This window comes from Megalobrama amblycephala, linkage group LG5, assembly GCF_018812025.1.
Source record: "Megalobrama amblycephala isolate DHTTF-2021 linkage group LG5, ASM1881202v1, whole genome shotgun sequence".
In the NCBI taxonomy this organism is placed as follows: domain Eukaryota; kingdom Metazoa; phylum Chordata; class Actinopteri; order Cypriniformes; family Xenocyprididae; genus Megalobrama; species Megalobrama amblycephala.
In genome coordinates, this window is record NC_063048.1 from 41,742,724 (window position 1) to 41,814,812 (window position 72,089).

Genomic DNA, 72,089 nt, shown 5'->3' on the forward strand with positions numbered 1-72,089 from the left:
TACATAATTATTTATAGTCAGGTTGCTTGCATGTTACTATGAAACCCCCCAGTTTTCTGTAAAATCAAACAATATTATTATTATTTTCTAGTTATAGTAGTTATATTTATCCTTAAATACTCTATTTTTATTTTTATAATGAAAGTACAATATTACAATAGTAATATTTCTTATTTGGTTTAATATTATTATTTAACAATAATGATAATAATAATTATATTAATTTTACTAATAATAATAATAATATTAGTGCAAACAAGCAACAAACCCTACAAACAAGCAAAACAAACCTGGTATTGTTTATATTATATATGTTTTTTGTATCTAATATGAAGACATGTGCATGGAAATCAAGCATGGTGTTAGTTCTGTGTGTCACTTTAGTATAACTTTAGTAATCCTGAAGACCTTAATTAGCTTCAGGTGTGTTTAATTAGGGTTGGAGCTCAACTCTGCTGGACAATGGCCCTCCAGGATCAATATTCCCCACCCCTGCATTAAATTATTGTCATTAAGAACATTAAATGATATCTGCATCCCTTTATGCTGGTTCTGTTCTGTTTACCTAGGCTGCATGGATGGGCAGGGAGTTTTTACCCAGAACAGAACCATACCGCCAATCCAAACTGTATGCTAACTGTCAATCATCTTTGATGATAGTGGTCCTGACAGAAACCTGAGCCAAAGTCTCTCACCAAAAGGATTCGGTATAATTACCTTCTAGAAGCATCCGAATGCAAGATAACATGACAGCATTTAAGACAACATGACAAAATAGACAAATCACAACATCACAAATATGTTATGCGATATTTCAATTTTGTGCATAAGTTGGATGGAAACATAGCTAATGTTATAACCATATATTTCCATATAATTGAACTACCCAAATCTGCTTTTTACCCTAAAATGTACTAATAACCACCATAATAATACAGGTTGGCGCAATTAAAAAGCCATATGATGAATGGCTTTTTGAGTTCATATGAGTTCATAGTGGCCTGTCCATAAAACATACTCAAATACTCATATATGTGCACAGGGTCATGCAAATAAAAAATAAAAATAAAATAATAATAAAAAAGAACTAAACCGAAAACGTTACACAAAACACCAAAATGTCATGGTTACTAATAACAAAAATAAAAATAAAAAACTATTTATACAAAATATAATCATATGCGTCATGCAGCTAGGGATTTCTAGGAATGTCCATTTAACTGTTGTCCACCATAAAATATATGGTAATTCTTAGTTTTTACCCTCAAAAAAAAAAAAAAAAAAAAAAAAAAAAATTTGACAGTAATACAGTACAATTACATATAATGAGATGTTAAACCATTTACAGTTTTTCATTGTACTGTCTGTATATGGTAAAATAACCAATTAACAGCTTTTTTTCTGTATTAAAACCATTTTTTTATGGTGTAACAAACATGTATTTGTGGCCTCTAGTTGAAAAATGTGCTTGTGCCATATTTAAAATAAATATCACTTGCTTTAAATCTAATACAATGACGTTTCTGTATTACATGTATACACAGTTTTTTGGGCCACTGTATATTACATTTTTGTCAAAAAGATGGGCATTTAGTGGGCAGATTCAACCTAAAAATAGAGGTAGAAATGCACATCCTTCCTATTCTCGTTCAATACCAACCTCACATTCCACTAACTTTCCCTTCTTCCTTTTTTCATCCAAAAATCTTTAATCTTCACCATATATTTTTCATCTTCACACATTTTTTATTATCTCCATAATAAAGTATCTTAAATTCTCAACCAAACCACATCCTCTACTATTCCTATCTTTTCTTATGTGCTTTATTAGTGTCTGCTATGTTAATATATGTTAATATATTCCCGGTCTGTACCAATATTTTAAATTTACTATGTTAGAAGTTATTTTTACTCATATGCAAGACAGTACTATCAATATTATATTCATTTCCTTAGAACAGCTACTTCCAGAAGGAATCATTACTGGCTGGTTTCCCAGAAAAAAAAAGTCTCCTACACTTTGTTTGCTCATTCATATACTTTTTCACTTTTCCACAGAAAGATTTACACATTTTTAAGGTAGTGAACGAACATGAGTGAGAGAATTTTTGACAGTGCTGTACATACAGCGTGGGCTAGAACATTCTAGGGTTGTCAAGGAATTATATATACCGTTCAAAAGTTTTGGGGTCAGTAAAATTTTTTAATGATTTTTAAAGAAGACTCCTATGCTCACCAAGGCTACATTTATTATCAAAATTACAGTGAAAACAGTTTCTACCTTCATATTCAAACTCTGTATAACTCCATAATACTGAAGAGATTTTACTATGACAACAAAGACCAGCAATTACTTACAAGGTAATGGGTTGCGCAGAGTCTGTTTTGCCGCACCAAAGTTAGGGTTTCAAAGTGCAAATTTTTGAAAACCATGCTGTTATCGTGTCTGTGTAAACAACAAAAACGCTAATTTGAGAAAATGGCGACGTCTGCATGCATATTATGTGTTCAGTCTACCGGTGCGTAGGTGTTTCTTTACAAAGTGACATCGCCAACTACTGGCCTGGCAGAAGAATACAGTATTTTTAGTCGTTTTTGCAGATCATTCTGACAATGTTGTCATCTGTATGTGAAAAAAGCAAAGGAAACATTTTTAATATCGCTGTTGTGTAAACAGAGTACCCTTTGCAATAAACACATTGAAAATGCACTATAAACACAATATTTTTTAAGTAGGCTTTTATTAAAGTCTTGAAACGCACAGGGGTGCATTTCCCAAAAGCATCGTTAGCCAACTAACATCACAAGCTCTATCGTTACTAACATAGTTCAACGATTTGGTGTTTCTCAAAACCATCGTTCAAATGAACATTCACAAACTGCATCGCAAACTTGTGTGGTTGGAACGACAGCTCTCGACCTGTGGTTAGAAGTATAGTTTCCTGTTTTTATGACATGTGGACTTAATAAATCCTTATCTTGAGCAAAATAAGCAAGCTGACATTAAGTACAATGTATATCTTTTATTTCGAATATATACAAATGTCATTTATATATTTTAGTTTGTCAAGCACTGTTTTTGGAGAGTGCACATGTGCGTACGTGCTCTAGTACGTCAGAACAAGCATTTGATTTAATCTGGAAATAAAGCAAAATAACTGAGTAAAATGAGAATTAGTCCTCCAATGCCATGTCCGTAATTTATAGCAGAAATTCTAGCATTAATTCGATCTCAAACGGATTCATTTAAAGAAGTTATTACTCCACCTGTGTGACGTCATTCACCAATGTGGTTGAACGACAGGTTTACGACAATACGGTTTCGGGAAACAGTCATGACTAGCTAGTTGATTTGTTCAAACATGCATCGTACTATGGTAGTTCAGCAGCGAGTTGCATCATTGTTCGGGAAACGCATCCCAGGATTGTTCAATTAGTAATTGAAGTAATTTCCAGTGAAACAGGAAAGACAGGGTGGAACATATCAAACAGCCCCTCCCCTTTTTTAAATTAGCCAATAGCGTTTAGTTTATATCACAGCATGGCCAGAGCTGTTGAGCTCGGTAAAGCCTCAGTTTCCTCCATATCGCTTTAAAAAGCACATATAATCCGCTCTGTGCAATCGCTGGATCGGAGCAGATTGTGCGCGCGCTGCGGGAATTCGTATAACATGAACGTGAAACCAGACTTCATTTGCTTCAATGGTAAGCATATTTACACTGTCTGAATCATTCCCTATCCTCTATATCAGGGGTGGGGAACATTGATCCTGGGGAACATTGACCATTGTCCTACAGAGTTTAGCTACAACCCTAATTAAACACACCTGAAGCTAATCAAGGTCTTCAGGATTACTAAAGTTACAAGCAGGTGAGCGTTTTTTTCAGGGTTGGAGCTAAACTCTGCAGGACAATGGCCCTCCAGGATCAACGTTCCCCACCCCTGCTCTATATAGTGCACTATGTGCGATTCACCATGTAGAAAAATAGTAAATGTGTGAACAAGTGTCCGATTTCAACCGCAGCTTCAGCATCTATTTATAATGTAGGGGGCGGGACACTTTAGATTCTAGAAAGCATTTGATTGGACGGAAAATCTGATGAGAAGCTGAAGTGCAGCATGATGTCATCAACATCGATGATCCATATTGGCAGAAGTGAGGGACTGTAAGTTTTGAATGCTTTTATCTTATACAGTGCCCTCCACAATTATTGGCACCCTTAGTAATTATGAGCAAAAGCAGCTGTGAAAATAAATCTGCATTGTTTATCCTTTTGATCTTTCATTCAAAAAATTCACAAAATTATAACCTTTCATTTAAGGAAAATAATTGAAAGTGGGGGGAAACTCACATTATGAAATAAATGTTTTTCTCCAAAACACGTTGGCCACAATTATTGGCACCCTTTTATTCAAAACCTTTTGCAACCTCCTTTTGCCAAGATAACAGCTCTGAGTCTTCACCTATAATGCCTGATGAGTTTGGAGAACACCTGACAAGAGATCAGAGACAATTCCTTCATGCAGAATCTCTCCAGATCCTTCAGATTCCAGCTCCATGTTGGTGCTTCTTCTCTTCAGTTCACTCCACTCATTTTCTTTGGGGTTCAGGTCAGAGGACTGAGATGGCCATGGCAGAAGCTTCATTTTGTGCTCAGTGACCCATTTTGTGTTGGATTTGTTTTGGATCATTGTCCTGATGGAAGATCCAACCATGGCCCATTAATGGATTTCTAGCAGAAGCGGTCAGGTTTAGATTTTTTATCTGTTGGTATTTGACAGAATCCATGATACCATGTATCTGAACAAGATGTCCAGGACCTCCAGCAGAAAAATAGGCCCACAACATTAAAGATCCAGCAGTATATTTAACCGTGGGCATGGGGTACTTTTTATCCATGTGTGCACCAAACCCATCTGGTGGGTTTGCTGGCAAAAAGCTCTTTTTTTAGTTTCATCTGACCATAGAAGCTCGTCCCGTTTGAAGTTCCAGTTGTGTCTGACAACTGAATATGCTGGAGATTGTTTCTGGATGAGAGCAGAGAATTTTTCTTAAAACCCTCCCAAACAACTTGTGGGGATGTAGGTGCTGTTTGATCATTTTTTTAGGCTTTCTGAGACTCAAGACTCAACTAATCTCTGCAATTCTCCAGCTGTGATCCTTGGAGAGTCTTTGGCCACTCAAACTTTCCTCCTCACTTCACATTAGGACGATTTAGACATGTCCTCTTTCAGGCAGATTTGTAACATCTTTAGTTGTTTGGAACTTCTTAATTATTGCCCTGATAGTGGAAATGGGGATTTTCAATGTTTTAGCTATTTTCTTACAGCCACTTTCTATATTGTGAAGCTCAACAATCTTTTTCTGCACATCAGAACTATATTCTTTGGCTTTTCTCATTGTGATGAATGATTAAGGAAATTTGGCCTCTGTGTTTCCTCATGTTTATTCTCCTGTGGAACAGGAAGTCATGGCTGGACAATTTCATGTTCATGATCACCCTGGTGTGCTAAAAAATATAAATATGAATGGGAATATACTTCAGAGATATTTTCTCGTAAGAATTTCTAGGGGTGCCAATAATTGTGGCCAACATGTATTGGAGAAAAACATTTATTTCATAATGTGAGTTTCCCCCCACTTTTTTTTTCCTTCAATGAAAGGTTAGAATTTTGTGAATTTTTTGAATGAAAGATCAAAAGGATAAACAATGCAGATTTATTTTCACAGCCGCCTTTGCTCATAATTACTAGCGGTCAGGTTTTGATTTTTTATCTGTTGGTATTTGACAGAATCCATGATACCATGTACCTGAACAAGATGTCCAGGACCTCCAGCACAAAAATAGGCCCACAACATTAAAGATCCAGCAGTATATTTAACCGTGGGCATGGGGTACTTTTTATCCATGTGTGCACCAAACCCATCTGGTGGGTTTGCTGCCAAAAAGCTCTTTTTGTAGTTTCATCTGACCATAGAAGCCGGTCCCGTTTGAAGTTCCAGTTGTGTCTGACAACTGAATATGCTGGAGATTGTTTCTGGATGAGAGCAGAGGATTTTTCTTGAAACCCCCCGAACAACTTGTGGGGATGTAGGTACTGTTTGATCATTTTTTTAGGCTTTCTGAGACTCAAGACTCAACTAATCTCTGCAATTCTCCAGCTGTGATCCTTGGAGATTCTTTGTCCACTCAACTTTCCTCCTCACCGCACATTAGGACGATTTAGACACACGTCCTCTTTCAGGCAGATTTGTAACATCTTTAGTTGATTGAAACGTCTTAATTATTGCCCTGGTAGTGGAAATGGGGATTTTCAATGCTTTAGCTATTTTCTTACAGCCACTTTCTATTTTGTGAAGTTCAACAATCTTTTGCTGAACATCAGAACTATATTCTTTGGCTTTACTCATTGTGATGAATGATTAAGGAAATTTGGCCTTTGTGTTTCCTCATGTTTATTCTCCTGTGGAACAGGAAGTCATGGCTGGACAATTTCATGTTCATGATCACACTGGTGTACTAAAAAATGTAAATATGAAGGGGAATATACTTCAGAGATATTTTCCAACATGTATTGGAGAAAAACATTTATTTCATAATGTGAGTTTCCCCTAACTTTCAACTGTTTTCCTTCAATGAAAGTTTATAATTTTGTGAATTTTTTGAATGAAAGATCAAAAGGATAAACAATGCAGATTTATTTTCACAGCCGCCTTTGCTCATAATTACTAAGGTTGCCAATAATTGTGGAGGGCACTGTAAATACGAATTTTGTCATTGTTTTGGAGCACACTAGCTTATAGATCAAGAGTAAGGCTAACATATTCATACTAAAAGCCAAAAAACTTCAATTTTGATTTCAACTTTAAGCAAATGAAGAAAGGAGTGGAAAATGACTCAACCTCTGCTTTAACCCTCTGGGGTCAAGTGTTTTCTGGGTGCTGGAGATGTTTTGACATGCCCTGATATTTGTGCTTATTTCTGTTACCTTTACTCTGTAATATTTTCATGGCTGAAGTGTGATTACACTGTATTCAGCACAAACTCTGCTACAGTATTATGTTAGCAGCATGTATGTAAATGTTTGTATTTTTGAGAAAATTACGTTTATGCGTGGCTAGTGAAAAAATATTTTTTTTTTAAGTCACTGAAATAAGACCATAAAACAGACATCTGTTGTTGGTAGTGTTGCCATTGTGTTTTCCCCGCAGAATCGGGCTACTTTTATACTGTTGCCGTAGGTTGTTTTTTTAGCCCGCGGGTTGAAGCGACCCCCCGGAATGTAATTTGTACCCCCCTTTCCTGAATAATAATAAAAAAAATAAAAATAAAAAATCGTACTGGCCCAGACTTTTGAATGCTAGTGTACAGTGCACAATGCAGGAAATAGGGGTTGATTCCAGGACACAGCTTTCTAAATTAAATTGAGAATTGGGATTTTCACATCGATGTGGGACAACAACAACAAAAAGTGTACTTGCGCACTTTTATTCCGAATATCTCATTTGTAAATCCAAATGAGTTCAAAAGTAGGATCCATCTGGTTCAAGCTGTTTCACTGATAGTGTTTCCATCAAAGCAGAAAAAAAGTATTTTACAAATTTTATGTTTGTCTGCCCAGGGCAGTGTCCCAGCTGAGGGCCTGCCCGATCCTGCAGAGTGTATGTGTGTTTGTGCCTCATCTCATCTGTCTTAATGCCATCCAAACCGTCTGCTTCTCATCAGATCTGGCAGAGCTGCCATCTCCAATTCAAGCTTAGCGCCTCAGCGTGTCTCTCTGGCTCTTGTGGGCTCAAGTCTCCTCTCTGTACTGGCAGAGTATGAAAACACTGCAATTCAGGAGGTCTCCCTCAATCTTGGCATAATAGTAACACCTGCTTTGAATAATGAAAATTCAGACAGTTCAGAGAACTCACACAGTTTCAGCTTGATGAAACCCAATTCCAGTATCATTTGATGCATACCTGTATGTGATGTTTCGAGAAGAGACATTCAAATATCAAAGCTCTGGGACAACATAAAAATAGTCAATGCAAATGTATGCAATTAACTCATGGGTTCTGTTCGTGGTGGATTTTTTTACAATGCATTTTTGATGGGGTCAAATGTCATTAGAATGGATACCAAAAGATAAGGGCAATTTTAATAATATCTGCCTGCTAGTACAGCAAAGACTTTAGATACAAAGATGGTGCACTCACGTTAATTGTGAGAGGGAATATGTGCAACGGCTGAATAAGTCCGCCTTCTAAATAAAAGAGCCAATCGGCGATTGGTAAAGTCATTGAGTCACTGCAGCTGCTGTAAGAAACTCCAGTTTCTATTGAAATAGCCATTATTCAGAGACACACCCTTAGGATTGTACACGCGCATTAATTGGTTTAGCCCAGGGGTGGGGAACGTTGATCCTGGAGGGCCACTGACCTGCAGAGTTTAGTTCCAACCCTAAAAAAATACTCATCTGCCTGTAACTTTAGTAATCCTGAAGACTTTGATTAGCTTCAGGTGTGTTTAATTAGGGTTGGAGCTAAACTCTGCGGACAATGACCCTCCAGGATCAACGTTCCCCACCCCTGGTCTAGCCTGAAAAATATGTTTTTTTAAACCGCATTTATTAGACAGTTAATTTCACTCTCACTCTCATTAAAAAGCTGTCAATGAGGCAGTAACTTTTTAAAAGGTACTAATATGTACCTTTTAGGCAGGGCCATAACCACAGTAGACATTGGGGGGAAAAAGTTCCCTCCAATAATTAAAAATGGCCAAATCAGAACGAGTGTGCTGGCCAATCAAATTAAAGACTTACTGTTCACAGAAGATGAGTGCGAATTCCAACGCAACGGTTTCATTTTAGCAGTGAAAGAGTATGTGACGAATAAGTAGCTAAACAATGACTGTTTTATGATTGAAGTATTCAGCGACCGACAATAATATCCAGTGAAGCAATCACTCAACATCTTTATGAAATTTCGCCATTTTGAATTGAAAACATGCGATTAGTTGATTAATATATGATTAATGTAATTCATAACGGAATGTGACACGACAAGAAAGGTTTTGCGTTTTTGACATCAGACATACAACATTTTTATTCAATTTTTTTTTCTGATATATGTTATTTAAGCATTTACACTCAGAGCGGTCCGGTACCTGGACGAGGGGGCACCAGAGTTAACTTCATAACCACTTGCTTGATCAATGAAAAATGGGTGTCATTTTTAAGCTTAGAAGGTTGATCATGATGCAGCATCATTTGAAAGTTAATTCAATGGAAACTGGATCTCAGGTCAGGTGAGTGGGTATGGTGGGTGGGACAATGTGTAGGGAGCAATCGGACACTCTCTTACAGCTGGAGTGCGTTTGGATTGGGCTGATCACCCTGATTGACAGGTCTCTATTTACCGTGTAACATGTAAGTAGTTCTTATGTTCAGTAAAACACTCAGATCTCTTGTTTTGAGAGTTTTTTTTTTTTTTCTTTTTTGACTTTTGATAAAAAGACTACCTTGGTTCCAAATGCTTTAACTTTTGAGATATCAACACAACATTTGGCTCAGATGTAGCTGACATGATTGTGCATAAGTACAAACTTGATTTTATGAGCTTCCATACTTTCTAATAGACATCATGTCAATCATCAATAATAACAAAATAAATCCATAAATTGCATCACTTTTTTCTAAGGTTACTTAGCGATACTTTTTCTAGCAATACTTTTTTTAACCAAAGCAGTGATGTAACATAAAAACCTCCAAACATGATCAAAATCAATTTTTTTTTTTTTTTTTTTTTAAATTGAAAGGTTTTCTATCAAATGAGACCATCCACTTGTTTATATCTTTTTTTTTTTTTTTTTTTTTTTTTTTTGTAGAGTTATAAGCCATTACTTTTAAGTGTGCCACTTAGATGTGAAAACCTTAAAAAATGCCTTCAGGATGTAAAGTGGTTAAATGTGAGTTCACCAAACAGTTTTTGAGACTACAAGATTCCCCCATTAAAATAAATAGGACTTGGCCTTGGATGTCTCATATAGCTTCCAAGGCATTGCAAATATGGCCGCAGACTGAACAGATTTTCCTTGAAAGGGACTTTGTAATACAGCTAGAACAGTTAGGTAAAACGAATGTACAGTGTTAAAAGAACGTGAAAGGATAATAGGTTAATTTCGAAATTACTATAATTATTTTTTTCAAGTTACTCATAAGAGTCTCTGGGAGTCAATCTCAAAAGAACATGAGGGTTAATGAAGTTCATAAACACTTACAGTATGGTAATTTCTCAGTGGTGCTCTCAAATAATAAGTAGACTTAGAAGTTTAAAATTACACTGGTAAAGCTTAGTGTATTTTGTATTAAATAGTCTATTTTTGCTTGAAACTTTTCCATTGTTATATCTTCCACAAAACTGCTAAATGAAACAGTTTGAGATTTAAATATGCAGCATTACACATCAATCAGGGAAGACAGTATTTAAATATGCTAATCAAGGATGATAAAACACTAGAGTTTAATTAAGATTGTAAGGGCGTCACCTAATGATTCAAGAATCGACCTTTAGATAAATGATAAGCACTAATAATGAGGAAACTAATACTTAAGTACTAAGTATAGCTAGACCTATCTTGTTTCTCTACCAATTAAATGTAATTTAAATATCATTTTACATCCCGTTTGGACTGCAAGAAAGCGTCACAGGCCAACAACACTATAACAATCCAAACAATTATAATCAACAAGGCCACCCACGCTGCATTATAATCAACACGATCACCTGCAGTGTAGACGGCTTTGTTTATTTCACAGAATGTTATGGGTCAGTGATACTTTTAAAAGGGATAGTTTACTCAAAATTGAAAATTATGCCATTTTATGTCATTCCAAGCCTATATGCAGTTTTCCAAGTTCCTCACACAAGGCTATTTCATAACTTCAGATAATGTATGGACAACTGTATGGAGTGGAAAAATAACAGAAAGCACTTGTGGTGGTCCAGTGGTTAGATATGATCTACAGGGTCAAAGCCAACCTTTTCACAATTGTATTGTATAAGGCTTTGGCTTAGAACACTCCTGTGAAGGGAACTGTCCTTACTGCTGCTTTAAACAAATAGCATCTACTGGGAGACCAACATGTTCTCCAACCAATACGACCATATAGGTCATTTGTCACTTCCCTGAAATACGACTCATAGGAGTGTTTACTAATGTGGTGCCCCTATCGACAACAGGACACTTTCATTTTAATTCATGAAATACGACCCATAGGAGCATTTGCTTTCATTTTAATGCATTGTTCCCTTTTATCTGCATCATATTTCGGGTTTCGCGTAGCTCAGCTGGTAGAGTATTGCAATAACAATATGAAATCATGTGATCATGCAATCGTGGGTTTGATCCCAGGAAACACATGTGCTCATTAAGTGTAAATGCACTATAAATCACTAATGGTAGGTATAGGGGTGGGGTGGATGAAGTCATTAATAAAATTTTATTTTTGTAAATGGAAATAGGAGAAATGGTGTAAAAAGTCCACACATTGCATTTAAATAAACACGCATTTTGATTGGTAATGACAGTCATACGTCATTTCATGATGATAGAAAATGACAGATTATGTAGTTTGTATGTAAGCTTGTTGTAATTTCCACCTCTGTCCAGTAGGTGGTAAGTGCGCTCCAGTGTGGCAGCAGAGCGCGAGTTCAGTCTCCAGAATAAAATGAAAACGATGTGCTTGATTACACACAGACGAGCACCCAGTTTAAGTAAATTGTATAATGATAAAGTTACTTATGCATGCTTACTTAATTCAGTTTTTTATTTTTCTTGCTGACTATAAGTTTATGGTCAACGAATGGCTTTTCTGAGGTATAATGTTAGGTGACATTGTTGGCAACACTGACTGAACTGACATGATACAGATTTCGGTAAGCTACTGTATCTTTCAACATATATATTTATTTTCATTCAAGTTTATTTCGTTCTGTACAGTAGTAAAGAGGAAAGGATGATCGCATTCACTCACAATCCGTGACAAGAGTTCAAGATGAAAACTGAAAGTGACGCAGCTTGTCTTTGATCGACTTTATTTTCATATTATAAATAAATGCAAGCTTATGCCTATTTGCTTATCCTGTAAGTTCGTGAATAAAATGTCTTATTAAAATATAAAAATTAAAATGACGGGTAATATTGATTATGATGGATTTTTTTTTTACGATCCTGTCCATCAAAATGACGGCGAAACGCAAGTCTAACACATATATATATATATATATATATATATATATATATATATATATATATATATATATACAAACAAACCCGCCCCCTCTTCGGACCCCACCACCGCAAAACCGGCAGTTGTTGGTGACTTACCACCGCGGTAGTAAAAAATTTGCCACCGTCACAGCCCTACCTATAGGGTCGTTTTTTTAGAGGACAGTCTGGGGAGACATATGTACCATATAACCTAACCACTGAAATTTGTTGAACAAGCCAAACTTCAGTATAAAACAGAAAGATGTCAAAACACCTAATCAAAGTTTGTTTGTCAGCTTTGTGTCTTGTAAACCAAAACTTTTTCCAGTGAAATGATAAAACTTGTAAAAAAAAAAAAAAAAAAAAAAAAGCTGTGTAAAGGCCCATTCACACCAAGAACGATAACTATAAAGATAACTATAACGATAACTGATAACTTTGCATCCACACCAACGAAAGATAATGGTCTGTTTATTCTAAGCTCACACACTGCTGTTTCAGAATGTATACAATGTGTTTTTGCTGTTCTTGTTGCATTTACATGGCTTTAACCAGCAGATGTCCTCAGCATGCTATGTTTTGAGTGAGTAGCTAGTGTACCCGATCTAATTTAGCAGTGAATTTACCTGACGAAGTCAATATAGTGGAATAAAAACAATGCAACTTCATTGCAACGTCAAAGGAAGCAAGGCAATTTTGTCAAAACTAGGGATGGATACCTGAGGTAACTTTATGTTACACTGTTTGCTAGCTTGGCATAATGATCTCATCATTAATACTTTTCACCATTTATTCCGAGGGTTTGACCGATTGTTTCCCATATATCCATTTTCTTTAAAGTATCCTTGAAAAGGGGGTTTGACTTGTCAAACAGTGGTGGATTTTTCTGGACCTCGGCGATTAACTTCTCTGCAACATCGTCTGCCATTTTTTCTTCAGTGTCATTGTTCAGCTAAAGTCAGGTCTTTGAACAGTCTGTTGAGGGTTGTCAATGTAGGTGCCATAGACTACTAAAACCAAATATACAAAACCAAGTTTCACGTCGTTCCAAATGTGTATGACTTTCGTTATTCTGTGGAACATAAAAGATAATGTTGGTAACCAAACAGTTTCAGTTCCCATTGACTTCAAATGTATTGACAAAAAAATCATGCATATACCGAAACTGTCTGGTTACCAACATTTTTCAAAACATCTTCTTAATGTCAAAAGAAAGTCATACAAGTTTGGAATGACATGAGGGTGAGTAAATGATGACAGAATTTTCATTTTTGGATGAACTATCCATTTAACCTTGAAAAACTTGGTTTTATTCTTTGTTAAATTGGTCTTAACTTTGTCAGGTATTAATTGATTAAATAATCCGATTCTCATAATCTCTACCATTCAGCACATAATCTAACCTGAAGGAGATCTGCCATTACAATTATGAAGCCCAACTGATATTTTAGTGTCCAAAGCCTCTTTCCCTCTTTCCTATTTAATCATCCTCTTCACTCTATTCATCTGCTAATGCATTAGTTATCTTGGTGGGTCAGATTTGTAATTATTTTCAAATTAGCTCAAGATAAACAATTAACTGCTGCTGTGGCCTGATATAGTAGCTAAACTGCACTGGAGGTTTTATCGTTTTGGTCACGGTTCGAGGAGAGCGTGTCTGGCCATGAAGGCCTCCTTTTGTGACTGAGGCCATTTGTCATTCAATATGACTCCATTCTATTCGGAACACAGCAGGCTAGAAATTGGTGTAACAATGAGGCCTGAATCGCGAAGCTTCAAGAATACCCAGCAGACTCTTGAACCTACAAGTTTGTATTCAAATATTGCAATGCTTTTCTATTACAAATCCTAAAATAACACAGACTACTTGCACATCTGAAATACAATTATTTTAGGACTTTTGTGAAAGGATGACCGGCTATGTACAAATATGTAGAGGCTTGGAAAAATGTATTTATTTGAAAAATCAAGGACAATAGGGGGACTCACTGAGGTCTGTGGATGTTTAGTTTTTCAATTCACTATAGAAAGACAAAACATGTCTGGGAGTGGTGTTGTAGACATAGAAAAACCCCCCAATGTTTTTATTATTTATTATGGATTTCTGTAGGTGAACCGAAAGAAAACATGTTATAAACATGTTATAAAGCCCATGTTATAACATGCTATAAAATTGTATTTTGGATTTGATGCCTATTTTAGGACCATTAAGAAGTTTTGCATTGTAACATTATTTTCATGACAGATAAGCACTTTTTTGCATTATGATAATGAAAATGCATTCATAGTTTCACAGTTTTTGTGCCAAGTTTTTGGCACATGTGATCCATATACACCACTGCTGCAGTATTTCAATCACTAAAAACAGTGTTCTAAAATGCTTAAAGTGAAAAACACTTAAAGTGCCTTAAAGGGTTAGTTCACCCAAAAATGAAAATGATGTCATTAATGACTCACCCTCATGTCGTTCCAAACCCGTAAGACCTTCGTTCATCTTCGGAACACAGTTTAAGATATTTTAGATTTAGTCCGAGAGCTTTCTGTCCCTCCATTGAAAATGTATGTACGGTATACTGTCCATGTCCAGAAAGGGAATAAAAACATCATCAAAGTAGTCCATGTGACATCAGTAGGTTAGTTAGAAGTTTTTGAAGCATTGAAAATACATTTTGGTCCAAAAATAACAAAAACTATGACTTTATTCAGCATTGTATTCTCTTCCGGAATCCTTTCCATTGAATTGATTCCATTGAATCCTTTCATCTGTCGGCGTTGGTAATGCACTTTTACGTCGTCGTGGTTGTTTTTGGTGATTAGGACATCCGCGACATGCACACTTACGCACCATTTAAAAAAATATAGCAATACCAAAATACAAACAATGTAGAATAGCTTGAATACAGCGTGCGTCTCCCTCAGACTGTAAACGAAGCTCTGTCGCACCGGATAACACGTCAGCAGCGTCTTACATCAGCAGCGTCACTGCGGAGTAGAAGGGGGCAGTAATGCACCAATAAGCTGGATGCCAACCACCGTAAAACAGGAAAGAAGAAGAAGAAGAAGCGGAGTCGTGAACGCGGATTGACAACTGACCCGGAAGAGAAGACAATGCTGAATAAAGTCGTAGTTTTTGTTATTTTTGGACCAAAATGTATTTTCGATGCTTCAACAAATTCTAACTAACCCACTGATGTCACATGGACTACTTTGATGATGTTTTTATTACCTTTCTGGACATGGACAGTCTACCGTACATACATTTTCAATGGAGGGACAGAAAGCTCTCGGACTAAATCTAAAATATCTTAAACTGTGTTCTGAAGATGAACGGAGGTCTTAGGTGTAGAACGACATGAGGGTGAGTCATTAATGACAGAATTTTCATTTTTGGTTGAACTAACCCTTTAATGTACTAAAACAATAATATTAAAAGATCAAATTCAGTATACACCTTATTGAGGACGCATACTATATACAGGTGAGCAGATGAACCCAGAATATGAATGCAACGTGTTAAATGGTTAATTGTTTTCTTTATGGTTTTCCATGGAAAAACGTGTAATGAGAAATTGAACGTTGAGTTTATATTCTGGGATCATCTGCTTGCATATGATATGCATCATCAATAAGGTGTATACTGAATCTGATCTTTTAATATCACTGTCTTACTACATTAGTAGTTGGCACAAACCTAATAAAAATGACTGGTGGACAATGGAGGAAATGCTTGCTTTGCCAACCAGCTGGGCATTCCTATAAGGGTGTGACGTCATGTGAAAACTGTGAATTAGCATGTGCTTTATCTGCACTTATTTGTTTACTTCTTTGTTTATTGTCAGGTGGAATATAACCAGGATGACATTCACTCTTGTATAAGATGAAAAAGCTCTAAATCATATTCAATTCATATTTATTTTCAAGTAATTCCGGTAGAAATAATGCATCAAAAAGAACTGGTGCATCAAAATAGCCTGTAACCAAATGCAAATAATATGCTCTATCTTTCACCTCTCAGAGACTACTTAAATCTGAACTCGTATCACCTTACTCCCCTAATATTCCCTGTTTTATAGTTAACCCCTCTCATATCTCTCCATTTGTGGTGTTACTTTGCTACCAGTCTCTTAGCTAATTTGGAACAGGTCTTGTTCTTTCCGGCCCACTCGAAACCATGCAGAGAGGTGTAGAATATCATCTTTTCATGTAGAAATCCACCATCCTGATAATTGACTTAGCAAATGCGCTCTCATCTAAAGCCAGATGGGTAAATTGCCATTGATACAACCAACACATTGATACGACGTGGGAGAAAATGGACAGAAAATTCAAAGCTACATTTTCTGAATTAATTCGGACAGACTTACATTCATTGTAGACAGACAGACTTCAGATGACACACTCTTTTTAAGCAAGTCACTGTGTGCTGTGGAAGATTACAATATTAATGGCACTTCCACAACTTGTTTTTCTGGATTGAGCCAAAAACAGCATTGCATTACACTATAAATATAATTATGTGAAAAGGCTGTATGATGCTTGTTGGTTTGTGTATCGCTTGATATTAAAGAAGCAGCCCGCTGATACTGGCAGGCAGTAGATGAGAGGCCAGTTATATTTGAATTATCAGTCCATAAGATTGGAGAGTCCCACAGTGACAGTAATCTGAAGTAAAAAGCAGCTTATTTTTCTCACTCTTTCCTGCAGCAAATAACTTCAAGTTAAATTGTGATTGCACTGTAAATTGCCCTGTTTTAATTAACATTTTTCTCTGCAGTAGACCTCACAGGACCTGCCATTATGCTACCAACAGATGTTCTCCAATGTTGCTGTTAGACACAAGTCGGAGGGATTTAGAGGTTGCGTTGCGCACTCACAAATGAGCCAATTTAGCATTAGTATGCGTCTGATGAGAATCATCCAACTAAAGCCCACAACCAGGATTCATATTTGTATTGATCACGGCTGTGGGCTTTTAGTTGGATGATTCCAACTTCTAGTTATTGATTCTTTGTTTTATTAGTTGTGATAGCTCTAAACATAAATTTTAGTGATAACATCACTCACTGTTTGTATCACTTTGCTTGAAGTGACTGTCATGGCGGCCGAGCAAATTCACTGTATTTTTTTTACACACAAACTTAAACATTTTTTAGGCGAGAATGTAGTTGTTTAAACCTGAAATATGTGACTCATATTTAATCATAGTGCCTATTTTACAGTTTGTTTAGATGTTTTCGGAGATGCGAGCTCCAGGCCATCAGCAGTCGTTCAGTGCTCGAGTACCCGCCGAGAACAGCTTCATCTCGGCCAGTGCTTCTGGGATTTGCCGCTGTCTCTTATAGTGGTTAAACATGAGATATAAATCATTTTGGGTACATAAAACGGGCAATCTTTGGTCTTATTAATCTACTTGTTTCTGAGCAAATCAAATTGGGCTATGTTAAATGTAATAATTTAATAATAAGGCTATATTTAACTTACCTCCTGTAGAGCACTGCTTTTGTACGTTTGAATGAATTGTACAATTGTGTCTATTTCCTATTGTCATTTATAATGGCTATTGTTGTTAATTTAAATATTGTTGTTCAATAAATATTATTTTATTTAAATAATATGTTGTATATGGTATTGAAAAAGGGTCCATTAGTGCGTAATATGGATTGAGTGAAAGTTACATTAATTTGCCATTAGATGGTGGCAAACTTCATGAGTGAATAAGTCAGTCACAAGAGACTTTTAAATTGAAAGGGACTTTTGTAAACAAAGGATCTTGTTTTAACGCTGTTATTATAACTGCAAAAAGGACAAATACAAAGATCACTTTCCTCTGTGGACATTCAAATGGATTTTTATAATGGATATAATATTATGGACATTGACCCAAAGAATGAATGTTATATCAGACACAGGTAATGCTCGCTCAGGCAATCTCTCTCTCTTGTTTCTCTCAATAATACTGTACAAAATACAATGAGTTTCAATGGAGGGACTCGACATTGCTTTGTTACAAGTTCTGTGATGTTTTAGAATTAATAAAGGAGCCTTGGTCAAACTGTCAACTTAAGATTTGAATCCTTGACAAAAGGAAGTAGTTTCTTATTTATTTACACACTCGCGCCGTCAAACTGTTGTATAAACCCAATATGGCTGTATATCAGCATGGCTGTGATTCAGCCGTAGGTTATCACAGCGTGTGGATAAAAGTTTTGCTTAAGGCCCCCAGAAGTGGAAGATCGGCACTGGTTATTCCCTCCAAAATTCCACAAAGGTAATAGAATTTTGTATCTAAAAAAAAACCTAAAGTGAGCTGCTGCATCCTTTAGTCTAGCATAAGTGAAAGATAAATAGCATCCTTATAAAATCAAAACACATCCTACTGCATATAGTGTGTTAGCGCTCTGCGAGTAACCTTTAACAAGCTACTGTAGTGTCTATATGATTTCATGAAACGTGTACCTCCTGAGAGCTTAAAAGAGTTGTTTTTTTTCCAATATCTTTCTACTGTGAAATGTGTTTTACCACAGTTTGAATGTCATCTCGGAATATTTTTATGTGCTCTAAAAGCCGTATTCCATCAAAAAAGGGTCCACACAATGGAGCACAGGTAGACAGAGGTGGGCAACAAGACGGTGGGAAGCTTATAGAAACATTCTGCCGTTACGCACTGTACAGTTTGCACAATGAACCCTACTGTGCGCAGCCATTCTGCCACATTGATTCATTTCAACCATAGGTTCATTCAGTTTTGCATAATCCGCTTTGTGTTTTTTTTTCATATTTTTCACGCCAGGAGATTCCTCTGTGTCAATGATGTACTTTGGTTTCAATTAGTCGCTCATTGTTCTTCTACGACGCCTGCTTCTGGGCTGTGAGAATCACAGTTATTCCACTCGAGCTGTACTTTCTGAGGAAATCTTTGCCCGCTGTGCTCAAGTGTGCTCTGGGAGGAGGTACTTCAGGACCTGTAATGTGATGCTAACGGTGCAGGTCTGACTAAAGCCTTTGTCTCCTTCCTTAACGGTGCAATGTGATGGAATGCTATCGAGCATACAAATGCCCAGCTTTGAGAACATTTCCCAGATTTTGTAGGCCAAAGATAAGGAGCAAGAAGATCAGGGACCAAAGAAAACGGCAAGTTGGGTTTGAAGAAGAACTAATCGGTGGATTAGCCAGTTTGAACGTTTTTTTTTTTTTTTTTTCCTAATTTATTTCTAAAAAAACTGTTCACAGAGATGGCTGTGCATTTATTTGAATGCATTTTTCTACACTATACTATTATTGTGGTATTATCGATTTAGGATTTATCCACAGATGCCATTTACTGTTATGACAGTAGGGACTAGTCACGAGTCCCTTCATTTCCATGAATTAGTTTCAAACAGTTTGGTTTAATGGATCAAAATGAAAATTCAATGGTAACACTTTATTTTAAGGGTCCAGAATAATGCATTATTAAGCAGTAATTAATGATTAACTTGTTCACAATTAAGCATTAGTTAAGAATGAACACACTAGTAATTAATGATTAAATTTACATTTTAAGGGTCCTGAATTATGCATTAGTTAAGCATAAATAAACTAGTAATTAATGATTTACTTGTTCACAATTATGCATTAGTTAAGCATGGACACAATAGTAATTAATGATTAGCTTAACATATATAGGGCATATCAGCCATTATTTACAAATTATTAAACATTTGAAAGATACACATTTATGCTATAAATAACCGAGTAATTAATAAGTAAATGAATGTATAGTACATGCCTTTTAGTCATTATCTACAACTTAATAAGCCATATTTTATTTTTGTGTAGTGATGTAATTATATTTCTGTGGCATTCTATTAAATTAACTGAGCAATAAGCTAGCAATTATGTTTAATTACTGCTGGATTTCAGTTATACATTTTTAAAATAATATAATAAAGACAATTTGACCTCCAAAGTAAAAGTTAAATCCTCATTAATTATGGCACTTATTGAGTAATATTCAAGTTTATTGAGCAGAATAAGCCAATAATTATGGCTAAACTGCCATTAATACAGTACTAATAAAGGCAATTTGACACCCTATTCTAAAGTGATAGCTAAATCCTCATTAATTATGACACTTATTGAGTAATATTCAAGTTTACTGAGCAGAATAAGCCAATAATTATGGATAAACTGCCACTAATACAGTACTAATAAATGTAATTTGACCCCCTATTCTAAAGTTAAAGCTAAATCCTCATTAATTATGGCACTTATTGAGTGATATTCAAGTTTATTGATTAATTAGGATAACTTTCACTTTGGGGGTCAAATTGTCTTGATACTATTTTAGCAATTTATAACTGAAAACCAGCAGTAATTAAACAATCACTAGCTTATTGTTCAGTTAACTTAATAGAATGGCACAGAAATATAATTACATCACTACACAATAATATATGGCTTAATAATTTGTAAATAATGGCTGATATGTCCTACTATGTGTTAAGTTAATCATTAATTACTATTGTGTCCATGCTTAACTAATGCATAATTGTGAACAAGTAAATCATTAATTACTAGTTTATTTATGCTTAACTAATGCATAATTCAGGACCCTTAAAATGTAAAGTTTATCATTAATTACTATTGTGTTCATTCTTAACTAATGCTTAATTGTGAACAAGTTAATCATTAATTAATGATTAATAATGCATTATTCTGGACCCTTAAAATAAAGTGTTACCAAATGTTTTAATAAAATGCTATTAAAACCAACTCTAGTTCATATGTGATTTAACTGATTTAGAGAAGAGGAAGAGTTGTTGTAGTAGAGTGTTGTTGTCATGCCGTCATTTTACGCCAGACTGCTTCACAAACAAGGGTCAATTCAACACTGGATTTACACAAAAGATTAACATGCTAGTCAATGAGTTGAATCAACTCCACAGCAACTACATAAATTTATCCACTAACCATTCAGAAACGTCCAGTTTCATTCTAAAAGTTGTAACTTCTTCCTGAGTCTCTCCATCAGTGTCAACTCCGGTTTGAACAATGTAAGGCTGAACACCGTTACTGACAATCCTCATTTTGGCTGCGTGAGATTCTCCAGCTTTGTTGTTGTTGAGCTGTTAAAGCTCCGCCCTCTTCTGGAAAGGGGGCTGGGAGCAGCAGCTCATTTGCATTTAAAGGGACACACACAAAAACGGCGTGTTTTTGCTCACACACAAAGAGGGGCAAATTTGACAAGCTATAATAAATGATCTGTGGGGCATTTTGAGCTGAAACTTCACAGACACATTCTTGTGATACCAGAGACTTACAATACTTCTTGTGAAAAGTAGCATAGGTCCCCTTTTAGACAATACACAAAGCGATTTTCTATTATTTCTAATCAGGCACAGATAAAACATGGTCTTAACCAATGGAATCTCTTTGGGGTCCAAGGGGGACAAAATCTAAATCCCAAGCTGTTTTAGTCCCAGTCAATCCCTGCACTAGTCACAAGTCTGATTCTGCAAAGCTATTCAGTATGAAGACTAGTTGACTGGCATAGCCATGATTACCTTCAGCTGTGCAACCAAAGACATTACATCCTTTCCTTACAGTACATGCGAGATATGTTCCAATGATAGACAGACAGAAGGAAAGAAAGTGAGAAGGATGTCAGCAGGGCAGTGGCAGTGTTCTGTTCACGCTTTCCTGCAGCACAGAGGCAATTAATTGCAGCACTGAGTGCGAGTTGACTAGTGTGGGTGTTTTGACCCTCTGACGTCTGTCTGTACTGCGCTCAAATTTACAAAGACTGAAGCGCCATCTGAAGCCATCATCTCTGACCCATACCCACCCTGTTGACATGGTCCTTCGATTAGAAAGAATGAAGGTCATTATTCAGTCTACATATTTACTAGAAGAGCTGATAATGAGAAGAAATACTGCTGTCATTCATTCAGTCAAGGCTCTTGATGTAGTCCAGGATGCATCAGATCACATTAACACATTAGTATGCAATGCAAATATATACTATATAAATATATATAAAAACTAATTTTACATATACTTTGGAGCCCACACAAACCCCTTTCAGAAAACTGTAAGGTTAACAACTGTGAGGTTATTATTACTTTGGGTTTCTTAATGTAACAGGTTTATTTTTGATGCAAGGCTACAGGACAGATGTTTATCTGAGTAAAAACAGAGTAGGGCATGATCTCTTCATGTTTATTATGAAAGCTCACTTCCACCACATGAATAAAAAAAATAAAATAAAAATCTTGCTTTGGTACATCATAATTATGACACATTGTAAAAAGTGGTTAAGTTAAAGAGCTCTTTGTACCTGACCTTAAACTTAAGTTTAATTTGGTTGTAACATAATATATTTAGGTTGATTCAGTAATTTTTTTTCATTTAAATAAAATCAATTAATTTAGATGTTACCACATGAAGCACCTTTTTTAGGTTACCTTTTTTTAGTGCATAAAAAGTCCTAATTATATCAGAAAAAAATAAAATTATGAGAAACAATGCCATAATTGAGTTACTATGTTGTAATTTTAAATGATGGCATATGAAATTAAAATATCAAAATATGGCAGCTTATTTCTCAAACGTTAAGAACAACTCTTAAGTCTAGTTAAAGGGGTATTTCCATCATTCATTTCTCACCCTCGTGTTATTCCCAATTTCTGTAATATTATTTTTCTGTAGAACACAAAACTAGTTATTAGCAAAATGACCAAGCTCTTTTCCATAAAATGGAAGTGAATAAGTGTTATATAAGCCTTGAAATCATAAAGACCAGGGCATACTGTTATTACTGTATAGTTGATCACATTTAAAGGTGCCGTAGAACGTCTTTTCAAAAGATGTAATATAAGTCTAAGGTGTCCCCTGAATGTGTCTGTGAAGTTTCAGCTCAAAATACCCCATAGATTTTTTATAATTATTTTTTTTTAACTGCCTATTTTGGGGCATCATTAACTATGCACCGATTCAGGCTGCGGCCCCTTTAAATCTCTCACTCCCTGCCCTCCCGAGCTCTCGACTATAAGTGCAGTTATGCAGTGCATAAACAAAGTTCACACAGCTAATATAACCCTTAAATGGATCTTTCTAAGATGTTCGTCATTCATGCTGCATGCATGCATCGATTCCTGTGAGTATTGTATTTATTTAGATGTTTACATTTGATTCTGAGTGAGTTTGAGGCTATATGCTCTGTGGCTAACGGGCTAATGCTACACTGTTCGAGAGATTTACAAAGAATGAAGTTGTGTTTATGAATTATACAGACTGCAAGTGTTTAAAAATGAAAATAGCAATGGCTCTTGTCTCCGTGAATACAGTAAGAAACGATGGTAACTTTTTTTTTTATCAGTACATTAGCAACATGCTAACAAAACATTTAGAAAGACAATTTACAAATATCACTAAAAATATCATGATATCATGGATCATGTCAGTTATTATTGCTCTATCTGCCATTTTTCGCTATTGTTCTTGCTTGCTTACTTAGTCTGATGATTCAGCTGTGCAGATCCAGAAGTTAATACTGGCTGCCCTTGTGTAATGCCTTGAACATGAGCTGGCATATGCAAATATTGGGGGCGTACATATTAATGATCCCGACTGTTACGTAACAGTCGGTGTTATGTTGAGATTCGCCTGTTCCTCGGAGGTCTTTTAAAGGTCCCGTTCTTCGTGATCCCATGTTTCAAACTTTAGTTAGTGTGTAATGTTGTTGTTAGAGTATAAAAAAAATCTGTAAAAATTTAAAGCTCAAAGTTCAATGCCAAGCGAGATATTTTATTTAACAGAAGTCGCCTACATCGAACGGCCAGTTTGGACTACATCCCTCTACTTCCTTCTTTAATGACGTCACTAAAACAGTTTTTTGACTAACCTCCGCCCACAGGAATACACAAGAGTTGCGTTTGTAGAGTGTGTTTGTCGCCATGTCGTCGAAACGCTGTTATTTTCATCCCGCAGTCCAATCACCGGGTCTGATTAAAGACATGTTTACAATAACACTGAGCGCGTGCATCTTCACGTTATGGTAAGAGGCGTGACCTTTCCGGGCAAGGTTCGCTAAGCTGCTGTCGAATCACAACACAGGAAGCGCTGGCACAATCAGAACTCGTTACGTATTTCTGAAGGAGGAACTTCATAGAACAAGGAAGTCATCAGCCCGTTTTTATGACAGTGGAAACAGCGGTATACAGATAAGTAAATTATGTGAAAAATACTGTGTTTTTTTACACGTGAAACATGAACACATGTTATATTGCACACTATAAACACAATCAAAGCTTCAAAAAACCACGAAAAACGGGACCTTTAAACAAATGAGATTTATATAAGAAGGAGGAAGCAATGGAGTTTGAAACTCAACATATGTCTTTTCCATGTGCTGAACTCTTGTTATTCAACTATGCCGAGGTAAATTCAATTTTTGATTCTAGGCCCCTTTAAAACAATCTCTCCCTACAGTATATAAAATACTATAGTTTTTCTGCATTTGTCACTAGAGTTTCATACGATCATTTATTTTCCTTTGCGGTCACTGACTGGCTGAAGCTGTGGCATTTCGTTAATAGTTACAAAATGACATCAGCTTCAAGCAGAAGGAAAAGGTTTGAAGGGAGCTGACATTGGCTCAGCAAATATTCTCAAACTATTAAAAGAGCTAAAACAAAAAAACCTCCTCTTCATCATAACATTTCCACATTGCAACACATCTTTAAACATTTCATAAAATGAATCCCTCTTTAACTGTGCCTGACAAGGTCAAATCGATTCACTGAAACTTAATGCAAAAAAAAAAAAAAAAACACAGGCCAAAGCATCATTGCTTTACTTCTGGCTAAGTCTAATGCAAAGGATGATAAGAAACACTCGGCTCCAGTGCTCTCTGACAAAGTCATTTGATGAAGACAGATGGTGGAATTGGCTGCCAGCTTGGTTGCTGAAATCGCATTAAAACCTTTTTTTTTTTTTTTTTTTTCCCAAGGAATGGATTATGATATATGGAAGCCCAGCCTTGAGACAGTCACCCACTGGACTGACCTTGAACCTCCACATATGGGCCGGAGCTCATTCTCTCTAGCATCAGATCCTCAGAGATCCATTGAGAATTACTGTGCTTATCATCAGTGCTCTACACTATTGTCCTCTCCTTGGCACAAAAATGAGGAATGAATGTTAAAGCAATAGTTCACCCAAAAAGAAGAAAAAAAAAAAAAAAGAAAAAAAAATAACATTTACGTAGTCATGTCATTCTATACCACTAGTATGCCGTTGTTGTTGTTGTTTTTTCAATGGAACACAAAAAGAAAAATTTTAGGAATAACTTTTTTCATTGGTAATGGATGCTGCTTCACATGCACAGCATGAAAAAGACAATGTGAGGTCCACAACAGTATGGAAAAAAAGTAACTAAGAATAAAGAAATATACTGCATGAAGACACAAAAAGTTACAATTGCAAGATTTAAAGTAACATTATCTTATATAATGTTGCATTGTGAGCTATAAAGAAACAATCTTTCAACTGTGACATCTAATCTCATTGTGAGTTATAGTTTCAATTATGAGTATAAAGTACAAAGTTGCAATTGTGAAGTTTAAAGTTATACTGCGATAGTTACACAGAGTTCCAAAATTAAATATGCACGAAAGAGATGCACGATTAACCATTAAAAGATTGCAATCTTGACTCAAACACACCCAGGCGATGTTATTCCTGACTGACAACGATTCACCTGTGTTTATTAAATCTTTGACAAGGACGATCACAGCGAACATTCAGATCTGTGTTTGCACTGCCGCTGAGCCACAGAGATCTGTTCTGTTGTCATGTATCGGTCTGAAACAGCTTCACAAACACAGTCTTTTCAACCACACAGTGTCATTATTTCGTTGTTACAAATAATCACAGAAGTACTAGGATAAAAGTTTATAGTTCGGGTATAAACACTGAGAAAATAGAGAATAGATAGATTCACAAAATAGAGTAAATCACCTTTTGAAAATAACTTGATGCTTCAAATAAAAATCAATTACATTGTCACACCAGTAGGTGACAAGTACCTGCTAAAAATGTATTTGTCACTGAATCACCAGCATCTACCAGAGATTCATCCAACAATACTGATTCATCCAGTAATGGACAAGTGAAATCTTAATGAGTCATAAATAATCTTAATAAATCATTCATTCAAACCAATGTTTACAAAACATTGCGCCCTCCAGGACCTTGCTTTATGCAAGTGAACGGCGCCTTGTGGTGCCATCACAAAGGGGCACAAAATCACTCTCACGGACCTTCTCCGGGTCTGTTACTGGCTGGTGGAATGACCTACCACGCTCAATCCGAGCAGCTGAGTCTTTAGCCATTTTCAATTTTGATGGGGTGTAATGCTATTTCATGCATTCTGACTTATTTAAACTGTTAAAGAGTTGCATTCTCATGCAAAACATGGCCAAAGTTTCAAAACATGAGTTGGATGTATGATGGCGTATTTCTGTGCCAAATCCACTACTTCTGGTTTCAGTACAGGATTCAGAGAGTTTTTTTTCGAGTGTGTCCTATAGATAGCGGAATTCCTTGTATAGGCACTTTTCCCTGATGAGCGTGCGCACACATCACCCAGAGCAAGAGCACACCCATCAACGCGTTTCGTTCGGGATACGGAAGCTGAGAGATTTTTCAACAATGGCTGTGTCCCAATTCAGGGGCTGCACCCTTTGAAGGCTGCATACATCAGGCCGATTTCAAATCTCACTTTTCTGTCAAAAATACTAAAAAAGGCAGTTTCATCACAACTATGTTCCTTTTTAGAAAGAAATAGTATCTATGAGGATTTCCAGTCAGGATTTAAACCGTACCATAGTACTGAGACTGCTCTCATTAGAGTTACTAATGATTTGCTCTTATCATCAGATCGTGGTTGTATCTCTCTATTAGTGTTACTGGATCTTAGAGCTGCATTTGACACTATCGATCACAATATTCTTCTAAACAGACGCGAAAATTATGTTGGCATTAGTGGAATTGCATTGGCATGGTTCAAATCATACTTATCTGACCGTTATCAGTTTGTAGTAGTAAACGATGAGATGTCATATCAATCACAAGTTAAATATGGAGTACCGCAAGGCTCAGTACTAGGACCGTTGCTTTTTACTCTGTACATGCTACCCTTGGGAGATATCATTAGGAAGCATGGCGTTAGTTTTCATTGTTACGCTGATGATACTCAGCTCTATATTTCTTCACGCCGTGACGAAACTTACCAATTCGCTAAATTAACAGAATGTATAGCTGATATAAAAAACTGGATGACCAGTAATTTCCTACTACTAAATTCAGAAAAAACAAAGATTCTAATTTTTGGACCGAAAACTACTTCACGCAATAACCCAGAATACTGTCTAACACTTGATGGCTGCTCTGTTAAGTCTTCGTCGTCAGTTAGGAACCTGGGTGTGCTCTTTGATACCAATCTTTTATTTGAAGGCCATGTTACTAGCATCTGCAAAACCGCATTCTTCCATCTTAAAAATATATCTAAACTACGACATATGCTCTCAATGACAAATGCAGAACAGTTAGTTCATGCGTTCATGACCTCAAGGTTAGATTACTGTAACGCTCTACTGGGTGGTTGTTCTGCTCGCTTGATAAATAAACTACAGCTCGTACAAAACGCAGCAGCTAGAGTTCTTACTAGAACTAGGAAGTATGACCATATTAGCCCAGTTCTGTCATCACTGCATTGGCTTCCTGTTAAACATCGTATAGATTTTAAAGTCTTGCTAATTACTTACAAAGCACTAAATGGTTTAGCTCCCCAGTACCTGAGCAAGCTCTTAAAGCATTATAATCCTTCACGTTTATTGCGATCTCAGAATTCAGGCCAGCTGATAATACCTAGAATATCAAAATCAACTGCAGGCGTAGATCCTTCTCCTATTTGGCACCCAAACTCTGGAACAATCTTCCTAGCATTGTTCGGGATGCAGACACACTCTGTCAGTTTAAATCTAGACTAAAAACACATCTCTTTAACCTGGCATACACATAACACATTATCAATTTATATTTTCAAATCCGTTAAAGGATTATTAGGCTGCATAAATTAGGTCAGCTGGAACCGGGAACACTTCCTATAACACCAGATGTACTCGTTACATCAGAAGAAGAATGGCATCTACGCTAATATTAGTCTTTCTGTTTATCCCGAGGTTTACCGTAGTCAACCGGATTCGGGGCCGTTTCCAGATGAGACCGAGGACCGGTGCCTTGACACGACCACAACGCAGCCCTGAGGTATCAGCAGAGATCGAGTCGACTAGATCATCCACTGTGAAGACATCATCGACACGACAGCCAGTGCCACAGTTCCTCAACAAACCGACCATACCGGCGTGATGAATACGATCCTCAACTGGATAACACTGAAATAAATACTTTGTTGCGATCCTATCAGACTTATGATAGCAATCTGATTCGTAACAAAGCACTGTTCGCCAGAGGAGAACTGGCCCCCCGACTAAGCCTGGTTTCTCCCAAGGTTTTTTCTCCATTTTAACACCTGTTTGCCACCTGATGTCACCTGTTGGAGTTTGGGTTCCTTGCTGCTGTCGCCTTTGGCTTGCTTAGTTGGGGACACTTGACATTTGACTTGACATTTGATATTCAACAGTGCTTTGATCTGCCTGCATTGACACTATTCTTTAAGAGCTGCTGTGCAGAAAAAATGATGTACCAGTTATCAATGTAAAGTTGCTTTGACACAATCTACATTGAAAAAAGCGCTATATAAATAAAGGTGACTTGACTTGACATCATCGAGGCAGTCTCATTTAAGAAAAATAATGTCTGTGTTTTGTTGGTAGTAAGTTCATATAATGTAAACGACACAAACGTTTGTGTTCCCTTTTTATTTATAATAATGTCGCAGCTAGCAGACGATCTCGACACAAAAGCTGCGTGCGCTCGTGACTCTTTAGCTCCGCCCACATCACTGATGGCAGACACGCCTCCAGGATCTCGTTTTTTTGTTTTTTCTTTTCAGAAAGACTCGGTTTAGCGTATCTACCTTTTATAAATATGACAAAAGACTTTTCGGAGATATGAAGGATGCATTGTACTCAAGATTAACATGAGATTGGCAGAAACCTTGCGCAGAATTTAAGCCTTTCAAAGTTTCAAATGCAAATTTAATATAAAGTTGCAGTGAGATAGTGACAGAGTGAGATTTAAAATATAACTGCAATAGATAGTTACATAGTGAGATAAAAATCAATAAAATAAAGCCACAATAAACTTCCACAATAATATAAGCCAGATGGAAAACTTCCGGTGAAATGTCACTTGTTGGTGTGTTGGTATCTTCAAAGTCCTGAGGTAGCTTTAACAGCTTCAATAGTGGAATACTTAGTTTATAATCAGAATATAGTCACTTAAATAATCAGACCTAGCATTCATTTAGTTATTCAAATGTAAGACGACATAAAATAATAACTTGTCTCAGTGTTCCTCCTCGGCAAAATTCAATTCGACCATCAGTTTTCACACATTCGTGTCAACACACAGTAAATGAAAAATTTATTTGTGCACTTTAGTTAGATTCATTGAATAAAATGAGTTTCTTGCACTGCACTGACTGACAGCTTCTGTCATTATAAAGGGAGAGCGCAGTGCTCGCTTTCTGTGCAATTCATTCACAAGAAAAGTTATTGTTTTTCATTAGATTTTGTGAATGTATTCTTAAACCTAGTGATTTTATAATGTTTCATATTTATTCAAAAGCGAAACTGAGTGAAAAACTATTACAGGAAATGGCTAATATGAGACAATAAATGCTCATCTGCTGCCATCTTCTGGTTATAATGATTTTTGATTTTTGATTTCTAAATAATCTGTTTTCTATCAAACGTTGGATTTCCTACATCCTGAAACATTCCGTTTTACAAATGGAGACAATCTCAGAAGGATGAACAAATAATGTTTTTGGTCATCATCACATTAAAAATAACATTTGAAGTGCTGGAAAAATGTTGCATGTGCATGTCTAATTGCAGACACTGTGTTTCTTATTCAAACGTTCCCATTAGCTTTGTCTTTAATGCGATGGCAAGTGTAGGCAAGTGTGATAACTGCATTAAAATACAATATTAAAAACTCAACCATTGATGGTTTTGTGTCGATGTACAACAGTGAGTACAGAATGACAGCTAACCGTTCACCGGAAATGACCAAGCTGGCTTAATGTAAACCAGGGAGTAACCGTGCATATGGTCAATTACCTTTTTATTAACTGCTCTTGGTAAGAAGTTTGATATTGTACAGGTGTAAATATTAGAGAACTGGAAAACTGCATTTCCTAAGATATGTAGCAGAGTTTATATATTATGCAAAAGTAGAGTGTAAAGTGTCATAAATATATGAATGTACAGTTATAGATTGTGTATATCAGAGCATCTGTACTGGTGTACTTTCTATAACATCCCTGCACAAACATACACAAACCTGCATGTTTCCCCATGTTAGAACGAACATGCATAATTCAGTACGAGCGATTTCTTGAGGATCCAGTGGATACCACATATTGTTTCTTTACATACTGGAAAAGAACAAAACAATAAATCAGTCTTCGAAAAACATTACAGCACATTTTCATTATTGATGGTTGCAGCCGCATTGTATTCCAGTCAATATTTGGCTCCTCTAAGAACAGCTCACACATAGAGCTCCCACACATTGGGTTATTATTCATTTACATGAATAATAACAGTGTGATAGGAGGATAGTCTGGCTTGTCTGACGTGATTAGAGAAAAAGCATAAGGAGGGATTCATTAGACCCCAATGGTTTTTTCATGGTGTGTATATATAACCTTCACATTAATATTTCACCTGTTTCACCCTGTGCTGCAGGCATTTCAATGTTCGTTTTCTAAGTCTTTTAATAAAGAGAGGCAGTTCTAGTTCAGGATAATTCATGATACAAAGTAGAAACATCATGGTGCTCTGCTGTGCCATGCTAGAAGAATGCATTATTGAAGCTCTTAGAAGCTGCCCCGCTATTGATGAATTATGGAACACGACTAAAACTAGAATTTTGTAACTTCACATTTATGATATCTGAAGTTTCAAATGAAATGACTCTCTGTGTATCATCCTGTGTGGCTTCCTCTTCAAAGAAACGACATTCATTAATGACATTTTGAATGGCTTCTCTTGCGCGCAGTGCATATAAAGTTATGCAACTAAGCCAAGTTCACACTACAAAACAAAGTTTTGTCTTGAAAGGGTTTGCCATCCTTTCATGCTTTAAGACTAATCTGCGACAAAAAGTTTCAGACTGAAGTCAACTCACAACTTCAGCTGCTAAACTAGTTTGAAATCTGACTTATCAGTCTTCAGGTGTGTCACAGTGAATGACAGGTAAATGGCGAACAAGTACACAGCCGTCCATGTGATGTAAAAGAAAACAGGACTGATAGAACCAGGAAACCTTCTTCCACTGCTCCATGGTTCAGTTCCGTTGCTCACGAACCCATTGTAGGCACTTTCGACAGTGGGCGGGGTCGTCATTGGCACTCTGACCAGTCTGCAGCTATGCACACTGACAAAGTGTGTGCAAAGAAAGCTGTCTCTCAGAAGGCGATCGCAAATTCAGTTCTAGTTCTATTTTAATGATCCGATCGTGGTCCGTTTGCATTTACAAGTGGCATCTTGGTCAAATCAACAAAAACGCATACCAGATGTAAAGATGCAAGAAGCCCCTCTTTTCCATATTTTCTCTCCTATTATGTGCACATTGACGAAATGCATGATCCTAAGAGCAGTCGGGTCGGAAAATGATAGTGATTTGTTGTGTCTGCAACAACACGACAGAAAACAAGTAAGTGTGACGTACTTCAAGCTTGGCTCATGGTTTGAAATGACTATGCCTGCGGAAATGCTTTACAGATAAAAATATGAGCAGAATCTGAATGCTGTATAGTTGATATATTGGGATGTTGAATCTAAGGTGCATTTTGTACTTGGCATTGCAAGTATTTATGGTACATAGATTTAGTCAGATATCTTTAAGCCCCGAGCTGTATTCATGAAACATCTCAAAGGATCAGGTTCCTGTTTGAAGCGGTCTCACACTGAATCACAATATCTAAACTCTAGCAGTTGATCTTCTTCCAGAATATGCCTTGTGAGGTTTTACTCTTTAAACAGTTGTGTACAGCTGCTATTTGTTCAAGCAGAACAGAGGAAGCAAGAAAATGGTGGAGAGATGCTCTCAGTGACATATCGAGGGGGGGAGAAAAAAGATGCCCCCTGTTGTTTTTCTCTGTAATTAAAATGTTTATTTCATTATTATTTTTTTTTCACCAACCAAACAAACACCTCTGTTCTGCATACGTTTAGAGCTAATAATCTCAAGGCTGAATAATAGCTGATATTTTCTCCCTTGAAATTCTGTGTGTCAGAAATAACAAAGATAGAATGTTTCTGTGGCTAATTGAGATGGATTGCTGATCTATGGACCAATAAGCGTCATACTTAATTAAATATGATTATGATTTCTGTTGGAGCATAGAGCATGCTCTCTTTGCACATTAGAGCGGTTGTGCTAATAAGAGTGCAGGTTTGAATCTGGCTCGCTTCATTCTCTCATCTCATCATCACTCTATTTTCACGTCTGCTGTTCACGGTCCTTTATATAAGTTACACAGTGGCAGGGAAGAGGAGAGGCGAGGCGAGGATGCAAATGTAGATTAAAATGATTGAAAAACACCATCAAAGTGAATCCAGACAAGGGAGCAGGAACAAAATCCAAACAAGGAACGGGAACAAAATAATCAGACAGGGAATGAGAACGCAACAGCTTTACAAACATGCAGAAGAGTCCTTGAACAAAAAAGGGGAAATAGAAATTGTTACAATACATTTGTTACAACTTTTATGTTTCTTATAGATATTGGTATCTGTAATATCATATAGAGTGCAACCGTGCCTGCCCAAATTTTCAGAGGCACTGGCATTTTTTCATTCATTTTTACCACAGGGATTAAAAAAAAGGTCTCTGTTAAAGCATTGTAAGCAAGGAACCAAGCCAATCAACAACTAGGAGAATCACAACACAACAGACTTTGATTTTAAGCAAAGAAGTATTTGAAAATCGGACAAAAATACAAAGGTACAAGACTCTGTACTTGGTGGCTTTAGTGAGGGAAAGAACTACAATCCCATGAAACATTGATTTTTTGAAGGGGCAAGTGAAAAATTATTTATTTTGCCTGACCAGACAAGTCGTCTGATTAAAACAACAATAACAAAAAAATATATAACTAAGGAATCACCAAAACTAGAGCTGGGGAAATCTAACGATTCTCAATTCATGATACAAAGAATCTGGAGCGATTCTGATCATTTCCGATGTATTGCGATTCTCTCCTGAATCGAATCTAAGATTAATTTTTTAGCAGATGGCACTACGTGCTTTAGGAACACCCATTCTCTGCTTGCTTCCAGTTCCTTTAGACACACCACTTAAAGCTAAAATAATCATTCATAAAGTTTGAAAAATATTTAAGTGAATTACAAGGGTGTTCGCAGTGGGCTGTTTACATTAATCTTGCGTCATAAATGCATTCTGAGGTGCAAGTATATTTAACCACTTACATGATTCAGCCGAAAGCAATAGGGTCTGGCTGCAGACTTGAGGGGTGAGTGGAGCTCCACTCTCAAACAGGAAATACGTCACCTCCACTAGTGGAGCTAGCTACAGCTATGGCCACTGGGCATGCGTACATCAATATTGCGTCATTTTATTACTGTATTTGCATTATTGTAGGGGTAGGTTTAGGGTTGGGGTAGGTGTAGGTGTAGATGTTAGTAAAACACAATCTGATAGTAGTAATTTTATTAATTGTTATTTTATTGAGAGATTTTGCCTCAATATGTTATTTTAACACAAGCCATCAAAACATAGATTACGCCTAGTCGTCATGCAACATCAGCTAACACTGCTGAGACAAAATTATTCAAGTAGAGGTGACGTATTTTTCCTGTTCGAGAGTGGAGCTTCACTCGCCATGGTCTGCAGCCAGACCCTTCTCGCCGAACGCACGAGCGATCTCTCTAGCACTCTTCTTCATGAGCATTTGAGTGTGCGGTTAAAAACTAGCCTAGAACGCCATCTGCTGTTAAAAACTAAGCTCAGAATCGATTCGAGAGATAAAATATCAGAATCGATCCAGAATCATTTTATTGCGAATCGACATTCGATGTATTGTCCCAGCCGTAATAAACAACTGCATCATTCTTGAATGGATCAGCCATTTGAATGAATCGTTTGAATGAATGACTCAGTGACTCAATCATTAAGACAGTCACTTGCCGCCACCTACTGGTGGTTTAAAAGTATTATTTCCCCCCCAACATTTCTTATTTGTATTTTCAAAAAATATTTAAAACAATCTCATAACATTAATGCAGTTTTTTTATTTTTCAATGTAAATGATTTAATTGTAAACAGACCTATAGTGTCTTATTAGGGCCCGAGCACCGATGGTGTGAGGACCCTATTGGAATTGCTCAGCCAATTATTCTTCTTCTCCAAAATGAATCGCATTTTTGAGGGCCTAAACGTTCTCAAAAACTCATGAAACTTTGCACACGCGTCAGAAGTGGTGAAAATTTACATCTGATATGGGTTCCAGAATAAGGTGTGGCAAAATGGCTCAATAGCGCCACCTACAAAATTTCAATTAAGTGCCCTTCGTGCTACATTTCACGTACAGTTATGAAATTCGGTAGACAGATGTAACAGCCCAATACTTACAAAAAAGCCCCAGGGTGCAAAGTTTGTAAACCCAACAGGAAGTGAGATATTTTGAATTTTCTCTACAAAATTTTGGCAGTTTTTGCCATTTCCACATGTTGTACTTTAACGAACTCCTCCTAGAGCTTTAATCAGATCAACATCATATTTGGTCAGTCTAATCTAAAGGCCTTTGAGACGTTAAATTGCGAAGATCTAGAGTTTTCGCTGAAGGGCATGTCCGTGGCGGCCTGGCAAAGTTTGATGTTTCGCCATGAAACAGGAAGTTGTTGTAACTCGGGCATACAATGTCTGATCTTCCCCAAACTTCACATGTTTTATTAGAGTCCTGACCTGAAGACATCTATATGACAATATTCAGTTACAGTCATAGCGCCACCTGGGGGCAAAAGGAAATGACATGTTTTACACTGTGATTAACTCCTCATAGAGATTAAACCAGAAGCACATCATATAAGGCCAGTCTAATCTTAAGGCCTTTGAGATGTTAAATTGCAAAGATCTTGAGTTTTCGTTGAAGGGTGTGTCCGTGGTGACCGACAAAGTCTGATGTTTCGCCGTGTAAGGTGAATCACTTTTTTGAGGGCCGAAACATACTCAAAAACTCATGAAACTTTGCAGATGCGTCAGAAGTGGTGAAAATTTACGTCTGATATGGGTTTCAGAATTAAGTGTGGCAAAATGGCTCGATAGCGCCACCTAAAAAATTTCAACAAAGTGCCCCAGACACTATGTTTCACGTACAGGTATGAAATTTGGTACACACATCTAACAGCCCAATACCTACAAAAAAGTCTCTTGGAGTGAAATCTGAAAACCAACAGGAAGTGAGATATTTTGAATTTTCTTTGCAAAATTTGTGCAGTTTTTGCCATTTCCAGACGTTGTACTTTAACAAACTCCTCCTAGAGCTTTAATCAGATCAACATCATATTTGGTCAGTCTAATCTAAAGACCTTTATGACGTTAAATTGTGAAGATCTTGAGTTTTCGCTGAACGGCGTGTCCGTGGTAGCCTGACAAATTCTGATGTTTCGCCATGAATGTTGAAGCTGTTGTAACTCAAGCATACAATGTCCGATCTGCTCCAAACTTCACGTTTGATAATACATGGCAATATTTGATTACGGTCAAAGCGCCACCTGTTGGCAGCAGGAAGTGTGGCACTTTGAAATGACTTGGCTATATTTCTCCTGTATTTACTCACTTGCATTCATGTCACCCACTGTTCACTGTTTTCCTGATGCCAACGGGTGGCGGTGAGCCCGGGTGCGAGGGCCCTTTCATTGCTGCTTGCAGCTTTAATTCTAATTGAATTTATTGATCAAATTTAAGAATTTAAAATAAAACATTTAATAAGATTGGTGGGAGGTACCCTTTATAAAGGTCAAAAAAATATATATCCTCGGAGTAAATATCAGAAATATTCAGATTTAAATATGTTAAATCAGAACACTGAGGAGAATATTGCCTCAGAATAAATTATAGTTATGTTTATTGCAAAATATGCACATAATATATGTAAATATTTTGAGAGCTTACAGAGATCGACTTGATTATGTCTTTTTCAGTGCTTCATGGGAGTGGGCGGAGCTAAAGAGATGTTTCGGTGCATTTTCCGTTTTGATTGTGGTGGAATTTTTTGCAGAGCATCATGGGTTATGTAGTTTTTCACCACAAATTCGGTTAAACACAATCATTTTAAGAACAAGCGGAAATAATGAGGGATGTCGGCTTCAACAGAATCAAATACCATTGACAACCTTATAGCTCACAATATAGGTCTGTCTCTAAATGTTTATAATCATTAAGAATTAATTTCCCTCCCAGAACCCTACTGTTGCACTCTATACATTTCTAATCCATGATTAAAACATTAGCGTAAAAAGGGATTAGAAAAATCCTTCGTATCACATTATGAAATAGGCAATATGAATAATGTCAAAACATGTCATTAGAAATCCTAAATCTTGATGAAGGTGACAAAATATTCTGGGTTCAGTACAAGTAGCATGATGTTGATAACCACAAAATTAACTTCCACTTGTCCATCCTTTTCTTTAAAAAGGAAGCAGTCTGGGTTACAGTGAGGAACTTATAATGAAAGTCATGATTTTAGTGTTTTTCCTGTGTATCTAATTTTGATGAAACTGCAAAGCCATAAACACTAAACACCTAAAGCAAATTCAGAATAATACACAAAAGTACTAATGCACGGTAAGTGCTTTTATTAAATTATAAGCTTTGTATTTCTGCTTTTAAATCCTCCAAAAAGTTGTCCCCATTTACATATATTCATTGTAAGTGCCTCACAGCAACACAGAAAGTCAAAATGAGTTTTGTGGTAATCTACATAATGCTGTCAATTAAGCTTCACTTGTATGAAACCTGGAATATTCTAAAAGTTAATGCTGATAAAGGAAGGACAATTTAAGATAAAGTACCTCTGTCTCTGTGGTATTTTGTAGTTTTATTACAACATGAAAACAGAGTGATGATGTTATATTGAAATAGTGTCTTGTTTCCTGTTGTTGAGAACAGCACGAAGAAATGGAAGCCTCTTGCCACCTCAGAAACAAATTATGCAATTGTGAGTTTAAGATTAAAATTCAAATAATAAAGTCACGGTATTAAATGTAAAGATGCAATTATGAAAGTTGAGATTAAAAGTCGCAATTGTCAGATACAAATTGCAATTACAAGAAATAATGTGGCAATTCTTAAAAGTCACAATTAACTTGTTTTTGCTCTGAGGCATAAACATGCATCCAAGAATAAAATATTCATTTCTAAGCAATTAATATTTTAATTAAAAAAACAAAACAAAACAAATAAACATATAAATAAAACATAAAACACTCCAGAACGCTCAAGATTTTTCATATTTAAGACTTTAGAGTTTTTCAGGACATTCCAAACGTATGATTTACATTCTTCCATGGGACACAATGAGAAGATTTTCTTTTGATAAAACACATTAAATCTGCTTTTTTCCCAATACAATGACAGCAGTTGTTGTTGTTAAAAACAAACCATTCAATGGAAATTGTACCTTTTGTTATGTGGAAAAGAGCACTTTAAGCTCATTTTTACGCTACACAAACAGCGCATAACCACTTTATGCTGTCATTTGATTGTTTTCTCTTTTTGTTTCCCTCCAGATTCATGCATACTAAGCCTACTTAAAGAGTTCTTTCTTCTTCTTTTTTTTATGTGTTTGTGCAGCTGTATTCCCAAAGCTTCACGCATTATTTAGAGGCTACTAGCTCTCATTGTATCCGAGCAGCAGAAAACTGCCTTGCTTCTAGTTTCTGGTAATCTTCAGTGTGGTATAGCATTAGTACAGCTGTCATCTCGCATTCACTCTTCTATCGAGACTAATGATGCATTAGGGAATGTGCTTCAGGGAGCGAGAAACTAAATTCACCATCATCTAAACTAGCAATGAAGTTTTGTAAATTAAATCTCTGCAGAGTATAGCAGGCTTTGATGTATGTAATGGAAAGATCTACGAATTGAGTGAGGGTGCAAATCATATCGGCAGAATCAAGCAAGCTTAGTTTTTTATCCTTGTATTAGATTGGCATCCTTAGATGTAATTTACCTCTTGCTGAAAACATTCCTGATGCAATAGTTTCTCCACAGCTGTCGGGGTGGAAATTAACACTATGCTTTGACACATTGCATCTAATTTGGTCTAACCAACCAAATCATCTCAGCATTGAGCAAGGAATTTGATTTTGGATTAAAATATGAGTGCTTGATACCTGCCTGTTTAATTGTTACTTTGAGAAATAATTACACAATATTTGCTACATTGTGAAAAGAAGGTAGCACAGAAATCTCAGCGAAAGCCTGAATCCTTTCCTTCCAATGGATTGTGGGTAATGTTGGGGATTTCAAGTGCTTATGCTGTATGCCAATTTGAATACTATCCATCCTAAATGGTATTTGAAATTAGAATTAGTGTGTCACACATTGTAGAATATTTAAATGAGAATTCCAAAAATACCCGGATGGTCTACTTTTTCTATTTAGAATTCGAAGTGCAGATCCACACTCTACAAAAATGCTGGGTTAAAAAAACATCCTAAGTTGGGTTGAAAATGGACAAACCCAGTGGTTGGGTTAAATGTTTGCCCAACCTGCTGGGTAACTTTATTTAACTCAACTATTGTTTAAAAATGTAAAACTATATTGCTTACTTAAAATGAACAAAATATGTTGGAAATTAACATTTAATAATGTGTTTAATAAATGAACATGTATTTTTAATGAAAAATAATTAAACATTTATTAAATTGCTTATTAATAAATGTTCACCATTTGATTATTATTGTTGCCTCTAATAATTATGTGTCTGATTTTTAATTTTCAACATATTTTCGGTTCATTTTAAGCCAGACAAATAGTCATTTTTAAAGAATAGTTGGGTTAAATAAAACTGTCCAGCATGTTGGTCAAACATTTAACCCAACCACTGGGTTAAAACAACCCAATTGCTGAGTTTGTCCTTGAATGTCAACCCAACTTGAGTGGATTTTAACCCAGCTTTTTTTAAATTGCATGCACACTCTAAACGCTAATATTGCCCATGAGCCATTGTGCATTGGAAAAGGATTCAATTAGAACTACAAACCTGAATTAAAAAGTGGTAAAAAACTACAAACATAGCGGATGCGTTAGACTGACAGTTAAGTAGAGAGGTTTAGATAAAGGGGTTTGAGTGATTAATACACTGTGTTCCAAATTATTATGCAAGAGACAAATCAGTAAGATTTCTGTACAATAAACATTCAGATTTTAGTTTTTCTAAGAAAATGACTTTTGCAAGATATGTGGAGTTCATAACTGGCTATTTTCAGCTATGGTATAAAAAGGAGGATAGTGCATAGTACAATGCACTATTGTACAATGCACTATGCACTATCCTATGCTGCAAAAAAAACACCACAGCAATAAAACTGTTTGAAAATGTATTTCTACACCCACTGTAAATGTTTCTCTTTGTGAGGTTTGGTTTGGAGTGTCTAAAATGCATCTTTACACACAACTGCCAGCCTGCATGGAGAGCTTCTTGAGAGTCCAGAGACACCAGCAGCTTCAAATACCTGTTTGCTGCTCAACACTGGCTTTTTTATAGCTGCCCTTTTAATACAATTAATTTTTTTGACAGGAACTTTCATTAATAAGCCTTTATCTGACCGAGTTCTGCTGTGCTCTAAATCACTCACAAATCTTATGATAATTTGATAATCTCCATTCAATTTCACACAATATTAGTTGTTTTCATGCCTTTTGCACAACATTGCACCATTTCATGCTTTTCATCTTCAGAAAGGTCTTTCTTCGTCCCCATATTGCATGAGAACTGTGCTTAATAATGTGGAACAACCTCTAGGGTTTCCATAGATCTGGATTAAATTATTATACTCTAAATTATTTTGTCTGAGATTGATACCTGTTATCTAAAAAGACATGGATAAATAAACAAACAAACATTTTCTTAGAAAAACTAAAATCTGAATGTTTATTCTACTGAAATCTTACTCATATGTCAATTGCATAATAATTTGGAATGCAGTGTAATCAGTATCTAACCTGACAAAAATATATTTATTCAGTGTTATCCACATATTTCTACTGCAACATTATTGTGAACTTTTATAAAGGTACATTTGCTTATTAACTTTTAAATCCATCATGCAAACACATTTCTCTGCATGAAAGACCCACGACTGGCAGATTCTCTCCGATACAGTAATGAAATTTAACGTGGAGGATTTCAACTGTGACGAGATGATTGACAGGGAAGTTTAAATGGTGACAGGATGCACATAAGCGACAGAGTGGTCTGTTAAAGACGCAAATGACAAAGTATGTCCCAAAGCTTGCCTATTATTCAAAAGTATGTATTTTTTCCTTCACAAAAGCAGTTTACTATTAGGGCATAGTATATGTAGGTGAATTGGGATGCAGCATTAGTGTTGGAGGAAAAATGTTTCCTTTTTGGTGAACATCCAGTTTGGCTGCTGATGTGAAGTCGAACACCTGCAGCGAGCTTCCAGACAATGTTGGCTCAGCAGGTTAATCCTGTTCACGAGCCTTGTGCTTCATGGCTTCTGTCTGTGTCAAATTGGTTAATCTTTTTTTTTTTTTTTTTACCTAAATAAGTAAAGATTTTTGAAATGCTGAACTAAGCTGCGTTTGAACACATAGATTTAGTCATTTCAATGGAATAGTTCAGCCAACTGTTTCTATCGTTTATTTAATCCCTGTAACCTTTGAAAATGTTAGAAACATGTATGTTGTTATTTTTGCAGGATTTATGCAGATCAAAAAACTAACGACGATAGAAAAAAAACACAAAAAGGACAGTAAAAAGTACAAAAAAATAGAAAATAATAATAAATAAAGGTCCAGTAAGCGATTTCTGAGAAACACTGTTGAAAGTGGATCGAATCGAGCACCTCAACAAACTTTTAGCAAATCAGCAATGTGTCCACTGTGAAAGAGAGATGGCTGAAAGACATTACAAAAGAGTAATGTCATACCAGAATATCACTGGAAAAAGAAGGGTTATGATCAGACAAGAGCTTTAGGGCCCACATTAATATTAGAGAAGCTTTCCACAGACAGACAAGACAGACGACCGAGTAAATAATGACACACTTTTGATTTTTGGGTGTGAACTTGAAATGCTAAAGTTGGAAAAGTGTGAGTCATATTGTGCCCTGCCGCCATCAGGATTATTTTTGTCTCACTATATTGTGACAGAATTGGCTGGGACGCTCTCTTTTTGACAGTTAATGTTGTGAGAGTGCAGAACATTCCATGATTAAGAATAAATACAAAGCATGCTTGACATCATACCAATTCCATGCAATCTCATTGTGTACAAGTCTTATCAAAGTGCAAACATTCCCCAGTGAAATGGAAGTCTATGCAAGCCAAGGCATGCGAAATGAAATGTTGCATTGTCACTGCATTACAGTGGCTTTGAGAGCTTTGGCAGACCATAATTATCCAGTCTCCATCTGTACTCGCTGCGATATGCAACATTAATGCAGCAGTAACCTGATCCGAACTGTACGCAAGCATAATTCAGCCCATCTGGCCATCATTCAGAATGCCTGCCACTGATCCCAAAATAGAAGGACAAAGAAAATCACCCTAAGACCTACAAAGATATCAATATGTGCTCTAATCTGGAGGAAAATAAGGCTGGAGGAAGTCAACATGATACAGTGTTTCTGTTTCAGTTTTGCAATTTGATGCATTTCAGAGTAAAACAAGATATTTATCCACATAAAAAGACAGGACGTTTTTTTTTTTTTTTTCCACTGAGAATTAATTGGATATTATACCATAGTCTGCCTGAAAACTCGAATCTGATTAGCTGGAAGGTGTGCATTAAAACCATTTAATAATGTGTCATTCTGATTCAAAGCAGGCAGAATGCTAGATCTAACGAGCCACATAACTGACGAAAATAACCATAATTTTTATACTTCCGATTAAATACTGCCCTGCAAAACATCAATAACAGCTTTATCTTGTCAAATGACCATGGTATAAGCGGGATAATCCACGGCTAGCTGTGCATTAAACATTTTGAATGCACTCGCCTCCATGGCGTGAATTAAAATCATTTAATGCATAGCTAGCCATGGATTATGCCTTAAATGTTACATACCAGGTAGTTGTATAATAATGTGCACCAAGAAACTGTATCAATGAAAAAAAAAATGATTGGCTGACTTACTGCTTGGATACATTGGCTTTTTAGAATGGGATACTAGATGCTAACTGCATACTACACAGTATATAGGGTAATTTTTTTTCTCTTGACCATTGATGCCACAAAATCTCATCTCAATAGATTTAATGAATGGCTGTGCTCTTTGTTTCTTCAGAATATCAACAGAGATTTGTGAAATTTAGTCAGTTGGAACATTTTTTAGGTTAATCAACCTTATTTTGTGTCTTTGGAAGGTCTTGATCTGACTCTGTTTGTGTTTCTCTGTTAATGAGGGATTTGTGGATACACTCTTGTTTTGAGATTTGTTTTTATTTTTAAGTAAAAACACATAAAAATAGACCCTTAGTGTAAGATGACCCTGAGTGGCATGTTGTTAGTGTTATTATTATTATTATTTTTAATGTAATACTTGTAAATCATAGTATTATTTTACACACAAGTTAGATGTGTATTTCAGACATATTTGCTAGTCAGTCAAACCTAATTGAGTGAAATCATTCCATCTGCAAATATGCACAATTAAATATTTACATATTCGTATACCTGCTTTTAAGTCATAAAATAAATTTCAGTTGAATTTTACTGGGATTCTGCCTTGTCTGTCATTGGCTATTCAAGTAAATTGTCAAAGCACAAATTTAAATAGAATAGTTGATTTAGTTTGCTATATTAATTACACTTTAAAAATATATAAATATTAATTAGAATATCAAAAGTCATTCACTAGTAGTGCAGCAAGATGGCCTCTAATTTTATGTTCTGTGCTATGACAACTAAATTAGCAAATATGTCTCTTAATTTCCCTTAACAAATATGTTAAACCTGTCCAAATTTGTTATGTAAATGCATAACATAAATGCATGTTGTTCTGATGAGAGGCATCTTCTCCCATCTTAACCTTTTTTTGAACAAGTTTTGTTCAAAAACATTTGACATTTCAATCAAACAATGTGCTTATGATTGATATTCACATTACAATTACAAAGGGGGAGTCAAATGCATTGCATTGTGGGATATATAAACAGCCCAGGTTTTCATTAAATTTGATTTAAAAAAGCATTTCACCAACTCATTTACATTAACAAATAATTTTGATGCATAATTTCCACATTAGTCATAGTCTGAGAAGCAGTTTGTAGGAGCAACACCGCAGACACAAAAATATATATATTAGTATATACAGTGGCATGAAAAAGTATGTGAACCCCTTGCAGAATCTGTGAAAATTAGAATTATTTTAATAAAATAAAAGGGATAATAAAAAATGGATGTTATTTTTTGTTTAGTACTGTCCTGAGTAAGATATTTTTCATAAAAGATGTTTGCATTTAGTTCACAAGACAAAACAATAGCTGAATTTATTAAAATAACCCCATTCATAAGTATGTGAACCATTGATTCTCAATACTGTGTGTGGTTACCTGATGATCCACGACTGTTTTTGTGTTTTGTGATGGTTGTTCATGAGTCTCTTGTTTGTCCTGAGCAGTTAAACTGAGCTCTGTTCTTCAGAAAAATCCTCCAGCTCCTGCAGATTCTTCAGTTTTCAAGCATTTTTGCATATTTGAACCCTTTCCAGCAGTGGCTGTATGATTTTGAGATTCATCTTTTCACACTGAGGACAACTGAGGGACTCAAACTCAAAATAAGAAAAATTGTGACATCTTCATCCTGTTCAAAAGTTTTCACCCCCCGACTCTTAATGCATTGTGTTTTCTTCTGGAGCATCAGTGAATGTTTGAACCTTTTTTAATAGTTGAGTTTGAGTCCCTCAATTGTCCTCAGTGTGAAAAGATGGATCTCAAAATCATTCAGCCACTGCTGGAAAGGGTTCAAATATGCAAAAATGCTTGAAAAATGTGAAGAATCTGCAGGAGCTGGAGGATTTTTCTGAAGAACAGAGCTCAGTTTAACTGCTCAGGACAAACAAGAGACTCATGAACAACCATCACAAAACATAAAAACAGTCGTGGATCATCAGGTAACCACACACAGTATTGAGAATCAATGGTTCACATACTTATGAATGGGGTTATTTTAATAAATTCAGCTATTGTTTTGTCTTGTGAACTAAATGCAAACATCTTTTATGTAAAATATCTTACTCAGGACAGTACTAAACAAAAAATAACATGCATTTTTTTATTATCCCTCTTAATTTATTAAAATAATTCTAATTTTCACAGATTCTGCAAGGGGTTCACATACTTTTTCATGCCACTGTATAATCAATCATATTTTGCTATTAAAAAGTGACATCTTTGCTTCCTCACTCTTTAAAAGCACCAGCCGGCACTGAACGCTGTATACAGGAATAGTACAGTGGTGTGGAAATATGCCATTATTACTGCATACTATATGTGTTTTATAGCTATGCTTTTTTTTTATTATTATTAAAGCTGCAAGATCACACAACATGAATAACATATTTCATTCTTCTAAATTCTCTTAAGCCCTAGGGTGTGATGGTTTTATGATGTTTTATGTTCACACAAGTCGCTATATTTTATAAATAAGAATGAATCAAATACTGTTTTAATGAATCTGAGTGTGAATTATGAACTGCGTGGATGAGGAAGCCTAATAAATACGATATTTAGCATGACACCAGAAAAGCGTCTCCATAAATATTGTATAAACATTACTAAATCTTTAATAAATGCAAATGTAAATCTATGAAAGGAAGGTTTTGCTCGCTGTTTCTCTCTCCCTTCCTTCAGTGAGGGCTGAAATACGTCTACAGTCAGGAAGGAGTCACTATCTATGCAGTCTCCTTGTCTGAGGCCTCTGCAGTTTTTAGTGTCAGAACATGCTGACATTGCATATTGGTGTAAAAGACACACGCTCTGTGACAATACGTCAGAGCAGCTGTCAGAGAGCAGCTAATTCCCCATCTGTATTCATGCCGCCTGTCCAGGTGAGGCATAACTCTGAACATCTTGAACTGTACTCTATTTAATGCTTGTGTTTAACTGCCAGGTCATTTTCTCGTACGACAACAACAAACCAGATAGGGTTAGTTATCTGGTTGATTGGAATCTACTGCACAAAACAGACAAAAACAGAAAGCTGTATGATTAGCCTGAAACAGTAAAAGTATTAATCCCTTACTTATACTTAGGTTACTATGAACAACTCTTTAGTTTTTCAAAATCTTGCATGACCACCTCATGTAGACCTCTGGCACATGTATAACGCCAAATGAGTCTCTGAATCTGCAGTCGTAGGATATGATCCAGCTCCTGCAGAAGGGCCTGATTAACTTGTTGGCCGATGTGAGAGGGTCACATCTCCATTTTGGAATGATATGCCAGTTCTGCTCTAATGTGGTCGCTCGAGGGCAGCCAGATCTTGGTTGGTCATTTGTCCAGCCAGTCTCCTGAAACCTGCTATGCAGTTGAGACAGTGACATGGCTCCTTCCACATGACTGGCACTGTCTGCAGCATGCCAATGGCCCTTTCCCTTGCTAAAACACACAGGAGACATACTAAGTGTGTCCTGCACCTAAATTTATGAGCGTGTTTGCTTAATGCCCCAAGTCAAAGAGCCCCGGAATATTCCTTTAATGTTAGGGGTTTGAAAACTCCTAGCAAGCACCAATGAGCATATTAACATGCATGTTCTTAACCCAATTATGCTAAAAGAGATGGTTCACTCAAAAATGAAAATTATCCCATGATTTACTCACCCTCAAGCCACCCTCTAAGTGTATATGACAATCTTCTGAAGCGAAGCAATGGGTTTTTGTAAGAAAAATATCCATATTTAAAACTTTATAAACTATAATAACCAGCTTCCAGCAAACATCCGTACGCATACAGCGTAATCTCTGACCTCTAACATCTGTTCATCAGAGCGAAGATAGTCACCTAAGATGGCTTGAGGGTGAGTAAATCATGGGATAATTTTCAATTTTGGGTACACTATCCCTTTAATAAGCTGAAAGTGCATGTGGTCATGAAAACGTGTCATGTTCGCAGGTCAGAGTTCATCAAACTTGAACTTTGCATTTCTGGTCTGACCCATTCACATGCATATGAATGGAAGTCAATGGAATGAAATGTGTAGACCTGTACCACCTGACTGCTGCAGATTCATTTAGCCGTTGATAATGTTGACATAGAAAAGCATAAATGGTCAAACATTTTTTGATCCTGAGACTTCCACAGAAGATACATGTACATTTTTTAATATTTAGACCACTTCTATTATTGATTGCTATCAGGATGTGAAGAGTTTCAATCAGAGTTTATAAAAAATAAAAAAATAAAACAAAATGCCTACCCTACTGTTTTGTAAATGCAGTTTACTTGTGTTGCCAGGTTATTGGTTTGCATGTAAACCGGGACAATGGGTTACTTCAATAAACTATTTTTTTATTAGCTTATCAGCATATTGGTGTGCATGTAAACATGCATTCATTAGCTTTATCAGAGAAGAAGCTTTAGTCATCTCCACAGTATCATCAGTGTTTCAGGATCTAGATATTACCATGCTGGAAGATGTATTCTTGGGTCATAAATAGTTTTTTCTTGTGATCAATTTGAAGTGGATAATGATCAAGTAAATTCCAGGAAAGCAATCATTCAGGAAAATGAGAAATGACTCATAAGACCCTCTCACATTGCACAAATTACAATGGTTTCCATCCTGATTTTAGAGGACATCTGGGTAGTCTACAACTGCTAATGCATCATTGCAGGCAACATCCGAAAATGGGTGTTTTGTGTTGAGGATTTTTTTTTTTACATTAAGGTATATTTGTGTTCAAACAAGAATATATATATGATAAGAGATTGAACAAACTATATCAGCACAATGTCTGATATTTTAAAGTAATGTGCTGATAAAAGTTTGACAAAGTCTGCCAACAAACTTTTAAATGTGATTGGTTGCAAAACCTGATTTCACCAAGTGAACAACATTCCAATTTGAGCAACAAGTTTACAGTTTATGTCAAGTTTAGGCTTAAAACCAGGGTTAGGTGTTTCTACATCATTGTTATTCACCTACCATTCCCTCTGATTTTAGGGATAACTTATGGGTAAGGTTAGGTTTAAGGGTAGGGATATGGTTAGGATTAAATTTTCAGACAGGAATGTTGTTCCAGTGTAGCCCTAGTTCGCACTTGCCCGCTCCAAGCAGGAAGCAAACCCAGGCCCGTCCGCATGGGAGTCGGACACTCTAACAAGGAGGCTAAAGGCTGCAACCTCTAGCATCAGTCGCTAGAGCACCTCTTGAGTTCAGGGGAGTGAGGTTTACACACACAGCACTTACCAGCCTACGTCTGTTACACCAGGATCAACAAAATATGTTAACCAAGGACTGCGTGGTTGCGTGGTGGACAGAACTCGGCAAAATCAGGATGTCTGTGGTTGGTTTTACATCAAAATAAGAACCTATAAAGCTGTTAGATGTGTCATACAAAATGGATAAAGTTATTGAATAACTGCAGAAAGCTGCTTCGTTCAATAATGTTCATTGTTATTGAATAAAGTAGATATATTCAAGAGCTTCAAGGCATTTCAAACCATCATTCGCAAGATAAAAAGTGAAATGGATGACAAATGAAATTTGAAAAGGATCATTCACTACATGAAACAGTAAAACGAATAAAAGTTTTAGAGCTTATAGCTGCTGCTTCTTAAAAAAAAAAAAAATCAATCATCAGCATCATTGCTTTCTTCCTTTCCCTGCATAATTAAGAGACATTGCTTTGAAGAATATTAAAAAAATATGCCAAAGTATACTAACCAACCATTAGCCAAAGATATGCTGAAATATTTACATTAATTGCATATCATATGAATGTAACAACCCACACAGGGAAATGGAATGTGTCTCGGGCAGGACTGCATTGTTAAATATGACAATTTATCTTCATTTACACTATATAATTGCCTATAAATCGTTCTGTTGCTTTGTGATCTGATTTTGCGTAGCAAAGTTAATTCCTCCTAACTAGCCTCAGATTGGCTCATATTGCACTTAATGCATTTTGCTTATTGAAAATATATTCACAGGTGCTCAAAACAAATTACAAACTGCTGTGTGGAATGCTCTTTAAATTTGTTTTTGAGAGAAGCATTTTATTGTAAAGGGAATAAAGAAACAATTTAACAGGTACACAGAGAACACTTTACATACAGACTCTTTTTTTTAAATGCATCTTATTCATCATATTGTGAATGATTCATCCATGCATATGTTTATTTATTTGTTTGACATATTTCAAAATGTCATAACTGGACTTTCCAGAGAAACGACAGACTTCTCTCTGATGATGTACATCAGACGTCTCTAAAATAGTGCAACAGTGCCCATCCACATTTCCAGCTTTGTTGGTTCCAGAAGATTTTTTTTTTTACATTCTTTTCTCCCATAGGGATTTCAAAAAAGTCTTTGTTAAAGCGTTATAAGCCATAACCAAGCCAATCAGCTACGAGGTGAATTATAACATTACAAACTTTGATTTGAAGCAAAAAAGTATTTGAAACTCAGACAAAAATGCAAAGGTACAAGACTTGTGTACATAATGGCTTAAGTATTTTGATAGCGAATGGGAGACTCGATTCCATCATTTGCCATGCTTTATGGGAGTGGGTAGAGGTAAATAGATCCTATCTCTTAACAACCTCATACAAGCTCACAGTAAGACTGTCTTTAAAGGTTTATAAGTTATCGTTAAAAATCATTTTCCCTATGGAGAAAATGAATGGAGTTTTTACTTACAGAACCTGACTGTTACACTCTATCGTTTTGTCTGTGTAAACTCCACCCCTCTTACAACCCACTGCGAGCTTGCATTCAGATCTGCCTCTATCCAATCAACAACCAATGGATCCAAAAACACCAAAAAAAACATATTTTTTCTTTTTTGATAATCTATTTCACTCAGATCACTATATGAAAGAAACACTACTTCTGTTACGTCGCAGACTTAATCTTTCTCATTATTTTTTCTAGTTAGCTTATGTTTTGCAAACTAATCACTCAGTGTGCTAGTTTAGCATACTGCTAACTTTGTATAGCATGCTAGCTTAGCCTACACCCTATGCAAATCACAACAATCCTTACTGCTTTTGATCAAGGTGGACTGAATTGATCATGATTTTCGGGATATTCATGTTTACACTACAAATGTGATTTAGTCACGTTTTCATCTGCTTCTGAATGTGGTTGAATGAACACAAAGCCTTTTTAACCCCATTTTCTAGACCTATATTCAACTTTAGATCACTGGAAACTGCTGTTAATACAAGGTGTAAATGAGTATTTATTTAGACGAACAATAGGTTTTTTTATTATGGAAATGTAAGCTGTTCCACAAACAGAACATTAGCTATGTGCTCCTCAACATTAGACCTGTGCTCCTCAATCATTTAACATTGTGTGCCCTTAAAGAGGCAAATGATGTTTCCAAAAGTGTTGTTTTGGGTAATAACTTTCCTGTGGCCCATTTCAAAGTAATAAAGCTGATGTATTAGAAAAGGGCAGAGCAAAAGCAGAGCAGTTCTCTGTTGCTAGCCTTGTTCGTTTCCCTGAAGGTAGAATCTATTAAACACTTAGCTTTACCTCGCCCTTCATTTCATTAATAGGAGGCAAAGATGCCGGGGTCTGCTCCAGTGAGATAGGATGGGTGGCAGGAATAGCAAAACTACATTAGGGATTACTGGCTTTGAGGAGGTCCAAACCACTCAATCTCGCATTCTCTCCACATGGCGGGAGAGACTGATCAGTGGCACTGCTGTTTTTGCAGAGCCAGCACCGGCCCCTGCTTAGGTAATACTGGTGTCGGTATTTAAGCTGTTGGTGATTAATCACTTGCTTTATTAAAAAAAGAGAGACAGAGAATCAAATCTCAGGAAAGGGAACTTAAATTATCTCACTGAAGCAGGTTCCTCCCTCTCAAGTATCAAGTGCAGAGAAAATTACAGCTTCCATCATAGTCCGGACGCATTCTCTGTCTCTGCGTATGATATTATCTTTCTGTACCCCGTGGAATAGTTTCTGAGTTGATGTTCAGTGTTTGTAATCACCAGTGAAAATGCAAGTAGACCAAAACCCACCAGTGTATATAAAACTTTTTAAACAAAAACTACATAACAGTGGTTGTATGTATGAAAATGAATGTAAATTGTATATGAGACGAAGACAAATAAGAGTATCCACAATAAAGAAAAGAAAAACATCTTGGTTACATCATAACTGACTGATGTATTGGGATCTCACCTGAGTGCATAAACACCTTTGAATGGTAACAAAACAAGACAATGCACATTGGCGAATGAGATTTGCATCACAAGTTAATAACTGAGATGTTCCCTATCAGTCAGTCACATTCAACATTACGTCATAACTGACTGACATATTGGGATCCCTATGGAAAGTGCCACAACCACTACCCCTTCTGACCTGGTGAGATGGGAAGGACAGGACTCATCAAGGGGGATGTTGATAGTCGCTGTTCCTTTCAAATACCCTTATCCAACCAGTTGGAAAGGGATGCTACAGAGACCACATGTGGAGTTACACATATGGACTGACCCTCGGGCAGGGCTACATATGGATGATCTCTGCGGTAGATCTTGCCTTGACAGGGATGGAATCAATACTAATACAGAGACGGGCATAATAAAATCTTCCAAGGAAAAACATGGGCTTGCAAACAGGGAAAGGCTGGGCCAGTAAGGCGCAAACATTGAGACTTGCCCACCTGGAGGACTTAGCAGTGGCTGAGACGGGTTGCAATGCCTCCCTGCGGCAGCTCGACATTGCGGCCTGGGTGAAGGCTGCTGTGGCTGCAGTGGAGCAGATTTATACGCCGCTTTTGTCACCTAGAGGGTGGGGTCCGTCGCTGTCCGCATTTCCTACATCAGCCCCGGGTCAGAACTAGCCTTGTGCAGCTCTTTAACCCTCTGGAGTCTGAGGCTGATTTGGAGCTTGGAGAAGTTTTGACATGCCCTGACATTTGTGCTTTTTTCAGTTGTTCATAAACATATAAATGACAAAAGTGTCATTACACTGTATTCAGCACAAACTAGGCTACAATAATATGTGAGGAACATGTATGTACATGTTTGTATTTTTGAAGGAATGATGTTTATGCGTGGTTATTGAAAAAACAAAAAACTTAAGTCACTGAAATAAGGCCAAAAAAGTATATTAAATCTGTGTTCACAAGACTTCTGGGTATTGGAGGTTGTAGACTAGAGTTTTTGCTTCAGAATTATGTTGCCTACTCCTTCATATAAAACAATATATTGATTTAGTTTTTGTAAGACACTTTTTGTCAAGAAACACAGTATGCGTGGAGGCGTGAATCATCATGAATAATGGGTCATTTACATCTGAGAAGACAAAAGAATCACATAATAATGACCTGAAATGACTTGCATATTAATGAGGCCTTTCAGTCAGGTAGGCTGTGAAAAAAACCCTCTGTAATAATGTCTCAGCTCATCATAAACAGCAATACTGTGAAATATTATTACAATTTTAAATAATGGTATTCTATTATATTCTTTAAAATATAATGTATTTCTGTGATGCAAAGTGTCTGAACAATTATGTTACCTCTATGGCATTTCATATAGGCTTTTAACTTAAAAGCATGCACATTTGGAGAAATATTGATGGATTCTTATATATTTATGTCAATTTTCTATACTGAGAAGTAATATTTATTGTTATCACTATGAGTGCTGGATACTGTGTTTTCAATTCATACTTGCAGCCGGAGGGCGCTTTGTACACCTTTAGGCCACAAATTCATATAAAGAAGAAAATGAACTAGGAACTAACGGCATGTCTTCTAGAGATCGCTAACCATTGCTTTAACATCCAAATAAACACTTTTCAAGACAATAAATACACGATTGAGACAATGCATACAATTATTGACTCTGAATTTGCGTCTGAATAGCGCTGGCTCTGTGGGCGTGGCCGCATTAGCGGGTAATGAGCTGAATCTCGGACTTCTGACATGGCTCTCTTTTCATACAGATTACATAAACACAGAATGTTTGTTTTCGATTTGACTTGCACCATTTAAAACCTGACATTTAAACGTTTCTTTAGACATAAGTGTCTTTTTTTGTCATTAGTATTCATAAGTTACAGTTAATTTTCTGAGAACTATCAGATTGGACTTTGTTCAGAGGGAGACGAGAGATCATGCATCATGTTAGTTTTCTTTATTTTACAAAAAGCACAACATTGTGTTTTTACCCTGAGTGTACACAAATAAAAGAAGACATTCTATAGTTTCAATTGATATATTAATTATGTCTCTATGACAAGAAATGACGGAGTATTTTAAGTCTGTTTTGCTGCAATGTGAAAAAAAATCCTGCAAAACGCGCCAGCGCGTTTTCGGACCTCAGGGAGTTAAGTGCTTTGGCCAGGAAAACTTGCAGAAGCATGCCATAGCATGCAAGGCAGAGGCGGCCTGTCCAGTGGCACTGTAAGCCTTGGCAGCAAGTGCGGCTGAGAACTTACAGGCCTTGGATGGAAGCCGCGGACAACCCCACCAGGTGGCAGCACTTTCTAGGCATAAATGCACTGCAACTGCATGATCCACCTGTGGGATCTCCACGTAACACTTGGCTGCCCCACCATTGAGGGTAGTGAGAGCGGAGGAGGCAGAAAACAACTTTGTAACCTCTCATGCACCTCCAGAGGGGCGAGACACTGCTCTTCAGCGTGCCCCGCACCGAGAAACCAACCACCCAAACACAAACATTTAGGACAAGGTGGAGGCTTTCACTTGAGTCCAACGCTTACGGCAGCCCAGGAAAGCATGGCAGGCAACTCTGGGTCAGACTCGAAGTACGTTGCTCTCCCCGAAGTGGGCGATGCATGAGAGTCTTCATCCCCAGAAGACTACAGCCCTCCCTCCGATGCAGTGATTGACATCTGGTCCTCAGCGGGAGCCCCAAATGAGATGTTAGGTCCCCCATGAGAAGGACTAGCAACCTCACCCAGAAGCTCCACAGCCTGCGATACGAAAGAGGAGTGGGGAGGTCCAAGGGGACTGGCCCGGCGGGAGAGCTCCCACTTTAACCCATAGATCACCCTGTGTTTTAACCGAAGTGGCTCTCTGTGGGGCAGAGAATTCAGATCAGGAATAGCAGAGGGGGCTCCACCTTTTTAAAGGTATTAGAGTCTCAACATCGCAATGGTCATCCAGTGGGTACATGTCTCATCTATGAATGCTACCTCAGTGTGCCAGACATGTGAGGCAGTGAGTGTGGCTGTCAGATGGGGCCAAGTAACGACCGCATCAGAAACACAAGTTGATCACACATATTTGACACGTTTACCAACAGAAAGCTCTTTGGTTTGAAAGTGTCTTCTGTGTGAGCTCTGCTTCATACACATACACTATACATTGGACCTTTTGTTGCCCAGAAAATTTTGCTACTGTGACCAGACCTTAAGAATATTTGTATGAATGTCTGAGTATACAACATAAAGCATGTCACTGTCAATAATGATAATTGGTTTGGCTCATCAATGAGAGACATTAGTTGTAACTGTAGCTGCAGTATGTCTCTGCTGTCAGATACGAGCACGTTCACTTCCTCTGACCTTTTCCTTGAATAGTTTAGCTGACAGGAAGTTCACATGCAACATTTCCACTTCAAAAAGGATTTATAGTGAAATTAAATTTTCTGCCTTCATTTTCACAATATAACATGGTTTTGACACAGCTGACCTTGCCTCTACTTTTCAATTTGAAACAGTCCATTACAATGTTTCACACTGGTACTCCATACTTCTGCTAAACCTGATTGCCCAAATAAGACTGCTATTGTGTTTTACTGTTGATGTAGTTCCCTTTTATTACACAAAATTGCTGTAAATCTTAATAAAATTCAGACAGCATCAGTACGTAATAGCTGTTTGAAGCTCATGGCATTATCATAACAGACCATAGCACCATTAAACATAATTGTATAAATTTCCAGGCCTAGAAATGCTTTCTTTAATTCCTAATGTGATTTCTCATCTCTGTGGGGGATTACGTTTTAAAGAAATGTCTCCTCTTTTATTGACAGGAGAAATATTTCAGTTGGCTTCAAGGAATTAAGTTATTATGTAGAAGAGATTAGGAATGCAATCATTGTGGGCTTTGAGACAATTTTGCAACGTTATTGTGAAGTAGCCTGCAGCGCATACACCCTCAAAAAGTCTTTTGCACACTGACAGAAAAACACACTAAAACCATGCTAATAACTAATTGAAAATATTATTAAATAATTATAAATTATATTTACATATAACATAATTATGTTTGGGGTATTTAAGTTTTGAAAGAAGTCTCTTCTGCTCATCAAGATGGATTTTATTTGAACAAAAAAAAAAAAAAAAAAACTGTAATATTGTGAATTATTATTACATTTTAAAATAACTGTTTTCTATTTTAATATATATTTTAAAATGTACTTTCTTTGTGTGATGGTATTTCAGCATCATCTTGAAATGATCCTTCAGAAATGATTCACACCAAGGATGATAACTATACATAAATATATAGTTAAAAAAATTATTCTAAAAATAAAAGAATAGCAGAGTCCCCCACCACAACTATAACGATAATGGCACAGAGAAGCGATAAGTTTGGAATCACTTTCAGAATTATTTTTTTTCCAGTTGATGGACGATAAAAACATTGACAGCCAATCACACTTCATACTGCTTTAAAGAGTAAACATTTAAAGCAACAGATGATAAAACTGCAGCAGCTCGCTTAGAATAAATACAACAATATCATCCGCTGGTGTGAACGCTGATATGTAGTTATTGTTAAAGTTATCTTTAAAGTTAGCTTTCTTGGTGTGAACAGGCCTTAAGGCTTTTTTTTTTTTTTTTTAGCAGGAAAAAGCAAACTGTCATAGTACAAGTTGGTCAAGAGCCCTGATTCTGATGCAATGCCAAAAAATAGGGCATTCAAAGGAATTTTATTTTGTGATTTTCCTGGAACAGGGTGCGAGTGGAGGATGTTGCTTTAGGACAGAGACGCTCAATCCGGTTCCTGGAGATCTTATACCTGCAGAGTTCAGATCCTGTCTGTAATTATAAAGTGCTCCTGAAGATCTAGACTGTGTCCAAAATCACCCCCTATACCTTTAAATAGGGCACTACTTGAGGGGACAGACATTTGTAGTGGTGTCTGAAACCATAACAGGCGTTATTGAGTCCACTCATTCAATCCCATAATACACTGCAATAGCGAGTGTACAACCGATGTATGCTCAACAGCTAGAGAATACCCATAATGCACTGTGAGAGTTGCGTACCGAATGAATTTCAACATCTGACCAGAAGATGGTGCCCGCAGCTGAATCTTCCCTCCATCCATTTTCCAAACCACTGGTCCAATGTGGGTACACCATAATATCATACAGGTATAAATTCCTTTTTCATTAATTATGAAATTGTTTAATTGAGGGTTATACATGGGTGTGCCTCATACGTCCTGAAAAGTGAAGCTGCGGGCTCTTTGATCGCCCCCTGAAGGCTGGATGCAGTAAAGGTCATTAACCCCGCCCTCTCAATGCAGACGAATGAGACTTAAGTTAAAACATAAAAATAAATTATGCTTAATTTTCCGAAAGATGGTTTTGGTCATTTAAGGTAGTTGTTTTTGCTATTCATTTTTGGATAGTTTGATTTTAGCTAGCAATTTGGTGACATAGAAACGGGGCATGTCGTCGTGATTCACAGTTGATTGACAGCTTCTCTGAGGACTGTCGGGGCTTCGAGGGGAGATTGAAGATATATAACTAACTATTAATTTTAAATTTTTGTGTTATTTCACACCGACAAAATTAGCTGTTCATAAGTAAACTGTACTAACTGACCTACAGGATCTGACGGATATCTGAGCTTTTCTTGGTAACGTTAAATGTGGGCTTCATAAGCTAATTAATAAACGTTATTAGTTAAGATAACACACCTAATGTTAGCCATGACGGGAAAAAAAGCAGGTGATCGTTATCTGGCAGTTACTAATTATTTTTATGGGTATAAAACAATAATTAGCAGGATAAAACTAATGATAGCCTACTCTAATTACAGCAATCGATCTCCTGTAACGTTAGTTTAACCCTTTATTTAAAATGGCAGGACCGTTTCTGAGATTTTAGAGTTGTTTCTAGTGGCATGTTATATTGAGTTTATCTACTGAATTTGCTGTTTCAAAAATATTATTGCTCTAGAAACAGAATAGCCTATTATTTTATAGGTAGAATTTTAAATTGTGTATAATTTATATAGCCTATTTAAAATACATCAATGATGACGCAGTCTTCTGGGCGGAAGAGTTTGATACCGCGACTCCGCCTCCGGACTCCACTGATGATTCTTTCTGCGCATGCCCAGGCTCCAAACTTCTTTTTTTTTTTTTTTTTGGATGTTTTTGCGTAACGTGTCAGCGCCCATCGGCGTCCGTTTTGGCTTCAGTTCAATACAATGGAAGGAAGCGGCGTCGCGTCGTCCATCTTTTTTTTACAGTCTATGGTTATACATAGTTTCCATGACAGAGTTGAAGATAAATCTGTTCATTGCTACTAGAGCTGCCAGTTTGCTAAGTTTCAAATAATTATTAAACAGCAAGCACAAAATGCAAAAGCGGCAGCCCTTCCAGCGCACCCAGTATCCAAATTCGCTCACTCGTTTTCACTCACTTCCTCAAATGAACTATATTAATAGACTAATGTAGGCAACAGTGAATGAGGGTATAGGGGGTGATTTCAAACACAGCCCTAAATTAGCTGGTTCAGTGTGTTTGATCAGGGTTGGAGCTGAACTTTGCAGGAAGGTAGATCTCCAGGAACAGGATTGGGAAACCCTGCTCTAGGCAAATAGGCTGCCTAGAGGGAAACATTATACTCCATGTAATGAACTTTAAGTAGTTTTTTAAAGCAAGTGATATGAACAAGAAACAGAATGCACTGACAAACAAACACCATTTTTCATTTTTTTTGAATCCAAGGCCTAACTTGACCCTTGAATAATCAAGTCCTTTTGATTTTATAAATGCTCTGCTCAATTTTATCCTCATGTAAGGAGTCTGACACTGTTTATTTGCTGTAATAGACTCCAGTAAGATCAAAGGCACAGCAGAATAAGGAGTTGTAAGAGTGCAGCACTCGGAGAAATTATCTCTTCATGGATGTAGATTATTGGACATGGCCTTAGGGGACATTAGCTTCATTTGCATCTCTGCCATCTCCAGCTGAGCATGTGCAAGGGAGGGGTTTGAATCTGTCCGGTTGGCAGAGTCTTCTTATCAGACTTTAGCTCTGCAGTGGTACAGAGGCCAATCTAGAGAGTATGTGTGTGTGTGTGTGTGTGTGTGTGTGTGTGTTCCATATCAAATTCAGTATGCTCAGGGATGAACTGAATGGAATAGCAAAAAACAGGAAGTTGTGATATGGGGAGACAGCCCAAGGGAATCCTCCTTTATTGATAAGTAACGACTTCTAAGTTTGAAGTCCTGCTGTGAGCGTACGTGTGTGTGTCGGTGTGAGGGGTAAAAAGGTTCAGAATACCATAACTAGGGACCAGAATATACAGAACAACCTAGAGCACCCTAGAAACCACAAACGATGTGCTAACACATAGTGACATGAAAGAGACAACTCAAAATGCTCTCATGTTGCAAAGCAGTAGTCTCATATAAACCAGTCTCTGGTCCAAGTACCAACTGATTATGTTTGTTGTATGGATGGATGGAACAATGTTCCTAAAACAAAAACTCATAGTATCTAAGAATTGATGCCAGACTTTGGCAAATCCAGTCATTAGATTTTCTTCCTCATTTTATCACCCTGGCATATTACAAACATGATTTTGCTTCCACACAAGATAAATCCAGCCGATCAGATTAGAAGTTGCTAGCTTGAGAAAGTGATATCCAGTTTTGTGTGCATTAAAGCCTATGCACAAGACTGCTCTGCCAACCACCCACAACACCATAAAACATTGGGTTTGCAGGGCAAGCACCTCTTATATTTCACTCAGAAAATGTACAAATTCATTGCTGTGCCTCAAGTGCTTTTGTTTATCTGAAGTTTTGTTTTCACAGTGTTGTCTTTTCTGCCTTTGAGGATTGTTGCATGAGACTCACAGACATTCGGTACATTTAATATTTACACTGGCATCCTGTACTGCTTGTTTAATCAGCCAATGTCATTTCTTTCCTCTAATCGTATCTTCTGTTCTGCCACTACTGCTCTGATGCTGCCGGCCGCCATCAGCAGCAACATCGCTTCAATCTCCAACTGTACTGACACACAAATAGCAAGGCACTGCTTGTCGAGACTGGCATTCTCATCTGTTTCCCATATTCCCCCTTCTAGTTCAATTCCCATTGGATATGTATCTATAAATCTGAAACGTCCCCCTCCAATTCCATCACCTCCAGGAGATCTATTTTCCCTATTTCCGCCTCAGCATCATCTTATCATGGCTCCTGCTCGGATAAGTCTACAATCCGCAATAATGGTTACAACACACTGAACTTGCTTTGCACTTTTTATCCTTGGAGTGGCAGGCTCATGCGAACCAGGCTAACCTGGTCACGCTAACCGGCAAAGGCTCTTGGCTTCCAAACCTTTTTCAGAATCCAGCCAATTCTCAATGGATACAATCAAGCCTTGTCTATTGTCGTCGTTGAAAACAGTTTCACTCAGAAATACAGATTACAGATGCGAACTGTGTTGCATTCGATTTTAAGGGTCACAGTTCAGCCAGCGGCACACTGACCTCCAGCAACTAATGAAATTGCAGCTACAATCCTGCTGCAATTCTGAAGAGGTGAGTTGTCCTTGTGAAGGGTTCAGCTCTTGCTTTTCCAGGTGTTACAAAGGTAATCACAGTCTTCTTGCTTCATCGTCTTGCAGGTATTAAAGCTCTGACCCTGGTGCTGACCAGTAACACTCACAGCTGGTTATTTAGTGGTGTTCTTTCATAAAAGCATATTGATTATAAAATAAGTGCAAAGCAGTACATGATTTAGATCAGTTACAGGTCAGTGAATGCACTGTTCTTTGCTGGAAATGGTTGATGCAGCAAGCAGGTCACCTGACATGGAATAACTCAAATCATTAAACCACTTTTGTTGTGGATAATCACAACTACATTGTTGTCTCAGGATTTTAATATAGCACTAAGCCACTCAAGCAATGTGATGCATGTAAAATCTCTGCAATGCATGGCCTGGAGTGGTTTATTACTTTTACTGAATGGTAACAAAAGCAATTTACTACTACTATTAGTACTAATCATTATATCATTATAAATCACTTATTAATTACTATGTTATTTAAATTGTATTATAATATTTTATTCTAATATATAGGCCTATATACACTGATGTTCAAATGTGGAGTCAGTATTTTTTAAAAGAAATACTGGTATACTTTTCAATAAGGTTTATTAGTTAATTATATTAGTTAACTAATAATGAACTGCACTTCTACAGCATTTGTTTGTGACACTGTCACATAAGACACTTGTTTAATCCGCTTGATATATATAACATGAAGGTTTTATGTATATCCCACTGCCTCAACCACTTTACGGACAGTCAACAGAGCAACCGATGGAGAATTCTGTGCCACCACTCCAACTGGGCCAGACTTGGACACCATCTTCTCCATCCTCCCCTTCTCCAGAGAGCAGCTCATCAGCGCACAGGGTGATAAAGACACTCTCCAGAGACTTTCCATCTCTCCCTCCACTCCACCGATCGACGGGATCGAAGTGCGGGACCACCAAGGCGTGCTGTATCGTCAGATCCAGAAGGGGGACGGCAACGTAAAGATCCAGCTCGTCGTCCCCAAGGCCCTGATCCAGCAGACGATACAGCACTTCCATCAAAAGACCCCAGAGAGACACCATGGGCAGCTGAAGACCCTTCTGAGGATCCTGGAGGTTGCCTGGTGGCCCACGATCCGCAGTGACGTCTGGAGATTCGTCGGCGACTGCAAGTCGTGTGGTGTGGAGACCAAGGAGTGTACAGTCATCAACCCCAGCTGCAAACCACCTCACAATCAGCATCATCACCGTTCATCAGCTTCATCATCCACCAAAGAGACCCACAAGCCAGATAGGAGGAAATGCCGGGGGGAGTGGCATGCCAGGAAGGCTGGATGCTTCAGGAACTTGGGAGGAATGGCGTCACCGACCCAGGGACATCCAGGCTGGTATCTGATTCCACCTCTCTCTAGTGTTCCAATAGATTCCTCCGGCAGACTAGTGCCTCTGTGGGAGGGCCTAGTTTTATCTAAGTTATTACAAAGACATTTTAAGACACACATTTTAGAGGACACCCACTATACGGACAATGGCTGACAGCTCCTTTTAAGGAGTAGTTTCTTCCCTGGGGTGCCGAAGGCTAAAGGGGGGGGTACTCGTTTAATCCGCTCGATATATATAACATGAAGGTTTTATGTATATTTTAATTTTTAATTGGGTTACATGTTGTCTTAGCCATTTTATTCATCTTATTTTAATGTGTGTATGTCTTTAAATGTGTATGGGTGACTGATCACATGACAGGAATCAGGAAGTAGACCAGTATAAAGGAGGCAGCATGTCAAACAATCAATCCCTCATTACAAATGTGATCACCTGCGAGCTGGACTGTGGAGTTTACTTTTATGGACTTACCTTTCCAGCAAACCACATCACTTTTCCGTTGCATTATCACTTCTGTGGACTTTGTATATACGCCGGTGGACACTTTCACATTGGGACTTTCAGCACGTTACTAGGACTCTTAAGCACTGTTTTAGGGTATGGTGCAAATGGACTCCCTGCTTTTATACGGCCTAAGTTTTTCTAGTTTTATTGTGTTGTTTTAAGTTCCTTGTGAATATTGTAAATACACCTTATTTATTCATTTCTGTTGTCTGTCTCATCTTTTTAAACTCATAACTGCTCACACAGTATAACCTGACCCCAATTTTAATCAATGTAAAATCGACCGATTGGGCCGATCGTTACATGTTAATCATTGTTAATGTTAATTTCAACATTTACTAATACATTATTAAAATCTTGACATTAATTAAAGCACTGTGAACTAACATGAACAAATGTATTTTCATTAAGTATCCCTGAACTGTTTTCAACATTGATCATAATAAGAAATTTGAGCATCAAATCCACATATTAGAATAATTTCTGAATGATAATGTGACAACTAGAGTAATGATGCTGAAAATTCAGCTTTGCCATCACAGGAATACATTACATTTCAAAATATATTAAAATATAACACTTATTTTAAATTGCTATAATATTTCAGAATATTACTGTTTTTGTAAATTTGATAAAATAAATGCAGCATAGGTGAACATAAAAGACATTTCTAAAACATTTAAAACATCACACCGACCCCAAATTTCAGTTTTACCAGCAATTAAAACAGTAAAAAAAGTTTCAGTAGAAATGCTTCATTAGAAAAACTTCTCTCTCTTCTGCACTATAAGAGATTTGTAACACAGTGCAGATTTGTAACAACTTTACATGCTAAACACTTAACAGATAAAAACACACAAACTGCTAAAGTAAAATGTATTTTTAAAAAAAAATCATTTAAAAGGGGGTCTAATGCTATTTCATGCATTCTGACTTATTTACATTGTTAAAGAGATGGATTCTCTTGCTAAACATGGTCAAAGTTTAAAAAAACAAGTTGGACGTATGAGTATTTCTGTGCCAAATCCACTCCTTCAGAGATCGTACAAGTTTCAGAACGTTTTTTTTTTTTCCCGAGTACAGCCCTGTATTACGTAATAAAGGGTGGAATTCCTTGTATGGGCACTTCTCCCGGAAAATCGCGCACACATCAACCAGAGCGAGAGCGAGAGCAAGAGCACGCCCATCAACGTGCTTCGTTCGGGTTATGGAAGTCGTCAATACAGGACTTGCTCAAGAAAAATGTCACTTTGTTTTTAGACCACGAAATCAACAACGTCACCAAAGAAGTGTGTTTTTGGTTGTGAGGGAATGATAACCTTGCTTCCCAAAGAACCCAGCGTTAAGCAAACAGTGCACAGTAAAATCCCCAGTGTTAAATTAACACCCAAAGTGCATTGAGTGACGATTGACAATTAGTGGTGACACCTGATGTTAATAAACAGAATCATTGAAGGAAAGAGAGAAAAAAAGGTGTTAATTAATGTTTTATGGAATGTTTCATTTCAAGTCACCATGAAAGAGGTCAGCGTTTGCTTTAGTTGGGCTCTTGACTCTTTACATTTCATTATTAGTTTTTCTCTGGCTGCTCCAACTTTGTGTTTGTAAAGCACATTTGTTATGGTCAGAGAAAATATGATCTGGTCACAATATAATTTGATGATGATATTATCATCATGTGATGGCCTGATGTCATTTAGAGAGCTGAGAGATTTGTGATCAGGCATTACATTCATGCGCATAAGGGAATATGTTGTCTGAAAGTTACAATCAATATTTTTTTGGTTAAAATGAATGGAGAACATCTCGTGTTTTTCCATGGCTGCTCAAGCCCTCAGGATTGAGTGCTTATTGTTTCATAAACAAAGCCCAGTTCTACGCTGGATTTACAGATCGTTTGAAACTGAAAGATGGAGCGGCCACAGAGGTAAAAGATCCCGGTCATGAGTCAGAACCGCATGTGGTAAGGAAAAACTGGCATATAATGTAAACAACACAAATGTATAGTAAATCAAAAGTTATCCAGGGATAATGCAATTGTGTGTTATGTGTGTTTAAATACATTTGTTTAGCTGACCATCAACAGCTTACAGATGATCGCTTCACAAAAGCTGCGCGTGCTCGTCACTCTTTAGCATCGCCCACGGCACGCCTCCAGAAGCTCGGCTGTTTTCGGAAAGACTCGGTACAGCATATCTTTCTTTTATAAATCTGATAAAACTAAAGAATCTTCGGGGATATGAAGGTATCATATCCCCTAAAAGGTAGTCAAGATTAACATGAGATTGGCTGAAACTGTGTGTGTTATGTACCCTGTAAAAATTAATTCCAGGTCAACTTGTTCATGTGAGCTATTGATTTTAAATATAAGCCAGCATTTCAAGATCGTGCTGTTAAGTTATTGATTCTTCTGTCTCCCTATCTCCCAACACTTTGCTTTCACTGTTTGCTTTCAAAACGAAAATAACACTGTAAAACCACTTATGCCGTTTGCTTTCAACAAAACCATGGAATCAGAACTCATGAGGCCAGAGAGTGAAAAATGTTAAAAGGAAGTAGGGAGCCATCATTTCAGCATCTATTGCTTGCTCACGAAATGCGTGAATAAGAAATATTGAAGTCCTGGATAATTTGTCTTGAATATCAGTCCAGATCTGATCTGAGTGCTGGTAACCATCTTGTAGGGTCATCAGGAATGTCAGGTGACTGGGCTTGTGGTCTCTGCATTTCTGAGCATTACAGCTGACAGAGTTGCTTTACGTTGGCCGGCGTTCTAATGAACACACGACAACTCCTCATTTCTGCTGCCTGATTGCTCTGCCAAAGCCAATGGAAACGACTGTCCGTCATAACAGAGTTCAAACAGAAAATCAGCAACCCAAAAAATAATGAAATAAATCTTAAGAATTCTTGTGATTATATTCAATCTGCACACAATAGTATTTGTTCTAATGTAACACGGGAGAAATAGCTGTTTACCATTTCTGTAGAGTCACTTTCATTAGGACTAATGCCCGGTAGAGCATAGTTATTCCGGGATAATTATTTTGAATTCCCGTCTGCAGTAAACCCTTGAATTGATTGGTACACCCACACTACAGCACATACCTAGCTGTTCAGATGATTCATAATAGTATTCAATGCTGGAGTGTGTAATGCCGAGCACAGGGGCACATTTCAAGACTTCCGTACATTTTCTGGCTCCAGAGGAAGGACACATATTTATCTATCAGATGGTGATGCTCACCTCCTGTTCTCTCAAAGCGGCAGTGGCCTTCATCTTTCAATGGAGAAGGCTGCACTAAAATTAACAGCTGCTTTTTATTTATTTCTCTCAGGCAGTAGAGGTAATCTAACAGTCAATGTGGAAGATGACGTCAACCCCAAAAAAGGGAAAAATAAATAAATTAATAAATAAAACAGTGACTGCAAACTCAGCATTTCAAGTCTGCAAAAGTATGAGTTTATTTAAGGATCTGGTGGACTTTTTATCGCGGGTGGGAGTGGGGGTGTCAGGGGGTCAGGACCTACCCCATCTGAAGATGTTCATGTAGCAAAAACGATTGGTCAAAAAAAACAGTTAACACTTTACAATAAGGTTTATTAGTTAAACATTAGTTAATGTATTAACTAACATGAACTAACCATGAGCAATACATTTGTTACTGTATTTACTAATCTTCATTAATGTTAATGAAAACACAGTTGTTCATTGTTTGTTCATGTTAGTTCACAGTGCATTAACTAATGTTAACAAGATTTTAATAATGTATTAGTAAATGCTGAAATTAACATTAACAAAGATTAATAAATGCTGTAGAAGTAGTTAATGTCACAGACACGTCAGGTTCCAACGTCACCCAATCACAGCGCGCACCTTCTCCAGAATACTGATCACCGCCACCTGCACCTCATCACTCTCCTCATCAACAGCACTATAAAGCACTCACGCACACAGCACTCCACGTCCGGTCTCGTTTGCATACCCTACATGTTTATGCTTACCTCAAGGACTCCTCTTCGCATACCTACCTGTCTCCATCGTGTTGATTCCCATTGTGTGCCTCGTCTGCTCTGTGAGTGTGTTCCCGTCTGCTTCCAAGTGCTCCAGCGATCTCCAGTCTCCAGCGTCTAACTCCCTGCAAAGAAAAGGACAGTAACTATCCCATTTGCTATCAGTTCAAGTCAACTACTACCAGTTCTCTCACCTGTTTCATTCTCCTTGCTCTCCTGTGGTCAAAATAAAGACTGTGTTACATTATACCTGTGTCTGTCCTCCGTCTACTGTAACAGAAGACCGGACCAACACCGTTGACCCAGGATGAGCCAACCCGACCCCTTTCAGGATTTGGTGGATGCGCTCCGGCGCACGCTGACTGTCCATCCATCGCCACCATCTCCAGTTCCTCCATCATCACCTGCACCAGCACCAGCTAGCCCCACAGAGCACGTCAACACACCTCCTTCACTGCCGCCGTACGCCAGTCCCATGGCCAAACCGGCGCCCTACTCAGGATCGGCGGAGGATTGCAGCGGGTTTCTGCTGCAATGCACACTGGTCCTGGAGATGCAGCCGCACCTGTACCCGAGTGACACCGCCAAAATAGCGTTCATTATCTCTCAACTCAGCGGCAAAGCATTGAAGTGGGCCGATTCCATCTGGTCCCAGCAGGGCGCTGTAACCCAATCCTACTCGTCATTTATTTCCCACTTCCGGGAGGTATTCGGGAAACCCATCACAGACTCTTCAGCTGGTGAGAAACTCTATAATTTGAGACAAGGATCTATGTCCATTTATGATTATGCTTTGCAATTCAGAACGCTTGCAGCCCTCAGCGGATGGAACGAACAAGCCCTGATAACGAACTACCGGCAAGGATTGGAACCTCAGGTGCGGCTGCAACTCGCTGCATGCGAGGACAACATCGGCCTAGAAAAGTTCATCCAGCTCTCCATCCACTGCGCCACTCGCATGCAGGCGTGCCTCCAGGAGCACCAGGACCAGTTCTTCTCCACCGTGCCACTCTGCCGATCCGAACCCGTCAGCACTCCAGAACCAGCTTCTGAACCCATGGATGTAGTAAACTCTCGTCTATCTTATGAAGAACGCCGCCGCCGTCTCTCCCTTCGTCTCTGTCTCTACTGTGGTGAACCGGGGCATGTGATTGCAGCATGCCCCACACGACCGCCGCGACCCCTGGTGAGTGCCATTATTCCTGCTACTCACAAAATGAAACCACTCACTACTGCCGTCAATCTTACTGCCGCCAATGTTTCCCTTACAGTGGTCGCGCTCATCGACTCGGGGTCCGCCGGCAACTTCATCTCTGGTGCCCTCTGTCGTCAACTCCGTATCAAGACCTCTCCGTCTCCGACCATCTACAAGATCTGCTCCATAACCGGCCGACCCCTGAGCCGTAAGCGCGTCCGCTCCGTGGCAGGACCTGTTACCATTCAAGTGGGACTTCTACATCAAGAAGAGACGCATCTGCTGGTTCTGGAGGACTCCACCGCTGACGTGGTTCTGGGGCGCCCCTGGTTGGAGCAGCATAATCCCACCATCTCCTGGAAAACGGGCGAAGTCCTGAAGTGGGGCGACACTTGCTTCAAACACTGTTTGACGGATCTGCCAGTTCCACCTATTTCCTCACCTGATCTCTCTCTCTGCGCCACGTCCATCGAAAGTCCTGTTGAACAACGTTCTGTTGAAATCCCCGAGTGTTACGCCCCCTTCAGCGACGTATTTTGCCCTCAGCGGGCTTCCAAGCTGCCTCCACACCGGCCATGGGATTGTGCCATCGACCTGCTTCCGGGTGAACCAGTGCCCAAGGGAAAGATCTACCCTCTTTCCATCCCGGAGGAGAAGGCCATGGAGGATTACATCAAGGAAGCCCTCGACCAAGGATACATCAGGCCGTCTACTTCCCCTGCTGCTTCCAGTTTCTTCTTTGTGGCTAAAAAGGACGGAGGCTTGCGGCCCTGTATTGACTACCGAGCACTCAATAAAATAACTGTGAAGTTCCGTTATCCCCTTCCTCTCGTCCCAGCGGCCCTAGAACATCTCCTTGGTGCCACTGTGTTCACGAAGTTGGACCTCCGCAGCGCGTACAACCTCATCCGGATACGTGAGGGGGACGAGTGGAAGACCGCCTTCATCACCCCTACTGGCCACTACGAGTACTTGGTCATGCCGTATGGACTAGTCAACGCCCCCTCCGTATTCCAGGACTTCATTCATGAGGTGCTCCGGGAGTTTCTCCACCGGTTTGTCCTGGTCTACATAGACGATATTCTCATCTACTCCCGGAGCCAGGCCGAACATCGCCAACATGTTGCGGAGGTCCTCACCCGCCTTCGCCAATACCATCTGTTCCTCAAGGCCGAAAAATGCACTTTCCATCAACCTTCTGTTTCATTCCTGGGATATAACATCGACCACAGTGGCATCCGGATGGACGAGAGGAAGGTGGAATCCATAACCAACTGGCCAGAACCCACCACCATAAAAGAACTCCAGCGTTTCCTCGGTTTCTCAAATTTCTACAGACGCTTCATCAAAGGTTACAGCTCTATCGCCCATCCACTCACCAGTCTACTCTGCAACCAGCCCAAGTCTCTGTCCTGGACCCCGGCAGCCACCATGCCTTCAACCAGCTTAAAGAAGCCTTTACCACCGCTCCCTTACTCGTGCATCCTGACCCAGAGAAACAGTTTATTGTTGAGGTGGACGCGTCTACCACTGGAGTGGGGGCGGTATTATCGCAGCAGCAGGGGACCCCAAGTAGACTCCATCCATGCGCCTTCTTCTCCCGCAAGCTCAGCCCGGCGGAAGTCAACTACTCCATCGGGGACAGGGAACTTCTTGCGGTCAAGCTTGCCTTGGAAGAGTGGAGGCATTGGCTGGAGGGAGCCAAACATGCTTTCCTAGTATTAACGGATCACAAAAACTTGGAGTACCTTCGCTCTGCGAAAAGATTGAACCCTAGACAAGCTCGCTGGGCCATGTTTTTCTCCCGCTTTAACTACACAATCTCCTTCCGCCCTGGTACGAAGAATGTTAAAGCGGATGCTCTCTCCCGTCTACATGCTCCTGAGGAAAAGACTGAGGAACCAGAACCCATCATTCCTAGCTCCCTCATCGTGAGTCCCATAACATGGTCAGAAGAGACCATTCCCTCCTCCAATGCCTCCACTAACCCTCCGCCTGGCTGTCCACCAGGCTTGCTCTATCTTCCACGGACACGACGCACTCCCACCATTCACTCAGCCCACACGTCACTTGGCACTGGTCACCCGGGGGCCAATGAGACCCTCTCGTTGCTGAAAGAATGCTTCTGGTGGCCAGGGATGGCGGCCGACGTCAGAAGGTACGTGCAGGGCTGCAGGGAGTGTGCCATCTCCAAGTCTCCTCGTCATCTGTCAGCTGGGAAACTCCTTCCGCTGCCCGTTCCAGATCGCCCCTGGTCACACCTAGGAGTGGACTTCATATCTGATCTCCCTGTCTCAGACGGATACACCACCATCCTAGTTGTTGTAGACCGGTTTTCAAAGTCATGTCGTTTAATTCCACTTCCTGGACTACCTACTGCAATGGAGACCGCCGAAATACTCTTCAACCAAGTCTTCAGATATTTCGGAATTCCAGAAGATATCGTCTCCGACCGAGGGCCTCAGTTCATATCCCGTGTATGGAAGTCCTTCTACTCACTCCTAGGTGTGGCCGTCAGCTTAACATCTGGATATCACCCCCAGTCGAACGGGCAGACGGAAAGGAAGGTTCAGGAGATTGGCCGCTTCCTCCGTACCTTCTGTCATGACCACCAGGACTCTTGGAACCAGTTCCTGGGTTGGGCCGAGTACGCCCAAAACTCCCTCCGTCAGTCAACTACTGGGCTTACACCGTTTCAATGCGTACTCGGTTACCAACCCCCACTGTTCCCCTGGGATGGGGAACCCTCCAACGTTCCGGCAGTGGATTACTGGTTCCGAGAGAGCGAGAGGGTCTGGGACTCAGCACACCACCAACTGCAACGAGCCCTGCGCAGACGCAGAATGGTAGCCGACCTCCGACGTTCCAACACCCTGGTCTTCCAGCCTGGTCAGATGGTCTGGCTATCCACCCGTGACATCAGACTGCGTCTGCCCTGCAGAAAGCTGAGTCCCAGGTTCATTGGCCCGTTCCCCATCGTCAAGCAGGTCAACCCGGTCACCTATCAACTCCGCCTTCCACAAGGGTACTGTATACATCCAACTTTCCATGTGTCACTCCTCAAAGCTCACCATCCCTCTGTTCTCCCCACAGGACCTGACGTGGCTCCCGCCAAACCCCCCCTTCCACTCATCCTGGAGGACGGAGCTGCGTACGAGGTTCGAGAGATCTTGAACTCCCGGCGTCGTGGTGGTCAGCTTGAATACTTGGTGGATTGGGAAGGATATGGTCCCGAAGAACGCTCCTGGGTCCCAAGGGACGACATCTTAGATCCCAGTTTACTCCAAACCTTCCACGACCACCACGGCGTCGGGGTTCTCGGCCCTCTGGAGCGGGCCGTGGAGGGGGGGGTACTGTCACAGACACGTCAGGTTCCAACGTCACCCAATCACAGCGCGCACCTTCTCCAGAATACTGATCACCGCCACCTGCACCTCATCACTCTCCTCATCAACAGCACTATAAAGCACTCACGCACACAGCACTCCACGTCCGGTCTCGTTTGCATACCCTACATGTTTATGCTTACCTCAAGGACTCCTCTTCGCATACCTACCTGTCTCCATCGTGTCGATTCCCATTGTGTGCCTCGTCTGCTCTGTGAGTGTGTTCCCATCTGCTTCCAAGTGCTCCAGCGATCTCCAGTCTCCAGCGTCTAACTCCCTGCAAAGAAAAGGACAGTAACTATCCCATTTGCTATCAGTTCAAGTCAACTACTACCAGTTCTCTCACCTGTTTCATTCTCCTTGCTCTCCTGTGGTCAAAATAAAGACTGTGTTACATTATACCTGTGTCTGTCCTCCGTCTACTGTAACAGTTAACTAATGAACCTTATTGTAAAGTGTTACCAAAAAAATTAAAATGATATACTTTTTAACCACAAATGCTCATCTTGCACTGCTCTGCGATGTGCCACGCATTACGTAATCATGTTGGAAAGGTCACACGTGATGTAGGCTGAAGTACCGAGGTAGTGTGAAAAACTCTCATTTTCTCCTCCAACTTCGTTGTTTTAACTTTTTTTTTAAAGGCCGTTTGACTTGCATGTTTGCTTTGTAGACACTGGATTGGTACTTCCACCTATGTCATGCGACCTTTCCAACATGATTACGTAATGCGTGGTGCATCGCAGAGCTAGTGCAAGACGAGCATTTGTGGTTAAAAAGTATATCAATTTTAATTTTTCGCTAGACAAGACCCTTATTCCTCATCTGGGATCATGTAGAGCTCTTTGAAGCTGCACTGAAACTGAAATTTGGACCTTCAACCCATTGGTAACTGTTGAAGTCCATTACATGGAGAAAAATCCTGGAATGTTTTCCTCAAAAAACTTAATTTCTTTTCGACTGAAGAAAGAAAGACATGAAAATTTTGGATGACATGGGGGTGAGTAAATTATCAGGAAATTTTAATTCAGAAGTGAACTTATCCTTTAAACATCCCATGAAGTGATACTTTTCTCTTTACTACAGATGATGCTGAGTCATTAATAAATTAGTCATGACAAAAAAATGATGATAACCGATGTATTTTTCCACGAGTCCGCTATGTTAATGATTATAACGTTACCTAGCTTGTTTAATGTCGTAGCTTTGAAAACATTGAAATAAATAAATGGTTTTGAAGAAGAATATTTTGGTCAATTTAGTCAGCTTTTTCATTGAACCAGAGGGAAACTTTGAGAAGAAGGGTAATGGCACGGTCTCCATGTCTCTCTGTGTACACATATCCTTACAATTTTGGCTGTATTATTTATGTCTCCTATTGATATTGATTTTATAGTGAATATTCCTATAAAAGCTTCAGCAATTATTGTGATATGAAAACTTATAAAGAAATATTATAAGAAATGTTTTTTTTTTTTTTTTTTTTTTTCTTAAAAGCTTATACATGGCCAGATTTTCATTGTTCAGACAGACAGGCATGTCCACATTGGTTGTCGATTCACCATGTGCTATGGATGTGTCATTTTTTTTTTTTTTTTTTTTTTTTTTTTTTGTTCATTGCAGACAACAGCAAAATGCAATGTTTCCTTCTGCTAGTGTTTTAACGAAGTCACCCTGTCATAATACTTAGCATCCTGTGGAGCAGCAAATTGGATCTGATCCTTTAAGTTTAGACAGAGATGAATCAACAAAAATCTGATTTGAAACATTTCGAAGCACCTCCCAAAAAGCTTGTGAAAATGGGATTTTTTTTTCCCCGTTCAGACTACAAAAAAATGGATATGGGGAAAAAAAGGTTCAAGGCCTTGTCTGTCTGAACAAGGCCTCGGGCAATGTGCCATGCAATGATATAGAAAGTTACAAT